This window comes from Microchirus variegatus (assembly GCF_963457635.1).
Source record: "Microchirus variegatus genome assembly, chromosome: 6".
Lineage (NCBI taxonomy): Eukaryota > Metazoa > Chordata > Actinopteri > Pleuronectiformes > Soleidae > Microchirus > Microchirus variegatus.
The window spans coordinates 24,802,998-24,875,086 of NC_139807.1; the positions used below are offsets into that span (position 1 = coordinate 24,802,998).

The 72,089-nt window shown below is 40.3% G+C and overlaps 3 protein-coding genes across 3 annotated transcripts in view; all 3 read right to left on the reverse strand.

Moving 5' to 3' along the window:
* Positions 1 to 1,562: 1,562 nt before the first annotated feature.
* On the reverse strand, positions 1,563 to 37,752 carry tm9sf4 (transmembrane 9 superfamily protein member 4; the record flags this gene model as incomplete). The annotated part of the gene is made up of 18 exons (XM_083891748.1): positions 1,563 to 2,085; positions 2,214 to 2,303; positions 3,910 to 4,029; positions 9,381 to 9,444; positions 9,539 to 9,714; positions 9,959 to 10,042; positions 12,348 to 12,423; positions 12,502 to 12,583; positions 14,501 to 14,633; positions 14,749 to 14,819; positions 15,107 to 15,218; positions 17,626 to 17,747; positions 19,091 to 19,214; positions 26,847 to 26,991; positions 29,734 to 29,890; positions 30,052 to 30,151; positions 32,279 to 32,389; positions 37,732 to 37,752. Coding segments are annotated over 18 exons (1,938 nt in total), but the record flags the coding sequence as incomplete, so codon positions are not given.
* A 7,373-nt stretch (positions 37,753 to 45,125) lies between these two features.
* Positions 45,126 to 67,793, reverse strand: hck (HCK proto-oncogene, Src family tyrosine kinase; the record flags this gene model as incomplete). The annotated part of the gene is made up of 12 exons (XM_083891038.1): positions 67,655 to 67,793; positions 58,714 to 58,857; positions 55,751 to 55,844; positions 55,523 to 55,618; positions 54,374 to 54,481; positions 54,002 to 54,147; positions 53,153 to 53,305; positions 52,868 to 53,054; positions 52,686 to 52,758; positions 47,414 to 47,567; positions 46,204 to 46,335; positions 45,126 to 45,328 (listed from the first exon to the last, which is right to left on the reverse strand). The coding sequence occupies exons 2-12, from the start codon at positions 58,847 to 58,849 to the stop codon at positions 45,126 to 45,128; spliced, it is 1,482 nt and encodes a 493-aa protein (XP_083747164.1). The 5' UTR covers positions 58,850 to 58,857; positions 67,655 to 67,793.
* A 1,836-nt stretch (positions 67,794 to 69,629) lies between these two features.
* Positions 69,630 to 72,089, reverse strand: part of rbbp8l (retinoblastoma binding protein 8-like) — a gene marked incomplete at both ends in the record, with an annotated part of 12,381 nt that continues 9,921 nt past the window's right edge. Inside the window, 2 exons of the mRNA XM_083890840.1 lie at positions 69,630 to 69,688; positions 70,305 to 70,364. Of these exons, the coding sequence (XP_083746966.1) occupies positions 69,630 to 69,688; positions 70,305 to 70,364 (119 nt within the window). The remainder of the gene's footprint in view (positions 69,689 to 70,304; positions 70,365 to 72,089) is intronic.

Genomic DNA, 72,089 nt, shown 5'->3' on the forward strand with positions numbered 1-72,089 from the left:
AGAAATTCTGACTTCCAACTACAACTGGAATGCACCATTAAGCTGGCCATCACTGAATCATTAGGTGACAGGAAGGGAACACTAACAGCAGCAGCAGAGCAAAAGACGCGATCACTGACGGCAGCGCTCAAACTGGGGGCCACATGAACTTCCAGTCTGGTCAAGAGGGGGCTGATCGCATGAAAAAAAAACAAAAAAAACAGTCCATGTGTTCAGATGGGGTGGGTGACATGAGCTCAAAATTATATCATGATATTCCATTCCGACATAGCAATGCCAACAGCTGTTATTAATATTTTGCATAATTTCACAACAAAAGTGTTTGTTTTGATACGGAATGATACATAGTTCAAAATAAAGGACATCAGAACAGACATTTAGGTGGCGAGTTTGAATTAGAGGTATCTGGTCATTGGATTTTGTTAGTTTTAAACGGTGCTGAATTGTCTTTATGGTAAGCTTAGCTAAAGTAATTAGCAGCCAGTGATACAAGATTGCTCAAAAGCAAATTCGTGCATTTCACAACTTACCTCTTTTTAACTATATGCTTGTTTATTAGCTTCAGTAAAGTATATTGTTTGCCTTTAAGTTGTGAACACCAACAAGTCACATTTTTTATATTCTAAAGGCATTTTTAAGATTTTTCAGATGGCAACTACCTTGATGCAAAACAAAAGGTTGCAATGCAGGAATTTGTCTCCATGGAAACATCAACTTTATAAATGTAACGAGAAAACTGGATTACAAACACGAGCTCTGTCAAAATGCTATCTACCACTCCTGGTAGAAACACATAGCCCATCTCACCACCTTCTTCACATTATACACAAACTGTATCATACATCAGATTCAAACTCAAAGAAACTCGATATTTCCCCAAACAGAAATGGTCGTCTGAAACACTTCATTTGACTGCATAGTTCAGCAGACACGCCGCACTGCTAAGGCTACACTGATGCCACAGTTTGATGAGTTATTACTGGAAATGCTCCAAAACACATCTGTGTGTTGTAGACGGTCAAATTAAAGAAAAAAAAAGAAAAATGTTACTGCTCCTGTTTTGACTGAAGCTTTTTCATTTTCTCCTGGTGCCAGGGGGCAAAGGGTTCGTGGTACCGTTCACAGCCGTTCTGAATCATTTAGGAGAAATGGAGCGATAATTCCGCTTTAATAAAAGACCCATTGTTTTAGAGGAAAAAGCTAATATTTTGATTACAGCAGTGGTTAACATGGTCACACCAGGACATGGAAACTCAAGTAAAAATAATAGAACATTTAATTTATCCTTACTTGTGGTACAATGTAAAAGCATCATTTCCATCCATACTATTTAGACACATTAAAGTTAACACCATAACCACAGTTAGACGCTCCAATCCTTCCCTGATCTCAAGTCTCTGACATGAAAGTAGAAAAAGCAAAAAAAACAAACTGATTTTACATAAGAAAATTAGCGGAGAACGATTTCCCAGGAGATGACAGAGAGAAAGAAATTAAAATAAAAACCTAGATAAGTTAAAGAGTCTCAACACAAACTGGAAAGACGAAAAAAAAATGTGCAGAAACCGTCTTCTCACAAGCTTTGGCCCACTGTGTTTGTGTGCAAGGTGAAACAGCAGAAGACAAACTGTCCCATCAGAGCAGAACTCGCTCCGAATCTCTTTCCTGGAGGGAGAGGAGGAAGGGGAGGGGGGAGAAGCATGGGAGAGAGAGACAAACGGCTGGTTCAGCTCTGTCACTTGCTGTTCTTCTCTGTAACACCAGTGGGTGGGGCTGTTGTGCCATTAAAAACACCCCTCTTGTTCCCTCGACACACAAGTCAGTGCTTGCTGGACATGAATAATAAAAAATATATATATAAAAAAAAAAAAGAAAAGAAAAAAAACTGACAAACCCACGAAAAAACAAAACAAAATCAGCAGCAATCGTGCCGCCTCAGTCGATCTTAACTGCAGCATAGATTTTCCTGATGAACATGTAAGCTGCGTAGAAGCCGATCGTGCCCGTTAACAACCAGAAGGACAAAACCATCAGGGCTGTGTAGCCGAAGTACAAGAGCGAGGGGATGAACTCCACAATGTCCAGCTGGTGAGAAAAAAAGAAGAGGAGGAAGAGGGGAGTCAGTTTCTCTTTTTAGTTTTCAAATCACTGAAGGAGTTTTCTGTTCACTTTAGTAAGATTTTCACCTACAGTGGAATCACACTGCTTTTTACCTTGTTGATGAAGTAGAAGACAGCGTAAATGAGGACGTAGAAAGCTGAGCCTCCTGAAACCAGGAAAGTTCTCCACCACCACCGGTAATCCTGAGAGACAGAGACAACACAGCACAGGTGTGTATGTAAGATAAGCTTCAGGTGGGATCAATAGAGTGGCACAGTGAAGGCACAGTAATAATGTTAGCCCATAAATAATCCAAGTCATGATCCAGTGAAACAGACTTAACATGTTGGCTGTAGTTTGTGTTGCTATAAATTTAATGTTCACACATTGATTGGTCACCATATTCCTGAACCCCATTGAGAATATTTGGAAAGTGCTGGAGAAGACTTGATACAGCCGTCCAACTCTACTATCACAAAACAACATTTATTTTTCTTTCGGCTTCTCCCTATATAGGGGTCACCACAGTGAATGATCTGCATTACTGATTTGGCAGAGATGGATGCCCTTCCTGACGTAGCCCTCATATTTATCTGGGCTTGAAATAAATGTTGTGACTTTGCATACGCTGACAAAAACAAAACATATACTGTACATAAAAAAATATGAAAGAACATTCAGGGTTCCCACACGTAGGATGATATCAAATTCAATGACTGTCCAGGACCAATTTCCTCAAATTCAAGGACCAAATGTGCTGACACAGCTTAAGCTGGGGTCAAGTTGAGGGCAACTTAAGAGTCGCTTCTCCCACGATGGCCTCCACTTTATTGTTGATCACCCTTGGGATCTTGGTCAAAGTCAGTCTTTGTAATTTTCTTTGGCGATACAGAGATTTTGGAATTTTCATTTCCCAGGTTTGTCCTGTGTAGGCCTGGTCTATGTACATCAAACAATGCTGGGCATGAAACAGTAGGTGGCGTCATAATAAACAGGGAAAACATTTACATAAATATTAGGGATGCACCGATTGATCTGCCAGTGACCGGAACCAGCCGATTTTCGCGAGAGAGAGAGAGCAAGCGAGTGCGAGAGAGTGAGGTCTGCGCTCTTGTTCATTAGTTCATTTACTTATTTTTGTGTAGATATGTGTTGTGAAATATGTTTAAACTTAAATAAGTTATGTCTCGTTGTATTAGTTTGTCCTGTTATTGACGTCATGCTGTCATCACCTGACAGTCTGGCTGATTGAAAGCCCTACAGATGCAGCAGATGCAATGCACCCCAGATGCGTGATGCAAATACTATGAGAATATATTCGAATATCTGTGTTTTTTGGAGGGAATATTCAAATATAAGTTTTGAGCATTTTGACAGACCTAGTAAGAATGTCTTCTGGGGCCATGTGAACCTGTACTAGTGTGGAGTTATTCTACAGTATTCATGTCAGCAAAATAGACAATTTTTGCTGACATGAATACCGAATAGACCGTGAAACCGTTCATCCGTTTGTATTACTATGTTAAAATGTTCTATTAAAGAAAAGATGCAAAAATATATATCTTGTATTCTGTAAAGTGGTTTAAAAAATTTAAATCGGAATCGGCTAAAATCGGTATAGGCAGGTCAAACGTCTTGAAAAATCGGAATCGGCCCCAAAAATGGCAACTTAACTTTTTTCTTGCACATTATTCAAGCACTTTCAATGACACGTCTAGGGTAATTTTCACAAACTTTCAAGGATTTCAAGGATTATACATACCACCCAAGGTCATACAGTTCTTGCACGTCTTCATACGTTGATCTTACCTCTGCACAGAGCTGGAAATAAACCATGACGATGCTGATCTGAGAGCAGGAAACCACCAGGATGATGAAAACCAGGAAGAGGAAGCCAAAGAGGTAATAGAACTGATTCTCCCAGATGGCCTGTAGGGGGCGACACCCAAACAAAGATGTACTCAAGTTTCAGTGAATATGAGGATTAACCTCTTCTACACAGTTAAAACACAGATGGATCAAACAGCAGGAGTGGGAGAAAAACGTCACAGCGCACTCATTGAAAAGTGGCACCAGAGCGTCAGCGTGATTATGTAAACAAAAAAAACATGTACAGCAGAAAATCTACAGATTCAAGCGGTACCATTTTTATCACTCTATGACCAAGATTCGCGGATCCAGCCACAAAAAAAGAGCAAAACAACAACTGACTTTCAAGAAATACAAGCAGAAATGTTGTCTTACCTTTGCTGTTTATCAAAACAAGTTATTTCCACCAGAACAAAACAACTTCTAATGAAGAACTACACTTTACAGTAGAGCTGAAACGATGAATCGATGAATCGATTATTAATCGATTATTATATTAATTGGCAACGTAAATATGAATATTTTCTTAGTTTCCTTGCTCTACATAAAGACATCATTCAAACTGAATAATTTAGGTTTGTGGACAAAACAAGACATTCAAGAACATCGTCATTTCCAGGTTTGACGAACACTGATCAACGTTTTGTAACATTTTATGACATTTTATGGACCAACCGATTCATCGATTAATCGAGAAAATAATCGACAGATTAATCGATTACAAAAATAATCGTTAATTGCAGCTATACTTTCCAGCATGCTTTGGGAACAAATCCCGGTCTGATTTATCATTACAGAGCGACATAAGATCCTTCTGATTAGAGAAGGGCGAATGTAGCACAAATGCGTCATATGCATTTATGTCCTTTTGACTCGCTAATGAAGTGATTCACACGCATTTGGAGACTGGGGTCTGATTTTGCCGGTTTAGAGGTTTAAAACGATCTGTCAATCACCCAAATAGACCAAGGTAAGCCAGAGCTATGGCGCTGCGTAACTGAAGACGCTGCAGAGTCACAGAGTTTATATTACGCACCGCTTAATAACAACTTAATAACAACTTAATAACAAGGGAGCATCGATTTACAGCGAGTTATGATAGTGTTTTTGTTTTTTTCAAAACAAGTTCTTTTTAGACCTGTAGTGACATATAAATAAAATAAAATGGGTTTTTAATAATTTGGTACCCAAGAAATCTCAAATGGCACAGATGGTGCCAAGCTGTGCCAAAAGAGAGAACGCCCAGACATCTCTTTAGTAAAACCTCTGTAATTTCACTCTGCTTCATTTAAGCAGCATCAAACTGTGCACAGCTCATGTCCACATGTTACATGACCTCCATGTGTTTTTAAGCTCCTCCTGCATATTTTAAAGGTGTTATTTGCTTTAAAATGCAATATTTTTTTAGGCGAGAGAAAAAAATCCTTCAGTTATGCTGTGTTCCATGTACATTCACTCTGACACAGTGGCATCTACAGTGAAATTTATACCTCTGGTGGAAGTGTTATCTTTATTTTAATACCAAGATAATCCACATAGAGCTTGTAACTGCAGAGGTTTACTCTATTTAGTTTGAGCATGTCATTTTCGTACAGGGACTCCAAAAAGAGGGTCAGTGAATATAGATAAATTATTCTTAATCTAAGAAGAGAGGGGGTCTGTCATTACAAATATAAAATATTATAGTGTGGCCTTTGAGATGTCCAAGCTTACAAAACACTGGGATGAAATTGATGCTGGTCTGGACTGGGTCCTGATTGAGCGGGAGCTCACTTCCCCCTTTAAACCCATTGAGGTACTTGCACAAATAGTCAAACATGAGAAGAACAAAATGATCAACCCCATTCTAGAACATTCGAAAAATTGTTTGGAAAGAGGTGCATAAGAGATGTAAAATTTGTCAGTATACTCAAAAATATGCACCCATATGGTATAATCCAAAAATAAAGATAGATAGACAGACTGTCTACTGGGCTCAGTGGTTAAGAAAGGGTATTAGAATTATAGAAGATTTATTTGAAAATGGTAATTTTCTTTCATATACCAGATTTAAGGAAAAATTTCCTTTAGAGGGCGGAGGCCACTTTTGGAAATATTTACAAATCAGACACTGTATTAAGGAGGTTGTTCCCACTGGTCAGGAAAAGGGTCCAGTTGAATGTTATGTACAGCTACCTAAAATGCATCATAAAGCATCAAAATGGTATGATGTGTCCTTGGACAGGCAGTAATGGTTGTAGTAATCTCAAGCGAATATGGGAGAAGGATTTGTCTTGTACTCTGGATGAAAAAACATGGGAGGGGATTCTTTCCAACACTGAAAAATATGTAATTTTCTTACAAGAGGCAAATTTATTCAGTATAAAATAATTCACAGATATTATTTTATTTTCGAGACTAAATAGAATGGGTTTGCTTGACAATGATCTATGCTGGAAGTGTGGGGGAAAAAGTGGTACATTTGTACATGCATTATGGGAATGTTCGAAGATCTTTCCCCTGTGGAAAAATGTTTTAGATTATATAGGCAAATGGTTGAATTGCGAACTTTCCAGATCGCCAAGACTATGGGCCTGATTTATTAAAGCTTTGCACGTGCAAAAACGTGTGCAAACTGGATTGCACACGCAGATTTGCGTTGATGCTGATCTACTAACAGGGCGCAACGAGGACAGCGTCCCTCAGACATGCAAAATAGCACTCGCAACCCATTTAGCGTTCTTGCCTTAATGCATATGCAATATGGGGCGTTTACACGCTATTTTGTGTGTGATGGGAGGAGAAAATGTAAATATGTTATTTTAGCACGCGCAAAGTGATTTATCAAACCTGAGACTGATTGCGGTGCTTATTTCTGCGTCTATATTTAGCACGTTTGAAAGGCAGGTCTTAACTAACACAGCGGTGCTCACACATGGCGGGGGTTATATATAGTTATATTATATTTGTAAATCAGGAAATTCATTTCCAGAGCATGTTCAACTACGCGTTCACAGATGACGCACATTCATTTCTTATTTGGTATATCTGAATAAATTAAATATAGATATCCATAGGAGAAATGCGTGTTTGTACTGGTATGGGCTTACCTTGGTCTGCAGTTTGTGGTTCAAGGAGGGGTCGTACCTATGTTACCCGGTTAAGACCGGAGGAGAACGGGGAACCCCACTTTACCTTAACGGGTCCAGCTCTAACCTGGTCTACTCTCGGTGCACGGCGAAGCGCAGGTGGCACAGTTCGCAAACCTCACCAAAACCTCACAGGCAGGTTTCCACAGTTCCAGCCACATTTAAATGCAATAAATAACTATCACTATATAATGTAACTATCTGAATCAGCTATAGATAGATCTATATCGATTGTCCTGTCGCCTCTGACGTCAGATCAAAGGCTGTTGGCACGCGTAATGGAACCTAACCTGACTGAATGAACACAGATGAAACCAGGGACGGACTGGGACTAAAAAGCCGTTGTGATGATCCGCTTTATTTATTTACTTATTGACACAAAAGTCACTCATCCATTGAAAGTAGACCTATGTGTAATCTTGAGAGAAACAGCAGAGTGCTCCCTGGCAGCTGTCAGTGAGCTGCAGGTGAGTCAGGAGGAGAGCGCAGCACCGTCTTCTTTTTTCTTTTACGGTAACATCTATAGTCCATAGTTTTCTTTGTTTGATACGTCAGGTAATGATGGAGCTGTCCAAAATACAGATGCAGGATTAAAATAATAATAATATAAAAAGGGGGGGACAAGGACGTCATATATGCCTCGATCCCAGTTATCTGCTCATCGCAGAACGTCACTTTCTGTTCAGTGGGTACAAATTTCATTCTGCGCTTCCGTTGAGTCTGCTCTTTCTCCATGTGGACAACTCTTGACTAGCGCAGAATCCTCATTTAAATAGGGCGGTCTCTACCACTTCTGCGCCTGTAGTCAATTGCAGCCGCACTCTTAGTAGTTCACCCGCAAAACGTAATCCAGTAACAGGTGTAGTCTTTCTGCTCGCGCAAGCAATTTAGTGCTCTCTATATGGAATCTTAGTAAATCAGGCCCTATGTCTCCTAGGAGACCAAACAATGGTACCACACTTGAACAAACATACCCTAACCATAACCCTTGTTTAAGAAGCCCTGAAGTTTCGAAACAAACAGTTCAGCCATTGCTGAGAACGCTGTGTGTTATTGTAATCTCGGGCTCAGCGAGATCTCTGAAAATCCCGTTATAGTTACGTAAACAGCGGTTCTCTGGAACAGCCGATCGTCCTGCTCCGGGCACTAGTCCGGGCACATCCGGTTACTAACATTGAACCACAGAAGAAGAATAACATTCGTTGTGGAGGTGTTTCGCGAGCGTCAGTGTCTTCTGACTCTGGGTCTGACTCCGGGTCAAAGTCATAAAAGGGACTGTGGCGGGGAGTCGTGAAGAAGCTATTTTTAAACATTGTTAAAACAATGGTTTGATAATGAGGAGCAGTGCATCCACCGTTCCAGAAGGGGGAGCTACGCTTCTGAGAGCGGATACTGGCCAATCACAACACAGTCTGTCTTCTCAGGCGAGATTTATGTCTGAAATAGCGCGGCTGACAAGTGCTTCAAAAAGGACAGATTTCTATCGGCTCGTTTCCAGCAACTAGGAGGTTTTTAACCATAAAAACAAGTTAATATATGTAAGTAGACCTCCATAACTAACATATATGTGCAACAGGACGACTCTATGTGACCTTTAAGCAACCAACTTTCTATTTCTCAGTGACATGACAAGTGATCTAAACTTTGTGGATGATGTGACAATAAGGATGGTTATAATTGAATTTGCAGAGCTTTGACATTCATATTCATGCAACTGACACATTTAGGACAGTTAAATAATGATCAAAGATTAGCTACAGCTGCGTCACATTGGGTGACTGATGTAGTAGTGAATAAAGTCTGGCTGTGGTGTTTTCCATGGAACCCAACAGACTGAAAGATACTTTTGCTCAACGCCGGTTTCTATTTGGCTGCTCCAGTTTGTTGGCTTCCACAGAAACTTTAACTACCATGGTGGCGGCTAGTCTCTGCATTATGTCTACAGTTATATTATTTATTCAACGACAATGAAACTAATCATTAAATCTAACTGTATTTGCCCAAAAAGAAACCTAACCATTGTGGGAAAATACCTGTACCTAATCTGTCTGTGTCTGTTTAAAACCCTGAACATGTGTGTGCTTGTTTTTTCATGGTAATGACAGTTTTGCAAAATCCTAGTCGTGGTAGACCGTGACACCAGTGACGAAACCACAGAAAAACTCACCACTTACTTATCCTCTGAAAAATAATAAAACGTCTCTCGGTATTAAGACAGTGCCACATAAAAGGAATACACACACAACAATATAATTAAAAGAAGACCTGAGCAGTTTTACTCACACTGAAAATGAAGAAGAGCTCGATGAACATGGCACCAAATGGCAGGATCCCAGCCATCAAGATTCTAGTGGGACAAAAAAAAAAGAAACATTTATACTGGAAAAATTAGAGCAATTTTTAAAGTTAAAACCACACACAGTTAAAGTTTCAACACTTACCCTACAAACTTGTTCATGTACCAGCGCTGTTCTGGAACTTGCCGTGGGATCTGATTGGTGCGCACTGGGTTATCGTATGGCTGTTTGCGGAAGCCAAAGTAGTAACCCAAGTAGACCAAAGGCATAGAGATGCCGAACCACATGCACAGCAGGGCCAGCATAGTGGTGAAGGGAACCTGGTGTGGAGCGAGAGCAGAGGGGAAGATTAAGGACAATGTTTAATGCCATTTTATTTATAACCTTTAGAACTGAACGTGAATCAAAAAATGTACTTGACACAAACAAGAACCTAATGTAGAACAAATCAGACATCAAGGAAGAATATATTCTGTGTTGAAGTGAATTACGCTATTCAAACTTTTGTTGCTGAACTTAATTTTATTTGACATCACACCATAATGGTGAATTCCGGAGACTCACCGCTCCAGATGAATGTTCTCCCCAGATGAAACAGTTGAGGATGAAGCAGATTCCAAACACCACTGCAGGATACAAAGTTGCGGTCTGCAGAGGAGAATGAGAAGCTCAGCTGTTTTGTTTGACACTGATGACACCATGAAAATACTCATTAATTTAGACATAAAATGTCAACGGCCATGTTTGCAAAACCAAAAAAAACATTGGGTAGGCATTAAAAAAGACCATTCACACTATGCAGTTTCCAAGCACTTAAGCTGGGATATCATCACTTTAGCTTTCTATTATCTCATATTTAGTTAAGTTATTTTATGTATTTTACTTTTCTTGTAAAGGTCTCGACATTGCTTTTAGGGATGCACCGATCCAATATTTGTATTGGCTATCGGCCCTGATATTTAATTTTAAAAAGTTCCCCGAGTCACTTTAACCTCTTCTTCACGGTTGCCCCCGGGATCGGGGGCAGCGTCAGACGCAGCGACAAAAGCGTCATAAAACGATATCTTACTTCAACAAACACAGACATGCTGCATACCTGAGAAACTCAGCTAGAAGCTCATATAAATCATTCTTATGTTCACGAAACACAGTTAAAACACCGATTGATCAAACAGCAGGAGCGGAAAAAAACCGTCACAGCGCACACATTGAAAAGCGGCACTGGAGCGCCAGCGTGATTATGTAAACAAAAAAACACGTGTCGGCTGGACAGCGGAGAATCTACAGATTCCAGCGGTACAATTTTTATCACTCTACGACCAAGATTCACGGATCCAGCCCCAAAATAAGAGCAAAACAACAACTGACTTTCAAGAACTACAACCAGAAATATTGTCTTACCTTTGCTGTTTATCAAAACAAATTATTTCCACCGGAACAAAACCCATTCTAATGAAGACCTACACTTCCCAGCATGCTTTGGGGACAAATCCCGGTCTGATTGATCATTACAGAGCGACATTGGATCGTTCTGATTAGAGAAAGGCGAATGTCCGCCCAAATGCGTCATATGCATTTATGTCCTTTTGACTCGCTAATGAAGTGATTCACACGCATATGGAGACCGGGGTCTGATTCTACCGGTTTAGACGTTTAAAACGAGCTGTCAATCACCCAAATTGACCAAGGTAAGCCAGAGCTATGGCGCTGCGTAACTGAAGACACTTCAGAGCCACAGAGTTATTATTACGCACCGCACAGGGAGCATCGATTTTAGGCGAGTTGTTATACTTTTTTTTTTTTTTTTTCAAAACAAGTTCTTTTTAGACCTGTAGTGACATATAAATAAAATTTAATTGGTTTTTAATAATTTGGTACCTAAGAAATCTCAAATGGCACAGATGGTGCCAAGCTGAGCCAAAAGAGAGAACGCCCAGACATATCTTTACTAAAACCGCTGTAATTTCACTCTGCTTTATTTCAGCAGCATCAGACTTTGCACAGCTCATGTCCACATGTTGTTACATGACCTCCATGTGTTTTTAAGCTCCTACTGCATATTTTAAAGGTGATATTTGCTTTAAAATACAACATTTTTTTAGGCAAGAGAAAAAAATCCTTCATTTATGCTGTGTTCCATGTACATTTACTCTGACACAGTGACATCTACAGTGAAACTTACACCTCTGGTGGAATCTCACAAGTGTTATCTTTATTTTGATACCAAGATAATCCACATAGAGCTTGTAACTGCATAGGTTTACTCTATTTAGTTTGGGCAACAGCCCACTGGCTGGATAGTTACATGCAATGTTAAACAATGTTAAACGCAACAAACTTCCATGGGTCGCACACCAGTGATGTGACTGCAGCTACCCTAATGGAAATGTTTGTCAAGTGGCAAACTTCTTTAGTTAGAGAGTGTAGGGGAGGACACTATTGTTCTCCAGCTTGAAGAGAACAGCACTTCGCTTCAGGTTCAATGACTCACTTAACTCCACAGGGCAGGTAAACATATGGACAGACCCCTCTTGCCTTCTTATGCTGAATGTTTATTATAACAATCATAACCCGAACATCTCTCCTCGTACAGTTACACCCAATTTTGTCGGCTAACTTCATTCTCACACGTTTTCCCCCTCTTAATTACACACCCGCACTCCGCACACCGTCATTTATTTCTCACATGTTTAAGTCAATGAGAAATACCCACACAATGAGAAATATGGTTTGTTACCAAAATTCTCTCTGCTTTTCTGTATTGGTATCGGATCAGGAATCGGCTGATTCGAAACTTCAGGATATCTGTATTCATTAATATTGGTATTCGAGGTGAAAAAAGTTGATCGGTGCATCCCTAGTTGCTTTCCATGTTATGAAAGTGGCTACTTAAACTAATGACATTATGATTAATATGAGAGAAAGTTGATAATTAATTTGATGAGCAACTTACACAAAATGCTCCTTTCCTCCATCGATGGCCCTTCAGTGTGCGGTACAGTCTGCCAGCAAAGTAGCCACCAAATACACTGAAGATAACAAACACAGTGTTATACAGATAGAGAAATGCATGACTTGGTGATGTGAAAGCTGAATGTGGTTCTTACCCCATGAACATGAAAAGGAAGCAAGCTGTGGTCATCAAGGCTCCTCTACTGGACGGAGACAACATGCCCAACATGGCAACAACTATGACAGACACAGGAAAACATAGCAGTTTTAATATTTAATTGGTTACGTAAACGAATAATAACTTTATTTTATCTCGCAATAAATATGATGAGAATATGACAGTTTCTCCTAAATTCATGAACCAGCAGTGAATCAGCCATTTAAAGGAGTTAAGGAGTCAAAATCAATCATCAGTGCAGCTCTATGACCATGGCTGTATCATCAATTGCATTCTAAAATTCCTATATAGAAGCACATGTCAGAGTGGTGGATAATTTTTTAAACAACTTCAGGGTTTCCCCCAGAAAACCTGCTAAGCCTGGTGGTATCTCTCGGGCCCACCGGCGGCCCACGGCGTTTTTGTAAAAAAAAAAAAAAATTCACAGGAAATGTTTAATTTTTGACTATTATGTGTTATTGTAAGACATTTATTAACAATACTTAAACACCACTATAGAGTCTTACAAAAAGACACTTGAAATTAAATAAATAATATACATTTGTTTCAAGTTAAACATTAATTAAGTAATCGGCCAGTGAATCTTAAAACAAGCCATGCAATGGTTGCATTTAAAAGTAAAATAAATCAACATCGGCCTCATCTGGTGCAGACAAACAGCCCTTTTATTTCTGTGCACCGCCCCTGCGCTGTTCTCTTCTCCAGCAGTCTCTTCCAAAGCAGACTGGATAATTTCTCTACTTGTTTTATCCCCACAGAAAAATAATGATCTTTATGACGCGGACGGAGTACAGTTGCGATGAAGTGCAGGGGATCTGAGTAGATCTGAGTAAAACGTGGTGACAGACTCTTAAGGCAAGTAAAGCCTGGCGGCCCGCCAGAACTGTTGATCTGGTGTCATAAATTATTTTATGTTTCTCCACTTCAATCAGTCTCTCGTCGTACATCATGACTCTCCGAGACTCTCCGATTAATTGAGTGTTGACGTGAAGTTGTGATGAGCTGTACGACCTGCGTACTGTGTTTTATTTTGAAAGGGGGGCAGGAGTGTTTTACTTTGATTCTGTGTCGGACTTGCTGTCTGGTGCGATCTGCTCTGTTGAGCTTGACGCAACTCAGCAGCGGCAACCGCAAAATATAACTGCTAACTATCGATAGCGCTGCGGCACGCGAGCCGCTTCTGGGACGCTGCTGACGTGCCGCGGCTGTAACGCGTCCAGTGGAAATCCAGGGTCAAGCATTGATTGGAGAGGGAAAAAGGTATAAAAAATGTGCAGAAAATTAAAGGCTCCTTGGCTAACATGATCTCCAATGCTTTAAAAGGGAAAGCAAAACCAGAGACATGAAAGGAAACCGTTCAAATGGATCAAAGAATAGCCAGAATGGTAAAGACTCAGCCAATGATCAGCTCCAGGGTCATCAAAGTTGGCCTGAAGTTACCCATGAGTACTGTGACAATGAGAAGAAGCCTGTGTGAAGCTAATCTATCAGCAAGAAGCCCCCACAGACCCTCTTTAAAAAAAAAAAAAAAAAAAAAAAAGGTGAAGAGGTTACAATTTGCCAAAGAACACCTCAACTGGCCTAAAGAGAAATGGAGAAACATTCTGTGGACTGATAACAATAAGATTGCTTGCAAGGGCCATTGACTGAATTAAAGCCACAGTTCACTTGTGATTTTGTGCTTTATTCATGTTATTTTGAACACAACTCTATCTCAAGCAATAATCTCCCACTTTCAATAGGTTGACTGATTTCTGTATTAAACAAACATGTCAGTGGCACACTTATTGATTTGATGTTAATCCACTTGCATTAATAGATAATGTAAGTAAATACATCTGGTTATTTCATTATTGATCATTTTATACACTGTGTTGAAGAATCAATAATCATTTTATAATCAAACCCTTTGAATCTTGAGGTACCTTAAGATGTCAAACCTGTCAAAGAACCAGTGATGAAAAGTCAAAACTCACATATGACAATGAGGATCATGCAGAAGAGCTGGATCCCTGAGCCCAACAGCGAGCTGAGGATCATGGGATACTGCGGCGGCCTGAAGACGTCACCGTGGACATTCTTCCACCCTGACTCCTCCATGGTGTCCTCCTGGTTAGGAAGGACAAAATGTGGTTTTCAAAAATCTGAGGATAATTGTGTAGATAATTTCTTATATATTGATAGTTATTATGTTATTGCCCAAGTATTGTGGGCATTTTTTTACTATGTCATCTTCTCTGTTGTAGTTAGCAATGTCCTTTCTCAGGGTCCTGATGATGATCATACTCAGAATACCTGTGAAAATAAGAAACAAGTGAGTGAGCAAGAAAGACAGGAAAGTTAACAGTTATATTTTGATCATGCTGAAAATCAGGGTTGAGAAGCAATTAATTATATATTTTATGTTTATGTAATCAGGCTACATGTGACACAATAATCCCACAAATTATTATTTTTTAATTCTGATTTCATCTTTCAACAACACAACATCACATTAGTTAATCGCTCACAGTTCTCGACTGCGTTTACATTGGCATACGTGACTGTTGAGGTGAGCAGGATTTGTTAAATAGTGGATGTACCAGACAGGAAGAAGACAACCACCACAGAGTTGATGATGGAGAACCAATGAATCTGGACGTCACTCATAGTCAGGTATGTGTCCCATCGAGATGCCCACTTCACTTCACTCTCCTGCTCAGAGAAAATGAGACGAAAATGAGACGTCATTATTTTCTAGAGATGTTCCGATACCATTTTTCCCTCCGATACCGATTCTGATACTTGTGCTGTGGGTAGGGCTGGGCGATATATAGAAAATGTATCGTTATCGAAATTTATGATGATAATCGACGTCATTTTGCCCATATCAATATATTCGATAATTAAAGAAAAATGGCTGTGTACAGAGTGTGTAGTCACGGGACTCCACACTCCGTAACAAGCGAAAGAGACAGTGAGGAAAGACGAATCGGCAACCGCGGTGTGTGCGGTATCAGTATTGCCAACTTGCCGACTTCGTCGCTGAATCTTTTTTTGTCAAAAGCGACTTGTGACAAATCTTCCAACTTTTGGTGTTATTGGAGAATTTTGTGGTGTTTGGAAACTCTCACGTGAAAGCACGTATCCCTCTCAACAAGCAGCGGGTGCCCTCTGAGCCCGAGATCGATTTAAACCCGACACTTTTTTAATACGCGAGCCGTAAATGTACACGTACATCCACCCCACAGCGGGAGCTTGTTGTACCTGCCACCACAGTCTGATTTACAACAATAACCGCTGAGATCCGCATGTTACTAATGACGATACACTTCCTGGTTTTTAAATGGCGCAGGTTTTTACAACTTCACACAATACGATGTGCTATAACATACCACGCGAACACGACGAGGGAGAAAAAACACAAATGCTTGCTCAAGGGCTCAGGCAGTGAGTCAGAGCGGTGTAAATGTTTCTTCACTCAGTCTCACACAAAATAAATGACTGCATTTGATACATATCAGACATAAACGGTCAATTATGCAAATTATGTCATTTGGCGTCTTCTAACTTATCGTTCATTTATCGTTATCGAGGAGAGCTGCTGAATATATTGTGATATTGATTTGAGGCCATATCGCCCAGCCCTAGCTGTGGGTATCGGCCAATACCGAGTACAGATACCAATGTGTTATCATTTTCATTCTTTTCTTTAAAAAAAAAAAAAAAAAAAAGTCATACTTCACCTGCATGACTGTAATATGATTATCATTGTGGTGAGGCCTGGCTAAGGTTAAATACAAAAACATGAATGAATACAGCAAATGGAAGCCATTTCTACTTTAAATTATTTTTACAGTAGTGCAACAGCAACCTAACTAAATAAATCTAGAAATAAATTCCTTTGAAGTGCTGCTGCTAAAGCAGACATATTATAGCCTATTTCTCCAAGTTAACCTAGTTGTGTTAACCGGTCTGTGACATGCTTTGGTCAAAACACCATAAGGATGAAGCACCACAGCAGTTCAATCACCCTGCCAAAACAGCCCTGTTCAGAACGCTCACTTTTGAGTGCCTGTCTCTTTAAATGCAAATGAGACACAGGGAGCTGCGTCTTTTCCTTCATGTTCTTTAGCGTGACGCGGCTTCAAATGTTTGATTAGGTTGCTGGTGTTAAAATTTGCATCACTCGTGCCACCCCTCGACAAACTGCCGACATGATGTGCTAACGTTAGCTCCTCAGCTAACGTCAGCTGATCAATTCTTCGTGCCTCTAAAACAGCAGCTGCCAGTGGCAGCACAGCGCAATTTTTTTATGAGCAACGAAAAAGAACTGCGTCAGAGCTAACAGAGCTGACCAGTAAACGGATTCCTATCTGGACTCCAGGACTTGCTGATACCGATGCCGGCATTTTCGGCAGTATCGGAGGCCTTTCCGATACTGGTATCGGAATCGGAACAACTCTATTCTTTTCCTCTATACTAGAAGTAGTTGAGCCAATTAATCGCTTAAAGTGGCACTGGTAGATCGTTCTCAGAAACTTGTTAAGCCACAAAACTTCCCTCAAGGAATTTATTCATGAAGTAACAAGTTTAAAGAAATTCAAAAACTTGTTAAAGCTGCAGGATCTGCCCAGTGGAAGCGGGCAGGCTGCTTGAGAGGGAGAAGACTCTCCTGAGATCTGTCAAGATCGGGGAAAAATTAAACAGCATAACTGTGAGGAAAATGCTTGGTGATAGCTGCTGCAAACTGTTTTTCCTAAGGGGACAAATTAAGTATCTATCCAACTATTGTGATGCTGTAAACAGATTTGCACAATGCTGGAAGGGATTGAAGAATTACTGATCAATGTCTATGTACAATGCCTTGAGATATTGTATTTTAATATTTTAGCGCTATACAAATAAAATGTAATTAACAAAAATACCCCTGCCTACTGTACCAGTGTATTATGGTATTATTAGTATACGAAATATTGATAAATAACGAAAATATGTGCAAGGTCCATGAATCCCATCAGTGTGAGGACAAGTCTAAAATAAAATGTCTCCAGCCATGTCTGTGACCAGTGCTGACAAACAGGAAACTATTCCAATGAAAAAGATGTTGCATGTCACTGACCTCCCAGTGGACAGAGTAGGTGAAGAGAACCTCGTTCTCTTTGGCTGGGTCAATCTCCTGGGGGGCGGAGCCACTGGCCTCAGGCAAGGTGCAAGTCTTATCGTTTTCGATTGCTTTGAGATCTGAGGATAAATAATGATGGTGTTTACAAGAAGTCAGTGATACTTTACTTAGGGTTCCTACACATTTTCCATTTCAAAATTCCATACTTTTCCAGACTCAAATTTACAGACTTCTCTGAGGATTTTTCAGTTGATATTAAACATCTGAATACCGATTGTGAGATGATAATTATGTAAATAAATGGTTTTAAAATCCTTCACTCATTTTACATGAAGCCAGCCTTTGGAAAACTAGCATTGACCCATGACACTGTCGCGGCTGACAATAGGTGGCTGGCTCGACACGTATGGAAAATGATAAATAAATGAGAATCACAGTCAGTAACAGTAACCATGGTAATTTGACACCATTGTACAGCCAGCTTGATTAGTTTCATATTATTTACAGGTAGGCTATGTTGCATTAGCAACTTGTTTTTATTTGTATATTGTAAAGCGGACCTAGACCAGAAGTTCCTGTTTTTTGGTGTGTATCTGCGACATTACCTCGTTTATGAAGCAGTTCAGCCACTGCTTAGAACATTTTGATGTATTGTAATATTGGGCCCAGCGAGAACTCTGAAAAAAACCCTTCTGGTTACGTAAACAGCATTTCTCCTGAACAGCGGATCCTCCTGGTCCGGGCACTAGTCTGGGCACATCCGGTTTTGACATTGAACCGCAGAAGAAGAATAACTTCCGTTGTGGAGGTGTTTCACGAGCGACAGTGTCTTCTGACTCTGGGTCTGACTCCAGGTCAAAGTCATAAAAGGGACGGCGGCGGGGTGTCGTGACGAAACTATTTTTAAACATTGTTAAAACAATGTTTTGATAATAAGTAGCAGTGCATCCACCGTTCCAGAGGGGGGAGATGTGGTTCTGAGAGCTGGTGTGCTAATGGTGCCACTTCTGGTTATTGGCCAATCACAAGACAGTTGGGAAGGCTCTACGCTGGCTGGCCAATCACAACACAGTATGTCTTCTGGGTGCGAGGTTTCAGTCTGAAACACCACGGCTGAGTCGAGCGTCAGTAAGGAGAGATTTCTATCGGCTCATTTACAGCAACTAGGAGGTTTTTGACCATAAAAACAAGTTAATGTATGTAAGTAGACTGCCATAACTAACATATATGTGCAACAGGACTACTCTATGTGAGCTTTAATATATTTAATTTTAGAAAGTGAGATAATAGTCTTGGAAATAACTCAAATTAAATTCCATACTTTTCATACTTTTCCATGCAGCGTAGGAACCCTGTTTACTCTTTATTTTAGAGGCTACAGATGTGTGTCTTTCTTCTCAGCTTTGGTTGAATCAACACAGACCAGAGATGCAACACAAACTACGCATATGATGAAACCTACCCTCTACTTTTACACTTTGGGGAACGACCTCAAATCGCACAACCCTGTAGTCATGAAGCTCCCCTTCTTCCAGCTTCTCCCTGTGGAAGTAAATGATGAAGGACAGATGGTTGTGCAGATAAAACTGTGAGGGATGAAAAGAGAGGGAAAGACACAAAATTAGTTTTTAAACATAATTATAGTATATATAAAGAGCTGGGGCCTCATGTACAAAGGTTGCGTACGCACAAAATCATGGCATATGTCCTTTTCCACGCTCACGTTCAGATGTATGAAACGTGAAATGACCGTGGAAATGTGCGGTGCCCCACGCAAACTTCATGGCTGGGTTATGCACCTTTCTACAGCTATTGTTCCTTTGGCGACACTTAGTGGTGATGCTGGGAAACTGTTAACAATGTGAAAACAAGTAGTATCAGAGTGATGCGCACAACAGAGACACACTTATGAACAATTAACACCTTGCAAATGGTGCAATCCGACGTGAGTGAGAATTTAGGGAACGAGAGGATTTACTTGCAAACGATGATAATTAGCTTTTAAGCCGATTTCGGTCAGGAGTGTGCCAGTCAACCCTCAGCCGAGCCATGCCAGCTGTGTGGGACGGAATCATCCAAACGTCATCCAGGTACATCAAACTCCCCTCCAATGCTGTTAAACAGGCCAACATTAAAGCGCAATTTTCAACGAGAGCCGGTTTCCCAAATGTAATCGGAGCTATTGACTACAAACACATTGCTATAAAAGCACCATCACAGGATGAATTTGTTTAAGTTAATAGGAAACATTTTAATTCCATCAATGTTCAAATCATATGCGATGCGCAACTGCAGCTAACCAACATCATGGCAAGGTGGCCCGGTTCAACGCATGACTCATTCATTATGACTAACGGCATGGTCGGGAACAGTCTGGAGGCTGGCACAGTGCACGATGGGTGGCTTCTGGGTGAGTAAAGAGTTTATTATTTTAATTGTCCCGTATGTAAACCAGCGCCATGCACATTTGGGCATGTGCGCATTCAAATATCATGTTTTTGGTTTTCTTTATTTTCTGCTGCTGAAATTAGAGCTACAGAGCTTTCTAACAAGCCCCTGATTGTCTCCCTGTGTTCAGTATTCATGTCAGTAAAAGCGGGCGTAAAGTTGGAAATGTCAGCCGCAGTGCACTTCTGCATTCATTCAACATGACTCAAAGTGTTTAACATCCTGCCATCTTTACGCACAAACGATGTGTATTGTGAGCAGCTAATAGTATGACCTGTTGCGGTCAACAGGTCGCCGCTTCACCTCCACCTTGAGATTTCTTTTTAATCTGTGTGTGCGCTCCTACGGGATTTACAGACTAACAAACACGTTCCCACTCACATCTTTTTCTGTCATATTTATCCCTGTCGACAGGGTACCAAACAAAATCTCCCTGCGCGTCTCCACTTCACTAGAATCTCTTGCTCAGACTGTGTGAAATCCCTTTTCTTTCCTTTGTTTATTACATTATTTGATCGAAGAGGTGAATCTCAGAGACTATTTAAATTGATTTGTATATTTAAATGGGGGCATGGACAGGGAGGAATTTGGCACCCCTGCATGTGCGTTCAATTCCACATTGATTTGGGATGTACAAAAGAAACATGCTTGGATCCATGCATACGCACACTTTGATACATCACACACAATTTCTTTGCGCGTACAACATCTGGGTTTTGGCGTATGCCAAGTTTCAGTAGGAAATCCACGCAAGTCTTTGTACATGAGGCCCCAGATGCTACATCCACTTGATTTAAGTTTCTCTTTGATATGGATGGTTTTCATCTGTGTAAAAGAACTGTGTTTTTGCTACGCACCGTAAGTAATTATGATAAAAATATAGGTCAGCTCGAGCACTGCAGATAAATATGTGCATAAGAGCAAAAAGTCCAATATCATTCATTCTACAATAGGTAAAAATGTAACATGCCCACATATATAAAGTATGAACAATTGTCCCCATTCACAATTATCTTGAAATTCCTATTACTGAGTAGTTTTTGGCACGAGTGGTATTCATTTCTAATATGGTGCCTATTACTTAACCTCTTCTGCCCCGACCCTCTTTTTGGAGTCCCTGCTCGAAAATGACATGCACAAACTAAATAGAGTAAATCTCCGCAGTTACAAGCTCTATTTGGATTATCTTGGTAGATGCCACTGTGTCAGGATAAATGTACATGGAACACAGCATAAATTAAGGATTTTTTTCTCTCGCCTAAAAAAAAAATGCATTTTAAAGCAAATATTACCTTTAAAATATGCAGTAGGAGCTTAAAAACACATGGAGGTCATATAACAACGTGGACATGAGCTGTGCAAAGTCTGATGCTGCTGAAATGAAGCAGAGTGAATTACAGAGGTTTTAGTAAAGAGATGTCCAGGCGTTCTCTCTTTTGGCACATTTTGGCATCATCTGTGCCATTTGAGATTTCTTAGGTACCAAATTATTAAAAACCATTTAATTTTATTTACATGTCACTATTGGTCCAAAAAAAAAAAAAAAAAAAAAAAAGTATGATAACTGGCTGTAAATCGATGCTCCCTGTGCGGTGCGTAATAACAACTCTGTGACTGCAGCGTCTTCAGTTACGCAGCGCCATAGCTCTGGCTTACCTTGGTCAATTAGGGTGATTGACTGCTCGTTTTAAAACGTATGACGCATTTGTGCAGACATGCGCCTTTCTCTAATCAGAACGATCTAATGTCGCTCTGTAATGATGAATCAGACTGGGAATAGTCCCAAAAGCATGCTGGAGAGGTTTTGTTCTGGTGGAAATAACTTGTTTTGATAAACAGCAAAGGTAGTGGAGCAGCTAAGTGATATAATCGTTCAGTTTATGATACAAGCGTGAAAATTGGCATGAGCATTCTCCATGAGTCACTTGACAAGAAAATTGTCCGAGACATTGGAAATTTCAAGGCCATTTTTCAAGATGGCCGACACCTTAGTGGAACAGTTAAGGGATACAATGGTTTATTGGGTGATACCAGCAAAGAAATTGAGCAGTCTATGTGGGTCACTTTACAATAAGCCACCCTAAACCACTTGAAATGTTAAGATGGTGGCCATTTTTAAAGACAGCCAACATCTTAGTTGAGCAGTTAAGCGATACAATGGTTTAATTGGTGATAACAATTGGCATTCAGTCTTTGTGGGTCACTTGACAATGAACTACCCCCATTTGTGGCTGTTTCTTCAATGCCTGTCCCCACACATATCCAGCCTCATAAGAAGCACGTTTGGCATGCTCTTTGTGTTTTCTCAACTGTTATGATGGCTTCTGCCATGTCTGCAGCAAATTCATAGGCAGAGGCCAAGGTTTTATCCTTTTACCACCTTTTACTAAGCACTTTAATGTATGGGATACAACTAAGTTCATGCCTTAGCCCTACACTTAGTCCGATCGTTCATCCAATGCCATTTAAATCCTGTGTGATCTGTACACCGTTCAGTTAACTAAACCCCCATTAACCTCGGCTCGGCTCTCCCGCGCTGGCACAACCTGTCGATTCAGGTGCGGCTGTCTAACTTTTCAGGGGTAGATTAGGCAGCATTTGGGATACTAACTTTGCAATTGGCTGACATTGAACCCCACTCTGAGTTTAACAGCAGTGATATATCACCAGTGTGCCCTGGTAGTGCAGATATTCAATCTTATCTAAACTGTCTATGATCAACAAATAAACACAACTGTATTTCGATGCGTTAAAGCAAATTTAGGATTATTTAAAACCCAATACATTTCTATGATAAAATGGATCTTTTGAGGATCCAAAGGGGGCGGCCATCTTAAAAATAGACATTTCAAGTGATTGGGAGTGTTTTCTTGTCAACCCTTAGAGACTCACACTAATGTGCATGGTTGTGTCACCAACTAAACAATCATATCACATAAGTGCTCCACTAAGGTGTCGGCCATCCTGAAAAATGGCCGCCATCTTGATATTTCAAGCAACTGCTTGTGGCTTATTGTGAAGTGACCCACAGAGACTGTTCATGCCAATTGTTATGCTTGCATCACGAAAAAAACCATTAAATACTTTAATTGGTCCACTACAGTGTGAGCCATCTTGAAAAATTGCCACCATCTTGAAATTTCAAGTAATTGTGGGTGATTCATTGTCAGGTGACCCACAGAGACTGCTCATGGCAATGTGTATGCTTGTATCACAAATAAACCATGATATCACTTAACTGCTCCAATAAGGTGTCGGCCATCTTGAAAAATGGCCGCCATCTTGAATTTTTTTGGACAGTTTTCTTGTCAAGTGACCCATGAAGAGTGTTCATGCCAATTTTCACACTTGTAACAGACTGAACGACTCTGGCATAAATCGGCACTTAGCCGCTCCACTTAGGTAAGAACAATTCTGCAGTTGTTAAAGTCAGTTGTTTTGCTTTTATTTTGGGGCTGGATCCGTGAATCATGGTTGTAGAGTGATTAAAAATAGTACCACTGGAATCTATGGCTTCTCGGCTGTCCCAGGGATTAAAATTAACACCATCCCGTCGTCCCGGGGACATAATTAATTGTCATCGGTACGATCAATATTCTCTCTCGGGACGACCACGGGACGACAGAGAATTTTGACTGACTAAATGTTTCTGTTTAAGTTTTCAACACTTTCTGTGAACCAGAACGGGTTCGCAGTCGGTGGGAAATACTTATGTGAAAAGGTAAATGGCTGGCACGCTCATGTTTGTGTTGTTCAGTGAGACGCAGAGACTACTACTCTCTCACTGCACGCCGCTCGAGCTGAGATACTGTTGCCGCTCGAGCTCAGCTGAGACGAGACGAGGATACTGTTTCTCCTACATGAAACGGGTGAAGTCGGACTGGAGGTCTCGCCTATCCAATGACACTCTTAACAGCCTATATATTCGAATAGGTTTTAAAAACAGACATTCTGGGGTGAACATTAATATTGAATGTGGAAAAACACATCCGCGCAGCCGCGGCGCTGCTGTCTGCTTTGCGAGTGTGCTCGCACTGCATGTAAATGTTTCATTAATGTTGACATATTTATTTCAATCACTGTTGTTCATTTAAACGAGTGTGCGCAGAGAGAGAGCGAGTGAGGTCTGCGCTCTTGGTCATTAGTTCATTTACTTATTTTTGTGTAGTAATACATATGTTAAAACTTAAATAAACTACCTTTACAAGTAGTTATGTCTGGTTGTATTAGTTTAGTCCTGTTATTGACGTCATGCTGTCATCATATGTCATTGATATCATGCGCAAATACAGATATTCGAATATGTGTGTTTTTTCAAACGTCATTTTTGAGCAATTTTGACAGCCCTAAACAGCCTCAATGCAAATCTCAATGCATGGCCCTTCTCATGACGACTACAACCCACTAAATGCAGTCACTAAATGGTGGAGTAGTGGCAGAAGGTCAGGTAGGCCACAGTTCTGTGACTGAGCTTGTTGGTTGTCATCTTCAACAACACAACAAATCTAGTCTGAAAATAAATATATTATTTATTATCAACATAATGTATTGTGTTTTTATTATATTATCAGTAAGTAACAACTCAAAATGTGAAAAAGATTTTCGGGACGATTCAGGACTATTCGGGACGGTTCAAAATGTTTTTCGGGACGTTGGTTTTAATCCCTGGGCTGTCCATTCGACACATGTTTTTTTTGTTTACATAATCACGCTGACGCTCCGGTGCCACTTTTCAATGTATGCGCTGTAACAGTTTTTTTCGCTCCTGCTGTTTGATCCATCTGTGTTTTAACTGTGTTTCGTGAACATAAGAATGGTTTATATGAACTTTTAGCTGAGTTTCTGACCTTTCTGTGGGTATGCAGCATGTCTTTGTTTGTTAAAGTTAGATATGGTTTTATGATGCTTTTGTCGCTGCGTCTGACACTGCCCCTGGTACTGGGGGCAACCGTGAAGAGGTTAACTACAGAAAATACAACTGAAGAGAATTGGTGAAAAGACTGAAACACAATGGTGCACCATCTGCGGAACATTATGAACATTAGAAACATTCTGGACGCTGAAAAACTAGTTAATGCTTTTGTTACATCAAGATAAGATTATTATAACTCCTTATTATCAGGAAGCACATGTTCTGTCAGGAACCAGAAAGAGAGACCTTATCACTCCAGTGTTAGCTTCTCTACAATGGCTCCCCGTACAGTTTAGAATTAAATTCAAAATCCTCCTCCTAGGGTACAGGGCACTTCAGATCCAGTTTGGAGGCTATTATTAGTATTAAAGGTACATTATGTGATACATCTAAAGCAACTGGCCATAAAATCCTCTTAACATATCACAGATGCTCAGGAATAATGTTCATATTTCAGACGGCCGCTGCTGCCATTGCGGCTTCAGTGCTACAGGACGGCGGCATCCAAAACCAGGGGAATAGCCAGCTGTGGCTGCCGTACCTGGCAGCCCACGCCGGGCAGAACAACCACCGGTGGTTCAGCATACATCTTCTTTTGCGTCTTCTTCTCTTTTTAATCTAACCTTATGGTCTTCTTCGGACAGTGGAAGAGAGAATAACATCGGGACATTGGACCTGTGTCGGGAAGGTTGTAGGATCGATGCCGGACGTGTCAACATTATTTACCTTTTATTGTATAAAGCATTTATAAGGTGGGATGGATAAAATATTACTATAAATAAATATATTGGGTGTGTGTTGTGGTAATTTGCCCTGCATGCCACGATGTCTCACTCCAAAGTTTTCTCAAAAGTTGGCATTATAAAAGGGGAGGCAAAAATGTACAGTTCTGTCAAATATTATGCATAAAGTAATTGCATCTGATATATCCATACCTAGTCTACAGCTAACCATAAATTATTATACATCTTGATCTTTACTGAGAGAACAGAATTGCGTGTCTGAGAGCCACTCATTTATGATAAAACGGTCGCTCCTCGCTTGTTGCTAACAGAGGATATGCCAGCTGCTCTGGCAACCTCGACTCTGGAAGGGAGGGGGTGGAGTAGGAGGCGGATACGTCTCGCCGCAGTGTTTTGATTTTGAGTGTAATAACCGTTTTTTGGCCACATTGTTACAGATGGCGCCTTTAATATTATTATCATACAGATCATCACCATTATTATTATCCTATAATTAAAAGTCGATATCAGTATAATTTCTTATCAACAACTTCTGCTGCTGCTTATATAAATGACATTGTAGTTCTATAAACATGTAATCACTGACTCAAGAAACTGTCCTGTATAAACGTATTACTTGATACAATTGCTGTATCTGCTCTTTCTTCCGTCTCCACCTCATCTCCTTCATCTTGTCCTTCTCTCCCCACTTTCAACCCCAACTGCCCTAATCAGTTGAGGCAGATACTGCACATCTTTGAGTCTGGTTCTGTCAGAGATTTCTTCTTCTGTTAAAAGGGAGTTCCTTCTCTCCACTGATGCCGAGTGATTGAATTGAATACTTCAAGCCTGAAAATGTATGATTGTTTGTGTGCTGTATCATAATTAAATGATCTGTAAGCAATTAATTCAGCAATATTTATTGAAAGTGGGCCTTTCTTGTGTTGGAGTTGCGACAGGTACAACAAACTATTAAGTAACCCACTAACATTCAACATCTGATTTAAATATAGCAAAATCCTCTAATATCCAGTTTTTAATCCAGTCTCACTCACTTCTCAAACCACTGAGATGGGTTAGACTAAAGAAAGAACTTAAAAAAAAAAAAAATGATGATGACTTTGCTTCATATCTACCTTGTTGCTGTCAACAAATCCCAGTCTGTAACCATGTTCAAACTGGATGTCTTTTGCCACGTCCTTCTTCTGCTCCTCCTCTGCTCCTACCTCTCGGTTGGGGTAAAACTCCAACCTGGTAGCAACTGGCAGGTTATCTGCAATACTGTAAGTGACAGTGAAGTATTCAATTGGTTTGCATGATTAACATTTAAAAAAACAAAACAATGAAGGACACATTGGTTGCATTAAACACACTTTGCAGCATCCCTGACTATAAGTTACTTCAATAAATATTAAACGTTGTAACAAAAACTGAGCAATCTGCTAAATTACTGGCTTTTTCACAACATCCTACAGTCAAAGTTTACACGTCTACAGTTCACTCAGAGAAACCTGAAGAGCTCGATTATGCTCGTGTACAGACCAAAGCGAGAAATTCAAGTTATGTGCCTCTCATTTATAGTTGCAGAGTTAACACTAAATTATAATTCAACAGTGGCAAGACAATTTTAGATATGTCAGATATGGTGATACGGCCGAAAATCCAAATGTGGGTATTTTCAGTAGCAACAAATGATATACAGTGACATTATCTAAGGCACTCTTTTTACCCCCCCCCCCCAAAAAAAATTTTTTTTCTTTCTTGCTTGCTTAAACAAAGCACACCTGAACAAATTAAATTACAATTATAGGCTTATCCTGACTGAAAATACACAACTGCATCATGTATAAATACCTATCTGTATCTCCATGAGACTACATTTCCTATTTCAGTTTCATGATGTTATGTACATACCTTTAGTAAAATATCTCATCCTTCACAATGAAGTTCAGACTATTTATTGTGATTAGTTGAATGTTTAGTCATGCCATAGTTAAGCAGCATGAATGTGAATGTATGTCCTAGGTCTTACTTTTTGCATTGTGTGCTCAGAGTGTCAATATGCTATTCCGCAAGCACATTCATGGTCTCAGATACATTCATACTAGAATGACCGACCTTCCATGTCAGTCTAACATTCCACACATGGATACTCAATCTGACATTCCTTAAATAAGTAGAGGCAATTTCTCAGCTGACTTTTCACCCCATTTGTAAGTCCTTGTATGCTTTGAGCAGTGACTTGAATTCAAGTGTTGTGCTCCAGGGAATGTGTGGTCATAGATAGTGATAGACACAAGTCGCTGTATTTTAAACAGGCGGAACTGGCATGGGCGAACGGTGTATAGGAACGATTTGGGCGACGCCCTACCAACTAGGAGGAGAAAGCGATTTTTTTCCTAAGCAATTCCAAAGATCCTTAGTACTAATTTTCCTTTCAGCCGGCTCTGCCAGCAAAAGTAGTTATTATCAGTGATTCTGACATAGTCCAATTAGAATTGTCAGATTCAAGTCATGTTTTATGGTCCCGCCTCATTTAGGTCAATTTGATTGACTTGGAGAATCGCCCCAGCATTCTCCCATTGACGCTCATGTAAAAAAAAAATTCAGAAAACATACTCTCCAATGGATTTTCAATGAGGATCTTTGTGCAGACACAAATGTGCTTGTGTCACACCTTATCTTAGCAAAGAGAGGAGGGGATATCTTAATGTCACGTCTCCTGATAAGTTGCTCACGGAGGATTGTGCTTGTTTAACCGGTCCCAGCACTAACTGATGAGTACGCATAGTTTTACCAGTGCCACGGAGGTCACGCTTTCATACGTGTTAGCACTTTATGGCTTGTAGCAGCGGACAGCAGTCATTTGAGGCGACATTTGTTAGCTTGTTTGCTCAGGGTTTAACTGCAGGTTAAACTTCACGCAAATCAGACTGCTTTGTGTAAGAAAGTATTCTAAGATGCATGTAGTAATACATCTAAAGATCCAATTCTGCACTTTCCTTTACACTTAATGAATAATTTGACCGCACTATCTTGTCATATGTTTGATGAATGTATCTGGTAAAGGTTGTGAAAGCTCTTGATCCTCTAGATGATTGGTCAGTTAATAAATACTTGACTTAATATGCTGCACCTGTCTTTATGTGGTTGCTGGACACAACTTGTGTCCTGTTTAGCCATTTTACATCATACAACATAGGATTCATGTAAATACTTTTTGTTTATCAAGTTGCCATCTAGGGGACACAAGAAGGACTCATAATCATCTAACAACAAATTGATACTTTTTTGCTTTATGCACCTATTGAATGGGTCACCTTAATCATAATCAGAAAAAATGGGTCTATTTGTGTCTCAGCCGCGAAGCTGCGCTGCGCTGTTCAGTCTCGCTCTGTACTCCTCAACAGTTATTGTGCTGATATTACTAGTTATTTTCGGATATCACGGGCTATGAAATTGCGCAGATGAACGTAATGCAAAACGCTGTCAGAGCCGTCAGACCCTGTTGAACTCCAGCCGTGGCTGCGGGTCTTTTCAAATTAAGAGCCGCAGCCGCACAGGGACTTTGCGGGTGCATGTCTTTTCAAAATAAAAGAGCCGCACCAAAGTAAAGTACCCCCCGTCGATTAGTCGATTTTTGGTCGAAATTTCAGGGCTTTAGTCGACCAAGAGTTTCTTTGGTCGATTACAGCCCTACTCCAGACGGAGCTCCCGAAGTAAACAGTGAAACTCGCAAAGTTGTGTCCAGCTCCGTATGGTGTTGTGAAACCACACAAGGCGGCAGTTTCTTCTCTGCAAACATTTCCACAAGAGACAGAGTGCATATAGCAACTTGTGTCATAGAGCTCTGAGTGACCACACACAAAAATGTTACGTTTTCCCGCTCCACTATGAGCAGAGTCTGGCCACTAATCCTGTCAGTGCGATTTTTCATTGAGTCTGTTAATTGACTTTGTATGTACTTAGCAAATTTAACATCTTTAAAAATGTAAACTTAAAGTTTGAAAAATGTATGCTCACAGGTGAACATAATACTCCTCCTGGATTCGCTCAGCAACCAGCTTGCTTTCATCTATGCTGAGAGTTTTCTTGCTGCACATCATCTCACATTTCTTATTTTTGTTCATCTCAACAGTGTACAGTGTATTCACAATACGATCCCCACGTAGCACCTCACCTACAAGAGAGAATCATGAAAAAATTTATTTAGAATATATGAATGAGAGCACTTTTTTAGTGCAGCATGTCAACATAACACTGTTTTACCTCTACAGGTTCAGATTACATTAAGAAATAATTGCAGATGAACTTCTCAGACGTCTGCTGCAATCCACTCACCCAGGTTCTCCCCTTTGTAGACAACAGAGCCTGGCTTACAGAAAGGGAGGGAGTAGTATTCATAAGGAAGCTGTGTGCGGGAACTGGTCAGCTTCACTGCCTGAAAAACAAATAATCGGCTTGACTGACTTGCTCAGAGAGTGACATGCAAAACTTCAATCACAACATTGTCGTCCTATGCCGTGTTGAGACCTGGTATTAACACTGATGTTAAAAAAATACTGTGACCACAACCGAACATTTAACCACTTCTTCCCTGACCCTCTTTTTGGAGTCCCTGCTCAAAAATGACATGCCCAAACTAAATAGAGTAAACCTCTGCAGTTACAAGCTACATGTGGATTATCTTGGTATCAAAATGAAGATAACACTTGTGAAATTCCACCAGAGGTGTAAGTTTCACTGTAGATGCCACTGTGTCAGAGTAAATGTACATGGAACACAGCATAACTGAAGGATTTTTTTCTCTCAACTAAAAACATATTGCATTTTAAAGCAAATATCACCTTTAAAATATGCAGTAGGAGCTTAAAAACACATGGAGGTCATAAAACAACATGTGGACATGAGCTGTGCAAAGTCTGATGCTGCTGAAATGAAGCAGAGTGAAATTACAGAGGTTTTATTAAAGAGATGTCTGGGCATTCTCACTTTTGGCACAGCTTGGCATCATCTGTGCCATTTGAGATTTCTTAGGTACCAAATTATTAAAAACCCATGTAATTTTATTAATATGTCACTACAGATCTAAAAAAAAAGAAGATAACTCGCTGTAAATCGATGCTTCCTGTGCGGTGCGTAATAACAACTCTGTGGCTCTGCGGCGTCTTCAGTTACGCAGCGCCATAGCTCTGGCTTACCTTGGACAATTAGGGTGATTGACAGCTCGTTTTAAACCTCTAAACCGGTAGAATCTGACCCCGGTCTCCAAATGCGTGTGAATCACTTTATTAGCGAGTCAAAAGGACATAAATGCATATGACGCATTTGTGCGGATATTTGCCCTTCTCTAATCAGAACGATCTAATGTCGCTCTGTAATGATCCATCAGACTGGGATTTGTTCCCAAAGCATGCTGGAAAGTGTAGTTCTTCATTAGAAGTGTTTTTTTTTTGGTGGAAATAACTAAATAAATTTGATAAACAGCAAAGGTAAGAGGACATTTCTGCTTGTATTTCTTGAAAGTCAGTTGTTGTTTTGCTCTTATTTTGGGGCTGGATCTGTGAATCTTGGTCATAGAGTGATAAAAATGGTACCGTTGCAATCTGTAGATTCTCCGCTGTCCAGCCGAAACGTGTTTTTTTTGTTTACATAATCACACTGACGCTCCGGTGCCGCTTTTCAATGAGTGCGCTGTGACGGTTTTTTTCCGCTCCTGCTGTTTGATCCATCGGTGTTTTAACTGTGTGTTGTGAACATAAGAATGGTTTATATGAGCTTTTAGCTGAGTTTCTGACCTTTCTGTGGGTATGCAGCGTGTCTGTTTGTTAAAGTTACACTTGGTTTTATGACGATTTTGTCGATGCGTCTGACGTTAAAATACATGTAAATGTCCAACGGAAATGGTACTGAATCGATAGAGATGGATGTCAGATAGGTAGTTGAGCTAATAGTGCATATATACCTTCAGCAGGACCAGAGTTAGATTAAACTGGCCTGGGTTGCTCTGCATAGGTGCTGCAGAAGGAAGGTGAAATTCAAGCCAGTACATTTTATCAACTTAAATAATTTTATATTTTAAAGTTCACTAACGGCAAGAAGACTTAGAATGGCATGCTACATGAACAGAACAGAAACCGTGTAATATTAACAAACTGATAGGGGGGCATTTCACCCCCCAGTGGAAAGGAGGTGGACACACTTCCTTCAATAAATAATTTCACCACTAGTGCTTGTACACTGGGACAATGACAGGAAACCAATTGAATGCCATAGTTAAGGTACAACTGTGGCTCAACCTAATTACATCTGCATGCAATTGGATGACACTGTACGTTTCCAGTCAAGTACGACTGTTCACACCTGGCATTAAAATGCATCCTGGAAGCATCTGATGCACCCACCCTTTGCCCAACTAGACACCAAACTTACAACCATCTGCACAAAACTCTTCTGACTGTAGAGATGTTTGTGTAGAGCACTGGTTAAATGTGGGTTAAGGTTTTTGAACATTATCATAAAGTTCCTGGCAATCTTTAAAAAGGTGAACATCGAAGTTTGGTCTTACCTTTATATCTACTGTGTCACCGTCTCGGAAGTCCCGGGGAGCTACTCCGGGAACATAGAAAGGTCGGACCACAGGCAACAAGGCCAACAACAGCAAGGCCCACCACGTCTCCTGCAACACAGACGCCGCTAAATATCTTAGCAAACACACACTTAACTAATATACATAAACAATGCCATCACTGTATGAGCAAAAAAAAGGCTTTATAAATGTATTAATATCATCATGTTAATCATGAAACACACATCAGTATTTCTCAAAGTTTTTATACCAAATAACACCTGACAAAATATTGAGCTCTCAGATTAACACCATTATTGCCAAACAATTGTTTTAATTGGAACAGAAGTGTCAAGAGGGACAGATGCTTCAATACCAAGTCAATGCCAAAACAGCAGAGCAACAGCAGCAACGGGTCCATCATGATTTGAGAGGGAAGAATCATGACACGGCTGACATAAGGATATACTTTAAATTTGATGCAGATGCAGATTAAAAGCACATCAAGTCAGGATATGAGTATCCAAATTCTGTATGTAGGGTCCTATGATTTCCGGAATCGTGGACAGAATCGAGGAATTGGCCAATAAAAACGGAATCTAATGTTAAACGCGGAATATAGTGGAAATTGACATAACGTGACTGAAATGTTGTCATCGTGAGGAGAAAGAACGTTTGTCTGGGGAAATGTTCCGGGGACCGCTCATTCGTGGCACAACCCGTGCATCTCCTCACAAACACTCATCCGGTGGTTTCCCCCAGTGAATGTTACTTATTTATTTACTTTATATAGACTTGTTTATACACCACAGATTTGTCTAAATCCGTGAACAAGTGTGCTATGCACGCATGTAACAAGCGAGCGTCCCCTTGTCCAGGTGCCGATTGTGACTCAAGTCACACTATCAAATATGCCATTATTACGGTTATATTGTTAGTCAATAAAGATTTTATATTTAGGAATCCACTGATAATTCTGCAGCCCAAACACGGTGAGTGAACTGTGGAAAAAATGCTGGAAAGTCTCTTTGAAAAAAAATTAAATGGAATTTGGAAAAAAATAACATGAATTTCATAGGGCCCTATGTATGCATAATTCAGGATGAGGAGATTAGTTTGAGGATATTATCTCAACGAAATGTCACCATAAACATCATATCCTGAAATGTTAATGCTGCCGTTTGCAAATAGATTAGGCTAGTGTAACAGATTAATACTACATACTACTGTCAATACCATACAGTCTATGACACACAACGCCAGCTTATTAATATTTGTTAGTTGGGCTGGGCACATCAATAGCAATAAGGGTTGTCATGACAATAGAATTGTCAAGAATCTTCATACCATGTATGAATGAAAAAATGTAAACATCAAGATTCCACTGGGCAAAATCACACTGTACATTGCACATTTGTGTGAAATGTTTCTTTGTTGGCTTGTACTCACTCAGGAGCAACAATTCATCATTATCAGTTTTATTGTGCCGATTATTTTCATGAAAAACGTCATACATGTGTATATATATATATATATATATATATATATATATATATATATATATATATATATATATATATATATTATATACATATATCCACATGGTACATGAATCTTATGTTGTATATATATCCACATGGTACTGTATATTTTAATAAAAATTAATAAATAAATAAAGTAAATATAAATATATAAAATGTGAAAATACAAATATATGTGCATTTATTAAAGGTATTTTATATGTTAATGTATCAAAACTGTAGGTAGTGTTGATAAATGATAAATTGTGTACTCCCGTACTTGGCAAGTATGTACTACACTAGTACTTCTCAAGTACGTACTTCCCAATTTGAGAATTGAAAAAGGGCCATTGATATGTACTGGTTATAATAAACGTTTGTTTGATAGAGTATCTAAACCAACTGCTCTCCCCGTTTGAACAATTGACCAGAGAAGTTAGCTCATCAGAGGCATCGGCTGCCGACGTCATTCCCTCTGTGAGAGCCCTGAGGCGTTTTCTGAGCAAGCAGACTGACACAGACCACGGCGTTAAAACAACAAAGACCGCATTACTAGATACTGTAAATAAACACTTCGATCAAATCTAGTGTGATCCCATGTTCTGTATTTCTACATTGTTGGATGCCAGATACAAAGATAGCTACTTTGATGAGGATGTTAAACAACGCGCACGAGCAATACTTCATGCGCACCTGTTGCCTGCAGCCGGTGCCGAGGATGAGACGCACGATAGAGAGAGCGCACATCTACAGCGCAAGAGGCAAATTTATTTATTTTCCTATTGTTTTTACATTTACACTTGATGTACAATTTAGTTTTGACAAATATTTTTTTCTGGGCGATGTAGGTACTGAAAAAAAACTTCTCCCTGACAAAGTTTGTGTTCCTTAGGCTAGAACCACTCAAATAATTTTGTTGGGCAATGTAAGAGCTGAATAAATATTTTCACTGATTAGTCAACAGTCTAAGAGGGCTTTTGGGATATTTTTCAGAAAAGAACTTGTCATGTTAATAGGGCTGCAACTAACGATTATTTTTGATAATCGATTAATCGGTCGATTATTTTTTCGATTAATCGGTTAAAAAAAAGAAACATTTGTAATTGCCACATCTTTATTCAAAAACGGAACATTTCAAATTCACAGTGCAGACTAAAGTGTAAAAACAACTGGTTATTGCTCCAATGTCTGTGCTATCAAAGGTAATATTAAATGATTAAATGATTAATATGTTGATTTTGACCCTGTCTGACAGCCTAAGCTGTAAGTGCTTATACACACACACACACACACTTTAATCAGCTTTGGTTAGTTTAATAAACTGTTCATGTTTGTAAAGCTGAATAATTAATAAATTAACACACTAAACAGGAAACATGAGAGACTAATGCTACATGTCCTTACTTCCTTACTCCCTTCCTTGTTACGGACGACTCCGATGTGTTTTCTTTTTAGGTGCTGGTTATTCACCGTGGTTCTCTCCTGCCACGCCATTTCGCTCTTACAAAGATTGCAACCAACACACTTTTTAGGTTCATGAATGGTAAAGTGTTCCCACATTTTAGAAGATTTCGGCGGAACGGTTTTCTCCGCTTCCGCCATGTTTCAAGTTTAAAATATAAGTTGTCGCTCACTCTAAAACTTTCCAGCACCGCTTATTCGCTCGACTATTCGAGCGCACACAAGGCTCGCTGTGGGCGTGCATCAACCGGCATGAAAGCGTCGGCATCTGTAAACAGTTCCGCGCCTAGGAGCGACGTATTAATCGCGCGACTCAACGAATCGATAATTAAATTCGTTGCCAACGCTTTTAGTAATCGATTTTTATCAATTTTATCGATTCGTTGTTGCAGCCCTACATGTTAATTAAGGTTAATGTCAACTGAAAATTGACATCAAAGGTTTCATAAATTTGTCTTATTGAATTTGTGCTCATTAAATAATAGTATGATGAAGAGCTGAAAGACTTAAAATAGTTCAGTAATGTTTCTGTGGCACCAAAGACGAAATAAATAACAAAAAGAAAAAACATCGGCATCGGTATCGGCCAAGTCGTTATTTTAAACATCGGCATCGGTCCAGAATTTCACAATCGGTGCATCCCTAGTTCACTAGCTCTGCATCGATCCATTATCTGGAATTGCTTAGTGTAACCAATCAGGTGTTAGAACTCTGCCCCCTGGCTTTGATGGGCGAGTTTATAAAATTAATGAAGTACTGCAACACAGGACCATGAGATAGTTAGTTGAATACTGAAGTAATTATATATGTATTTTGCATAAAATGAATCTGTATTTTAATTAATTACACATTTAATAACTAATGTATGTATTTAATTTCACTACTGACTGCAATGATTGGTATACGCTGGTAGGTGACGCCACACGCCAAAACATGATTTGCAGTCTGCAAAATGTTTTTTTTTTAATGCAAATATTTTGGCTGTACTTTTGTTGTTGGTGAGTTCAGTATGTTATATGAACATTATTCCTGAGTCTGTGACATATTAGGAGGATTTTAGGGTCAGTTGCTTTAGATGTATTATTTCTGACAATCAATCAATAAATGCATAAATAGATGAAGAGGCTACATATAATTCTGCACAAATCACAGACTTGAACTGATTAACGGCAGAGACTGAATATTCCCCACTGTGGTGTTGTTCGTTTTCAAACAGCATAAAGTGTGCCTGAAGCAGATGATTAAGTGTTACTGTGAGAGGAAATCTGGTTAGAGTCCAGGTCGTGACCCACCGGCGCATAAAAACCTACAGGATTCCACAGGTTCTTGTTCCATCTGCAACACACTGTATCTGTGGTCCAGGGTGATGACAGTGACCAAGAACAAAGCAGTCACATGACACCCACGCCCATGTTTGCCAAAGGGCATGTGGGGAACCGGTCTCCTCCGTTAGAGCCTTATATATCAATAGCCAAAGTCAGCTTCACACATAATAGTGATACAGGGACTGAGAATCTGGAAAGAAAACTATGCAGCACAAAGTAGCTGCAAATATTACAATATTACAATATTGCAATGTTCCCTTTTTACGGTTATCCCAATAATGATAATTTAACAAAAATTAAACCTTTATAAGCGATATAAGTAATAATGTTGTGCACTTCCTCAACGCAATAGCACCATACCAATGTCTCAGATTCCACATAGTATGATTGAAAAACCACATGTATGGCGAGTCTTTTATATGCATTGTTTCACTTGGGAATACACGTCTATTGTCCTTCAACACGAAGCCAAATTATAACAATGTGACACAACACACAACGATCAAATAGAGCACATTTACTATAGACGCTGATTTAGGATGGGGCACAGACGGAAGTTAGCAAGTGTGGCTACTTACTTCAACGACAGTCATGGTTTCTGGAACAAAACGTCACAGTTTAATGACAAAATACACATATGATGTGTTTGTACGATAATCCACTCATGTCGCCCAGACGTGTTGCAACACTTTCTTCTTACTTGCTTCCCCCCCGACAACAACCTCACGTCGATCCTGCCTGATACCGTTGCTAACAGCTAACACTGAGCCAAAGTTCGACAAGCCGATTTCTCCTGACAGTACAGGGAATGACAACACAAAATCACAAACGTGGCCACCTGTATTCCGTCGGAACACTTTTATAAACCAGATCAGTAACGGGGAAACTGATTTGAACCCACTGACAAGTAAGCTAGGTGACGTTAGCTAACTTAGCTAACTCCCAACAACCACTTAGCCAGCTCGTCAACATTCAAACAGCAGCTATTTCCAGCAAGTCCACACATATAAAGCGTTTCACCGTCAGTGAAAGGACGTGGCGGACAGCTGCTCTGCTACATTCACAGCGCTGCGTGTGACTCAATGTGGAAAAACGTTTTCAAAAACGAGGTGTAGTTGGAGAGAAAAACGCTCGCTTTTTTACTCACCATAGCCGCGGCCGCCATTTTGAATACGTGTCATTAGTGACGTTGCGGAAGGTGTTGGGTTATCGAGTATTTCATTTTTAAGATTCTATGATTATGACATTCTATTGTACATATATTATTAAATCAGTTAGATGTTATCCACAATGAAACCTCGCATTACCTTTATTTTGAATGTATTTATTTAAATGTCTACATTTTAAATAAAACATTTTATATATATTATGAATTGGTTTGTTTTATAAGAGAGTTAAATTTCAACGCAATCTCGTTTTCAAATTTAATGAATGAAATGAAACCAGTTATAGTACATTCAGAGGTTATTGGTCACTTCTCTGTGCCATTGGAGGATGAGTGACAGGTGGCTCAGCTGTGGTGGCCCTGTGGGGCAAAACACAAACGCAAATCAAAAAACACAAACGCAAATCAAAAACGCAAAACATAAAACGCAAATCAATAAACACAAACGCAAAACAGAATAATTATTCATATTATGTACTATGTGTAAATGCATGACGTTTTACACACACACACACAAACACACACACAGTGTTTCAGTGTTAATAAAACTATTTAAATCCGTCCTCCATGACCGTTGCACCTACTCTGTGTCTGTGTGACGGTCTGGACGCTAATTCAGCGTGCATAAGTTAGCAGGACGTTTGATATTCGTTTTGAAAGACATTTTCTCAATCAACAAATAGAGATTGTCTCATTCTGATTGCTGTAGTAGTTGCCAATGGTAGCCAGCTACTTACTACAGTTGACGTTTTGTTGATATCTCTCATTATTGTGAAACAGTATGAAATTAAATATTTAAAATATTAACCAAAAATCAACAAATATACATTTTCCCATTCTGATTGCTGTAGTAGTTGCCAATGGTTGACAGCTACTCACTACAGGTGAAGTTTTGTTGATGTCTGCCATTATTGTGAAACAGTATGAAATCAAATATTTAAAATATTCACCAAATATAAACAAATTGACACTTTCCCATTCTGATTGTTGTAGTAGTTGGCAATGGTTGACAGCTACTCACTACAGGTGAAGTTTTGTTGATATCTGCCATTATTGTGAAACAGTATGATTTCAAATATTTAAAATATTCACCAATTATCAACAAATTGACACTTTCCCATTCTCATTGCTGTAATAGTTGCCAATAGTGAACAGCTACTTACTACAGGTGAAGTTTTGTTGATATGTGCCATTATTGTGAAACAGTATGAAATTAATTATTATAAATGTAATTTTTCTAAAATACTCCGTAATAAAAAAAATTACTTGTAGACGATGCCTTTGGTGAGTTTTTCAGCATTATTCCCACCCTGTTTCACCGAAAGTCACCTTAAGCAGCAGCCTACCATTGGCAACAAGTGGGTACGGCAAACAGACGATGGAAATATAATTTCGCTCAATAGCTGTCCACCATTGGCAACTACTACAGCAATCAGAATGAGAAAATATCTTTTTGTCGATTTTTGGTGAATATTTAAAATATTTAATTAAATACTGTTTCACAATAATGGCAGATATCAACAAAACGTCACCTGAAGTAAGTAGCTGCCTACCATTGGCAACTACTACAGCAATCAGAATGGGAAAATGTGTATGTTTATTGAGAAAATATCTTTCTAAAAAAAAAATATCCAGCGAATATCTAAAAGCGAGCGACAGCGTGATGCCATTCATGGACCAGACTATTGTGTTAAATATTGAGAATTTAGACATTTCCCTTGTTATTGTCGGAGATTAACCCACGTTTTTTGGGACCGTTAAATGGTTATGAATGGTCTACAGTTCGGCACTGTTCAGCTTGATCCTTGTGTCGGAGGTCTCCGGAGCAAAGACTCTGATGCAGTCACATACAGCGGTAGCTTGCCGCTCGCAATCAGTGGTGCTGTCCCTACTTGTGCTAACTGCCTTTTGTTGATATGGGCTTTAAAGTGGACCTAGACCAGATGTTCCTATTAACGCTGTTTTTTAGTGTGTATCTGCATCATTACCTTGTTTATGAAGCCCTGAAGGTTCAAAACAAACAGTTCAGCCACTGCTGAGAACGCTGTGTTTTATTGTAATCTCGGGCTCATTTTTAAACATTGTTAAAACAATGTTTTGATAATGAGTAGCAGTGCATCCACCGTTCCAGAGGGGGGAGTTGCGCTTCTGAGAGTGGGTGTGCTGAATATGTCACTTCCGGGTACTGGCCAATCACAAGACAGTTGGGAAGCCGGGATGGGAGTTGAGTCTGAAATATCGGGGCTGGGGAACAACGTCAGAAAAGAGGATTTTCTGCTCGTTTACAGCAACTAGGAGGTTTTTGACCATAAAAACAAGTTAATGTAAGTAGACCTCCATAACTAACATATATGTGCAAGAGGATCACTCTATGTGAGCTTTAAACAAACTTTGCAGCGTGCAGTCACTTCCACGTTCCAAGTACCACGTCTGCTGCCGCAAACTTACAAATTACACTGATACTAGTCCTTTCTTGAATTGAAAAACTTGAATTAATCGATAAAATCGATATATTGCCCAGGCCTAGAGACTGCAGTAGTCAAGAGCGATGGGTCGGACTTTGAACAAGCCGTGATCGTGCACTATCTCTGTAGAGACGCAGGAGGATGACTGCATCTGTCACGGACATCGGTTACCGTCATCTTCAGTAGCTCCTTGACCGAGAACAGCCCCATATTCAACAGTGACCCTGAACCAAGCATACACTCGTGGATGTTAAAAACACTGACTGTGCGTCCGTCCAATGTGCGAAGACCAGGCACGGCGCCAGGATTCTAGTTGTGGATGGGCCAGACCAAATATGGGTGGTCCTTAAATTAAAAACGTAATCAAATTCCTGTTAACCTAATAAAAATGACCGACTAATGTTATATTATCTGTGCATAATAGAGATTTTAATAGCTTGATTCTGATTTGAATATTTTGTTGTTGTAAAAACTTTTGTTGCATTGAAGAACGGACCTATTCGCGATCACTCTCCTTGGTTCTGAGCAGAGAAGAGCACTTTGGAATCTCCATTACGCACCATACCTGGCTGTGGTTTAGCGTGTCGGCGTCACTCTGGCCTATAGACTGTTAATGTGTTCTAATATTTCCCACATAGTTTTGTTGTTCCATCATTCTGTTTTATAGGGATGGGAATTACACAAGATTTTTTTTACAGCAGCAGCAACCTCAGCAATGCGGGGGTGGAATATAGTCTACACTGTACTACTTAATTTTAGGCTCAAAAACATGGCTGTAGTGTCCAATATTTACCATCAAAGCAGCGATAATAAAATGAAGTGCAAAAAAAGGGAAAAACTCTCCACTGGCATGGATGTGTCGTCATACAGCTCAGGTTTTTGAACCTGCGCTCGTTAGGTGTCCACCAGAGTGCAGGATCTTGAAGGGGTGAGATGCCGTCTTCATTTGTGTAGAGCTTGTGTTGTGTCCATAGAGAACAGCTGTTGTCACCATGTAGGCTAACGTTACAGGGGTCCGTTTCACAAAGCAGGTTCAACAAACTCTCAGTCTAACCCTGAACTCTGAGATGATCTACTCTGAGAAAGGAAACTCTGAGTTTTTTGGTTCCACAACAGCTGATTTGAGTTAGTTTGTTCAACTTGGAGTAGTTTCACCTGAAGTTAAAAGTTGAAAGTGTAACACACTGCAGCAGCAAAAGAGAGGGAGATGGCGTCGGAGAACATTGTTGCTGATGCGGAAGTTTAAATGTCGTCTTTTGCACAATCACAATAACAATCGCAAGCGCACTTGGCAGCAGTTTAAGATAAAACATAAAACATTGTTCAAACAGGTAGACCTCGGCATAATCTCATGGGATTACCTCATTTTGATGTTTTACATTGTAAAGTAAATATTAAGTGGCAGTTTGATTGTACAGTTGTTTTATCCCCAACATAATGATGTTTTCACATAAATAACTTCTCATTTATATCATGTTCAAGTGCTCTGCATCTCCGACGTTCTATAAAAAAACTCTCATTTGTATAAAAAAAAAAAAAAGGAAGGAAAACGCAGCGCAACACACTTACTTGTGTATTTAAATGATGGACTGTGACGTGAAACGGTATCGCTCAAAAAGAGAGAAGGTTTGTAGACTTGTTTGTTGAGAAAAACCTGGTCCCGACCAGTTTAGGTTCATACAGCATGTTACCATGGTAACTGACCGAGAGCATAAGTTACCTCTCTCTGTGAAACAGGCTAGCGTTACTCCTCTTTCTCTGGTTTGACTTACCTCCCTTTGTGAAACGGAACACTCAAGAGTTTCCCTCATTTCAGGGTTAACAGACTCAGAGTTTTCACTGTGAAACTTTTGACTGGGTCCCCAAAGTACATTGTAATGCCTGTGGATACCGTAAATCTTTGTATTTCTCAATGTGCATCAGTCTCAATACAGAGCACATAGAATCAATTGTAAATGTTTATTCTGAAAGAAGCAACCCCTATGAAAGGCACATTCAAGGAGTTATGCTGAAACAAGCCATAGCAAAATGGAACATATCTATAAAATGTAATATAAATTAAGGATATAAGCATAATCATTTGCCTTGCACTTTGTGAAGTCTACTGAACTCTGTACATTTAGTCTACTCACTGCTACTACTAGGTACTTTGCAGTTGAACAGTTTTATAGATATTTTGACCTTCTGAGTATACAGAGCTCCATACGTAATGTGACTCAGTACACAGCTTTGTTGGCAGGAAGAGTCAAATGAACAGCGCCAGTGCAGAGTTAACTGCGCACATTGAATAGGATATATAGCCTACCTGATATTTCTGACCTTTGTCATGCCTCTTTTCATGTACAGGACACAGTCGGAACAGACATTATACCTGCAGTACTTTATCTTTCTGATAATTCACCACGGAATGCTTAGACATTGCAATGAAAGCATGTAAATAAACATGATATTTAAGATAAGAAACATGGGATTCTTTATCGACATGAAATCTTCACAAAACAAGCGGATTCCTTTGCATGTGGATCTCGCATCTCTCCATCGTCTATGCTCACTATGAGCAGAACAATGATCCACCACCTTTACTTTTTGTGAACACAAACAGTGAAGAGATGAGTTGCCTGGTACTGTTTATGGATCAATAGATTTAAACGTTGCGGCTTCCTGCCAAAATGCACGTCTTGTCTCCAACTGTTGCATAACTGGATAGATGTCAGCTGCTGGAGCTTATGAAGACATATCTTCAAAGGTGTAGTAATGCTATTGACTGAACAAAAATGATGTGGCGGGTGATGGCAGAACAATAGGAGCAGGGCTGTTGGCACGAGTTCATTGTCTGGGTCCTTAGCCAAAACAAACAAACCAACAAACAAACAACTAGACTGGCAAAATAAACTTAGTACATTTAAAGATGGCGAAAATTCCCACATTCCCACAGGAGTCATAACATAACTGCTGATCGGAGCTGGAGCCAATAAAAAAACTTTTATTACAGAGGCGTCTGACCTGGGAGTGGATGCTGATTGTATTTGTTTACATTACAGACAGAAGCCAAGTGCTGGTGGATTATTTGCCTCAAGCGGTTTGGGTGAGAATCCCAAAGATTGTAGCTGTAATAGACACACACACAGTATGTGTGTATGCATCGATCTACAGTATTCATTTACACGTATGTCAACTGATTAAAGGTCTTTTCTGATAAAAAAATAAAAAATAAACGAAACATCCACTCCCACCTAATGAAGTCATATTAACCAAACAGATCAAAACCTACGCTATTGATAGTGTGTGCACCTTACCCAAGTATGAGGTAGGATTGTGGTATCATAATATTACAAATAATGATCAGTTTTGTGTATGGCTTTGCTTATTCTTTTTTTTGTAGTATTACTAGCTATATTTGACTTTAAAATGTTAGCTTTAAAAAGTCCACAATGTTTAAAATTTTGTTTAGATTGAAAAGTCAATCCGAATAATTTATACAGGGTTCCCACACCTTAGACTTTCCAGGACCAATTCACTCAAATTCAAGGACTGAATGTGCTAACACACCATCAGATGGGAGGGCAACTTGTAAGAGTGTCTCCACCCATGGCATCCACTTTTATTGATTTGCAGCACTCTCTGCATCTGAACAAGTGATTGTCCTTGGGGTCTTCGTCAAAGCCATTGTTTGTAATTGTCTTTGGTGAGACAGAGATCCTGTAATTTACATTTCCCAGACATCATATCATTTGCTCTCTCTTGTGTAAAGTTACTCGGTCATTGTTCTGCATGGAATCTCAATTGACTACGTTTGTTCTGTGTAGTCTAAGTACATCAAGCAATGCAGGCAATGACACAGTAGTTGTGTCGTGACAATCAAGGGAGCCATTTACATAAATATCAAGTTAACTTTCAAGGATTTCAAGGACCTGTGGGAACCCGGTTTTTAATACATTGAATATTGGAAAGTATACACTACCCTACTGTGTGCTTTAACCCTGGATTTCCACTGGACGCGGAACGGCCGCGGAACGGCAGCGGCGCGGTCGCCGTTGCAAATCGCTTCCATTCTAATCAATGAGAGCATTCCCACCGGCCGCGATGCGGCGCGTCTCAGCAGCGGCCCAGAAGCGGCTCGCCGCGCCGCAGCGCTATCGATAGGAATCAGTTCTATTTTTTCCGTTGCCGCTGCTGAACCTCGTAAATTTCAACGAAGCAGATCGCACCAGACAGGAAAAGCGACACAGAATCAGAGTAAAACATTTCCGCCCCCCTTTCAAAATAAAACACAATACGCAGGTAATATCGCCTGTCACAACTTCAAATCAACATTACGTCGTCACCGCTGCTGCCAGGTCAACAGTCAATTAATCAGAGCGTCTCAGAGAGTCATAATGAACGACGAGAGACTGATTATTGTTGAAGTGGAGAAACATAAAATCATTTATGACACTAGATCAACAGTTCTTCCACGTCGGAGAATGAAAAGAAGCTGTGCTGTTGTTGTTTACTTTATACACACAGTCTATCGCTGGATCTCGCGAACTCGCGTCCGTTCGAGATTATCGCGCGATCTTCCGTGAATACCGCCGGCTCCCAAGGCTCCGCGCCGCTGCCGTAACGCGCCCGGTGGGGATTGACGCCGGGCAGAGGACGAAGCAGAACCGCGCCGCTGTCGTTTCGCGGCCGTTCCGCGTCCTGTGGAAATCCAGGGTAACTGTATTTGGGTTGGTCACGTCACCTAACTTCTGGTGGCTTGAAGAAGATTTTTCAATTAACCACTATAAGATAAAATGGCCACGTACGTATGAATGAGAAGCAGAAAGAGAGACTGCAGCAGTACAGAAGTTGTGCTGCACGCATACATGTAAAAGATAGTTTTGTAAAAGTATGACTAAAACAATGCAGTCAGAGGAGACACTTTCTGTCTCATGGCTGCTGCTGGTACTGGCTCTCTGTGGCTGTGTAGAAATCTCCCAGGACACTCTGCAGGTAGTCAAAGGTGGGACGGTCCTCCGGCTTGTTCTTCCAACACTCCAGCATGATGTCATAGAGTTCCCGGGGCCAGTTATCCAAGCGCTGCATTCGGCTTCCCTTCTCCAGGAACCGGATCACTTCGGGGTTGGTCATTCCTGGAGAAAACAAGAGCATGTGGTTGTGTCAAGTGAAGCTGCAGAGCAAGAACATCTTCATGGAAAGACAGATAAACATTATGGAGTTACTACATTTTGAATTCATCTGTTTTTTATAACTATCATATAATTTCTTGTTATCATAGTCACATTATGCCTAATTTAAATGTAGGATTGCAATCATAAATCAATTATTAATATATTGCTAAATTAATCACCAACTATTTTTTATAATTAAACTTATAATAAGTTTTTTTTTTGTTTGTTTGTTTTTTAAATGAATAAAACAAGCTTTCTATTTTTCAGCTTCTTAAAAGTAAATGTTCTGCTCCAAGTAACACATAAATAATTTAAATGGATTAATTGTGTTTTGTGGACGAAAAGACATCATTTTCAATGTTTGGGAAACATTTTTTCAACATTTTCTCACATTTAATGGATCATTTTTAAAAAAAAAATTATTTAACCTTTATTTTACCAGGAAAGTCCCATTGAGATTAAAAACCTCTTTTTCGAGGGAGTCCTGGCCAAGAGGCAGCAAACGTTACAACGGTACAATATACAAACAACAAATAAAATGATGAAAAACAGTTACAAGTAAAAGATGTCGTCTCAAGTGCTCTCAGTCTGGATTTAAAAGAATCAAAAGATCAAGCAATTTTGAAAATAATTATTCGCAACTGTTCACAGCCCTAATGTAAGAGTCAAAGTTCACTTGGAATCTTTTTTAAATTTTGTGCCATTTACTCACATTGATGTGCAAAGTATTTGAATGGATAATGGGAAGAAAAATGGTTGTTCACAATCGGCACCTGTTAAATCTTTGCTTCCTAAAAAACTATGTGTATAAAAGCTGGTGTAAATGACTGACTTACCTGGGTATGGTGTGCGTCCATAGCTGATAATCTCAGTCAACAAGACGCCAAAGGACCAGACATCAGATTTGATGGTGAAGGAGCCGTAGTTGATGGCCTCTGGTGCTGTCCATTTGATGGGAAATTTGGCTCCTATTTTTTTGCACACATTAAATATTTACACAAAAAAAATTTCAACATATATCTCCAAAAAACAAGCATACAGAATCCCTGACCAATGTTATGTTCTAATAATTTAAAAACTGATAAAATACTGTATGTTACATTTTTCAAATATTTCGTCAAATGAATTCATCATCAGGATTAAAGGTGCTATATGTAAGAATGTGGCCAAAAACGGTTACTACATTCAAATTCAAAATACAGAGGTCTTTTAGGTTTCGTATTCTGACATAATTGGCAACCCGTGGTTGCTCGGCAGTTGAGACTCTACTGACTGCAATGATTGGTAGACAGCGGTAGGTGGCGCCACATGCCAAAACATGATTTCAAAACATAAACATGATTTGCAGCCTGCAAAATATTTCTTTTAATGCAAATATTTTGGCTGTACTGTTGTTGTTGGTGAGTTCAGTTTGTTGTATGAACATTATTCCTGAGTCTCTGTGACATATTAGGAGGATTTTATGGCCAGTTGCTTTAGATTTATTACATAATGCACCTTTAAACACTTACTTTTTGTAATTTTTTGGCATTTTCATGCCAAACATTCACGTTTTTTTTTAAAACGGAAAGTTTTGGTGTATTTTAACATTGTAAATCGCAAATGTTAGGCTCAACAGCTGACAGTGGCATTTAAGCCTTAATCTAGTAACTCAAACAAACAAGAGGCACAGTCTGTTCTTACCCAAGAGTCCCAGACAAGAAAACAATGCACACAGTTTTAAATGAAAGATTATGAAATTATGAAAAAAAGTAGGATCAAGAAGAAATTTATTTAGAAAAGTTTGTTTTTGGTGATCATTGTCTGATAAAGTCACTCTCATCATCATGTTACTATTTTTGTCACTCATGTTGTGTGTCTGAAACAAAGAATTTCCCCTTTAACTGAAACAGCAACTGTTTCCATTTCTTCTGTTCCCCAGTTTCTTAATCACTTCTGCTGACGGTGCCTGGCTCAGCCATGAGAACTGTGTGTGTTTCTGTGTGTGTGTGTGTGTGTGTGTGTGTGTGTGTGTGTGTGTGTGTGTGTGTTTCTGTGTGTGAATACCTTCTCTGGCTGTGTACTCGTTGTCTTCAATGATCCGAGCGAGGCCAAAGTCAGCTATTTTGCACACTAATGCTTTGCTGACCAGGATGTTGGCTGCCCTCAGGTCTCTGTGGATGTAGTTCCTCTGCTCAATGTAGGCCATGCCCTCTGCAGTCTACATACAAAGTGTGAGAGCAAAAGCATCAGCATTTCCTTACTAAAGACAAACACTCCCCATGCTCTCATGTACTATGCAAATTTAGCAGAATACTGGAAACAAAACAGTGCTGCTATCATACTTGAAATACTTTTGTGCAAACTTTGTTTGAATGAAGTGGTAAAAAAAATCATGACATCTTTCCATTCATTTTATACCACAGGGTCACACCCTGAACAGGTCGCCAGTTCAACACAGGGCAAGCACACAGAGACAAACAACCATTCACTCTCAAACTCACATCTACTGTCAATTTGTCCAAATAACATTGTCCACACACTGCATAGGTGGACAGTGGGAGGAAACCATGAAAGAACCCATGCACACATGGGGAGAACATGCAAACCTGCGATCTCTGGCCTTGTTGTCCAACCCTGACTCTAACCCATGTCCTGCACTATACTGCAATGCAAATTGACATGTGTGTTTGAGCAGGGAGACATCTAAAACATGCAGGGCAGTGGCTAACTAGGACCAGGAGTGAGAAACCCTGCCATACACCATAGCAGGTCTCGCTACCATGTTAGCTAAGGTGCTAAAGTAAAGTAACTTCATTAATCCCATGGGGAAATATTTCCTCTGCATACCCATTTGCCCTTCCTCTATTAGGAACCTTCCTACAACTAAAAGCAGTGGGCACCTGCAGACCAACTCCGGATTGAATGCAGCCCTAGGGATACTTCACTGATTTGCATGTGGCTTTGTATTGCTAGAATAGGAGTAGTATTTTTTAGAAAATGTGCTTCCCTCCCGCAGTTTTTCACTGAGCTGTAATAAATCCGTTTTCCCTTTTCCAAAAGAACCCTAACACACGTGACACACCGCGTCAAATGACGCGTTCTGCGTCATCTGACGCGGTTTGTCACGTGTGTTAGGGTCCTATTAGTTTCAGTGGTGTAACTACAACTTCTAAAACTGCTATTTCCGCATTTCTTAGACCCACCCACAGGGGGTGGGTCTGAGACGATACCTCATCCCCAGAATGTAAACCCAGTGTCCGCCATGTTTGATATCAGTTACGCTGACCGGCTCTTGCTCTGCAGAGTAAAAACTATGGCAGGAGGGAGTTCTCAAAGTGATATGTCAGAAAATGATTTTTATGATTTGCTCCTTGAATCTGATATTTGTGGGTACCTGTACGAGCCTCAGAACAGCGAGGAGCAGTTGAGGGCGTTGGAAGAACAGGAGACAGCCGCTGCTGAGGCTGCGGCGGCAGCCGAGAGTGAGGATCCCGGGCTGACTCGAGCTAGGGTGGACTGGTGGTGCAAGTGCTCACACTGTGTGCCTATGGACACGGAGACAGAGTCCTTGTGCTGCGAGGAATTTCAGCGATGTCAGTTTTTAATCGAGGAAATCATGGAGTTGGCCGAGGAAACGGCAGTATGTGTGACACAGCACCCCAGCTTTATGCCGCATATGGACAGAGGGGTCCTGGAGACATATTTCAGGATGCTTGCTTGATCTAGCGTCTGCGTAATCGCTACACCGCTGTTTGTACCCACCTCCAGTTGTAGCTTCATATGTCGGTGAAGCCAGCGTACTCGCTCCCTCTCCTGACAGCTGTATTTCTGCTATATCCGTAGAGGCTTGACCTAGAGTCTGTGTAATCGGTACACAGCTGGTTGTACCAGGCCCGCCTTTCGTGGTGGTTGTATGTTTGTGAAGCCAGCGTACTCGCTCCCTCTTCCAACTTTGTACTTCTGCTGTATCTATGAGTAACTGTACGATGTGTACTGTCTCTCTTTTTTACTCTCCTGTGTCGGTGAAGACAGCGTGCGCTGTCTCTCCCGACATTTGTGTTTTTAGTTACAGGCGCTAGTGTCAGCACTGCTTGCTTGACCTTGCGTATGTGTAATCAGTACATTATACATATGTCGGTGAAGCCAGTGTATTCGCTCCCTCTCCTGACATCTGTACTACAGTTATCTGGGAGTAACTGTACAGTGAGTACCGCTTTTGCTTTGGGTTTTTACTGTGTTGATGATGATACACCGTTGGCTGTACTCTTCATTCTAGTCCCCTGTAGTAAGCAGACGTGTTCCACTAAGGCTAACTGCATTAGATACCTGTTTGTGAAGGCAGTGTGTTCGCTCCCTTTCCCATCGCAGGTGTATACTACTACCTCTAGTAAAAGCCACATCTTGAGCTGTGTTGCTAGGCAGGATGGTTGTATTCGGCGCAGCAAGCCGACCTTTTGCTGGTGAAGGCAGTGCTCTTGCTCCCACTCCCAGCATAGGCGGGTGCTGTTGCCCTCTAGTTAGCAGAAGTGTGAAGAGCCCACTAAGGCTAACTGTATTTGTCTGTGCGACACCTGTTGGTGAAGGCTGTGCGCTCGCTCCCTCTCCCATCACAGGTGTATGCTACTTACCGTCAGTAACAGCCACATCTCGAGCTGCGTCTGCTCGGTGGTGACAGTCTGTATTGGCGCAGCAAGCTGACCTTTGCCGGTGAAGGCAGTGCTCTCGCTCCCGCTCCCAGCATAGGCGGATGCTGTTGCCCTCATAGTTAGTGTGAAGAACCACTAATCCTGACTGTATTCGGCTGTGCGACACCTGTTGGTGAAGGCAGTGTGCTTGCTCCCTCTCCCATCACAGGTGTATACTACTTACCATCAGTAACAGCCACATCTCGAGCTGCGTCTGCTCGGTGGCGACAGTCTGTATTGGCGCAGCAAGCTGACCTTTGCCGGTGAAGGCAGTGCTCTCGCTCCCGCTCCCAGCATAGGCGGATGCTGTTGCCCTCATAGTTAGTGTGAAGAACCACTAACCCTAACTGCATTCGGCCGTGTGACACCTGTTGGTGAAGGCAGTGCTCTCGCTCCCTCTCCCAGCATCTGTTGCTTCTCCCACTCTACAGCCGCCGACTGTCACCATGCTTGGTGACCACTCCTGTGCGACCTGTATGGCCTCCCTGCAGCCGGAGGACGGTCATGATAGGTGCCCTCCGTGCCTTGGCCTCGAACACCTGAGGGAGGGGCTGTCGGAGGATCCGTGCATGAACTGCAGCTTCATGCCCAGGGCAGTGCGGGTTGCCAGACTGGCTGAGGTTGAACACCTGCTGGGTCATGTTCCGGAACCGGACCAGCCGACCCCAGCCCAGCGACTGCCACCAGCACAGCCTAACCGACCTAAGCGTCGGGCTGCAGAGGCTGTGGGCGCCCCCTCTGGGAAGAGGGTCGAGGAGTCTAAACTGGCCTCCAGGGTGGACCAGCTGACTGAGGAGTAAAACTAGATGAAGACCCTCTTCATAGCCGTCCAGTTCTGGGACCGGTGCAGTGGATGCAGGTTTTTCCGCTTCCCCACTGCCACGGTCGAACCGGAGGAAGATGTGCTCTCCGTGACGGCTTCAGCCACCGAGTTCACCAACTATGGGGCCAATGTGGTTCCCCAAGATGCTGCCTCGCACACCTCTGGGGTGAGCTCCCGCTCTCCAGCCAGCAGTGGCGGGTATAACTCCATGGGTGCCACCATTCGCATGGCCCCACAGGCTCAGCCGGCTCCTGCCAGTGCCTCTTCAGGCGTAAACCAGCCCAGCTCCGCCACTGTTTAGACTCGCCGCCAGTGGCTAGCTCAGGGGAGAGTCCGGGGCTGATTATCGGCTTCTTTTTTCCAGCAGCAGCTCAGCTACTGGACTGCTTTCACCACAGGCCCTTAGGTGATTCCACCTTAACCCCAAGGGTACACATTTCAGTTCCGATACCCCCAACCTACAGCCTGGTCAAAATGACCATTATTCGCGACCCGGCAGAAAAAACCCCTGTCACCAGGGGGTTCTACTCAACTTACTTTCTCATGGAAAAGAAAGACGATGGACTCCGCCCTATCACTCAACTTGAGGGGACAACAGGTTCCTGAAGGTCACGAAGTTCCACATGCTCAGTAATGCAGTGGTTCTGCGTACTGGCTTTTACAGGGGAATGGTTTACCTCAATGGACCTGAAGGACGCATACTTTCACGTCCCCATAGCACCAGGCATTTTCTGCAGCCTGCTCTCAGGGCCGCCATTATCAGTCCGGGGTGCTCACTGCTCCTGTTCGGCCTCTCCCTTCACCACTGGTGCTTGCCAGGTGTGTGGCAGCAGCCCTCTCACCTTTGCAGTTGAGGGGCATGAAGATCCTCAGAGTGATTTTCACAATGAGCTGCCTGGTTCCCTCTCAGAGTACACTTTTCTAGGGGGGTGACTCTGGATGCCGTTGCCATGAGGGCCTGTCCATCACCTCGGCGTGTGGACGACATCCTCATCCTCCTTCTCCTCTTCAGAAGGGCCGCTGCTTGAGACGGTCAGAACAGCTGTTTCTCTTCTACGGCGTCCTAATAAGGCCATGCTCCCTCCAAACAGCTACTCTCACACAGAATTATGGACGTCATCACTCAGATGTACAAACACGGTGGTTATCCCCTGTCATCCGGGGGAGGTGCCACTCTACTAGGGCTGTCGCTACATCATGGGCGGCTCTGCGCGGCGTGCCCCTGGTGGGCATCACCAGCTACCCTCTCCAGATTCTATAGGGTGAATGTGCCGCCTCTACCCTTTACTCTCACTGAGGTACGTACTGGCATTCCTCGTGACATTGTTGTTATGGGTCATCCAGTGCTAAAGCACCGCCTCTGGCGGTCAGTAAGGATGAAATAGAACGAAAGTTACTTATGTAACTACGGTTCATCCAGGATTCATAGAACCGTAGTTACATACGTAACTTTCGATTTAACATGTGTGAGGATTTAGTCACAGCGTGTACCATCTCCTTTGTGTTCGCACCTGATAAGACCAACCTGTCAAACTTATCTGATAAATAAGTTAACATCTCAAACTCATTCACGGCAGGACTGAATTAAATCAGGCAGCTCTAACCTTCTTCCTCTTCCTTCCCGTCTCTGTTCTTTGTATTAAAATGTGGGCATGATAACTCCGTCACAGTCATACTCGTTACTAGATTCTCAGTTTTAAAACATGGAGATCAGCCATCGAGCAGTGTCTGTGAAGGCTGATTGCCTGCCAACCTGTGTTAAACCAAAAGACTGTTGTGGACATGTTGATGCTGATGTGTGGAATGAAGGGGTGAAAGTGATCCTCACCTGAGCAGAGAAGTCGATGAGCTTGGGGAGAGTGATGCGGTTCCCTTCATCGCTCTTTAAGAAGTCTAATAAACTACCTGCAGACATATACACAAACATGTCAATGAGGGATGGACATGAATTTTCAATCATTTGATTATTTGTTTTGTAATTATATTGAAGGGGTTGACAAGGACACACACACACCCTTCTCCATGTACTCAGTGATGATGTAGATGGGCTCCTCCTTCGTGACGACAGCATGCAGTCGGACCAGTTTATCATGCTGAATCGACTTCATCAGGTTTGCCTCAGCCATGAAAGCTTCCACAGACATGCTTCCAGGCTTCATGGTCTTCACTGCAACTTTGGTGTGCTTATTGTATGTAGCTAAAAACAAAACAGCATGGGCATTAAAGAATGAGTTACAAATGTTCTTCCTCAGAAACTGTCTTCTACAACAAATCAGATCTACAGAATCTACTCACCCATCCAGACTTCTCCAAACTGGCCCGCACCAAGTCTCCTGTCCAGTTTGAGAGAAGATCTGGGGATTTCCCAGGCATCTTTCTCCCAAGGTTTCTCAGGTTTGGGACTCAGACATGCATTGGTCAGTGATTGGCAGAGACCATCTCCCTGCTCTGCAATCAGCAGAAAAATAAAAATAATTTAATTTATGAATGAATTCACTCATGTCTAGTGCTCCAAGAATATGCTTGTTTTTACATGCTGTGAAATATACATTATTTGAGTTGTTCTTTTTTGTAAGTTTTACAATTTGCATGTTTTGTTTTCACTGCGGTCACATGGCGGAGTAGCAGCTAGCACTGTTGCCTCACAACAAGAAGGTTGCCCGATTGCATTCCAATTCTATCAAGGGCTTTTCTATGTGGAGTTTGCATGTTCTCATCGTGTGCTCATGGGTTTTCTTTGAGTACTGTAGTTCTTATCACACAATCCCCCAAAACATGCATCCAGTTAACTGGACACTATAACTTGACCTTATCTTATCTCAGCTGGGATAAAGTGGTATGACTCAGAACACGATCTTGTAAAATGTCACCATTTTATCCTATTGGATTAGTTGGAGTCAAATTCTGTCAGCATGTGAATGTTATACGACCAAAAAAACTAGATTGTGAGGTCAGATGACCTTTGACCAATCAATTTCTAATCATTCATCCTTCAGACCAAATGGCCATTTATATCAAAAGTGAAGACATGCATGGGTTACTGGTGTTAACGCAGCATAGCAGACAAGTCCATTTCCCAACTGCAGGGGGAACCACAGAGCAAATCCTGCATTGTGTTGCTTTAAATATTGGAAGTGAACTTACTTTTGTAATGGCTGACCAGCTCCTGCAGGGTGCTGAAGGTGATCCGGGGTGAAATGTAGAATCCTCCATTGTCCAGAGTTCGGATCTTATAATGTTTGACTGATCCACCAGCCTGGGCGTCCTGGTCCCTCACGGACAGAGAATAGCTGCCTGTGGTATAAGAGAAAGAAAGAAAATTATAGAAGGAAAAATAAAGTATTTATTTTCACAAATTCATCATGTGGGCCGGATTGTACCCTCTGGTGGGCCGGTTCTGGCCCACGGGCCATATGTTTGACACCCATGTGTTAGAGCTACTGTTTCTCACAGTATTACATTGTTTTTCAGGTGGAACTTCTGTAGCCAGTAGTTCTTCGTAGCTTTAGGTCTCACTTACCCTTGGTGGTCTCACTGTCTCGGATCATGAAGGATCCTGTTTTGTTCCCTGGGGCCAGCAGCTGCCGCTCAGCATCTTTCCTACTCACGCCCTTAAAGAACCACCTTAAAAACAGGAAACACACCATTCAGTATAGTATACAATACCATTTCTTCTGATTTATGATTGTGATCCTGATATTTGATGTTTTGGTGTTTTATTTATGGCTGCTGACTGTAAGTTTGTCTGTAACCTTGTTATACTTTGTTTGTTTTTTCCTGGTTAAATAATAAAATAAATTAAAGTATATAGCTTCCATGCATATAGTGCTGACAATCTAAATGAAAACACGGTCAGAAATGTAATAAGCTAAGCAGAGAGGGGGGTCCAGTCTGCAAAATTGCATACAAAATAAATGCAAAAAATGTAAAACTCAAAATAACTTGACACATTGTCATATAATTTTGAGTTGGAAATTTCAACTTGCTCGTAACCAATCAGCATGGAAACTTTACCGACGTCAGAGCAAAATGATAGAGGTAAAGAGGTCACCTGTATCTCAACAACGCTTTCCACAAAAAAGCAGTAACTTGAGTAACTGGAACCACGGTTGATAGTGAAAAAAACCCCAACAATTTCTCCTCTCTTCTTACGAAAATACGCAGGCTTCCAGAAATTGCCTCACCGATCTGATTGTCTCAAGTTGCACAAATATGACCGTGCGAGTCTGGGAACCCCGCAGGCGCTTTCTAAATAGACGATAAAAGGATTAATTTCATGCCGTGGTGGTTCAAAAATGTAAATAATCTTTAATATTCTTGTTGAACCATCCTTCTGTGGAACCACCATTATTATCAAAGTCAACGCTTAAGGTCAGAACACTAATATTTTATTTGTACACAAGATAAGATAATGTTTTTTTTTTTCTAAAACAAGCCCTCTGATTTTGATGATGATTCTGATGATAACTGTTCATTCAGCCCACATATGATAAGATAATCCTTTAATTTTAAGTTTTACAGTAGCACAGGCAGTAAATGTAAATGATGTGTTCAGCATGTTATATACTTACATTAGCATTGTGGAACTCAAATATGTACATGGTCATAGAGTGCAGGGGTGAAATGATATGTAGTGCATAGAAATTCACTTGTGTGTAAACTTACTCCTCCACTTCCAGCGTATCTTTGGCTACATAATTACTGGGGATGTAGCCTTCCTGACCTGTACTGACTAACATCGCTCTCCACCACTCTCCCATTCTGAGACAGAGAGAAAGAGAAAGAGGAAGAAGGGGACAGCTTTGACCAGAGATGTGATGAACCAGCTTCTGTACAGGTTTTTACAAACAACAATGAAGTGGAAATCTTTCTCTCTGCTGATATTCTACTTACTCCTCCAAGATCTTCAGCTTATCGCCCTTCTTGAAGCCGAGGTCTCCATCGTGAATGGCCTCGTAGTCGTACAGTGCCATGGCTATACTCTCCCCTAATGCAAGGAGAGCAGAGCAAGCAGAGAAAAGTGTGAGTGTGTTTATGGACATTGTGTGTGTGTGTGTGTTACCCAGCACTTTGACTACATGCTTGACTTCCTTGTACAGTATGAGTGATAATAATAGCAGTACAGTGCGCTGTAGCCGCACATTTTCTCTTCCTCTCTCTGCCCCGTTTCTGTCTTTCACATGTTGAGATGAGTCTCCGATGGTGTTTCAATGCATCGAAACAACGCTTTTGTTTAAACGGGGCTACTTGTGGTGGTACCCGATACCTGTTTGTGACGTGTGAAGGCAACTGGACAGTCTTTGAGTGGCGTCTTCGCATACTTTCCAGTGCAGATTTTTTAAAATTTGTCATATTTGCTGTTTTGTCAATCTTGCCCAGCACACAGATTATTAAAACTAGATATGTGTGGCTTTGAACACTTGCTTGGCGATCATTAAGTCATGTGAAAACTGCTGGCAATGCCATTGCAGGCATCCTAATAAAATAAAATAAAAAATAACAACAGTTGCCCAAAGAGCTGATAAGACTTGATATCAGTGAGAATGTGTCAGTGAGTTGATCTTAAACAATGATTTCAATGTTTCTATGGTTCTTTTTCAGCCTACAACGATGATGAACTGTAGAGGCAGTCGGTGAAAGATGACTCACCGTATGAACTGGACTGTGTTTTGCTCTGGAAAGAGAAGGACAGGGACATATGGTGGTCAGAGAAGACAGTTCTCTCAACACTGTATATATTGCAGGTTCTTCATTGTAAAAGCTAAAATAAATAATATTTCTGAATAAACTTTATTAATTTTGTTGTTAAAACTGATTGCACAGTGTAAGGTACAGTTACTACACATGTCCATGTCTACACAGACATCCACATGACGTCAATTTCAACATCTCTTCATTTATGAGTTGGTCTGCGTGAAACCCCACGAGTGCAAATGGAAAGATGGAAAACTAGGGATTGACAGATTTTTTTAAGCCAATATCACTATTATTACTCATTATTAGACTGATAAGCAATATTGTGACCTCCAACACTGTGCTTAACTGTGCTCCCTTGTTTATAAATACTTAAGACATCTTATCCAAACTAAATCCATCAAATGATGTGCAAATGCAATTTTTCTAATTCTAATTCTAATAAGCAGTAAGCTGTTTGAGAGCAATTGGCCTACAGGTGGAGACAGCAGCAGAGCACACTTTGTGCTGTATGCAATTACCTAATAAAGTAAATGATTGCTAAAATAAAAAGCAGTCCAATTATCTGCAAAAATGCCTAACATCAGCTCCAAAAACCATGGGAAACCCACACATGTACAACTCAACACTCAAACGGATACAAGGAATGGAATGACACGGTCGGGGAATGCAGTTATGTATGACACAGGAAAATGGCACCATTCATGTTTATATTGGTCCCTCTAAAAAGTCTGTCACTTGATTAGTCTCTTGATAACTGGGAAACAGTTTTAACATAAACATGACAATAAATTAGCCATTTTGAGACTAAAAACAGTTGTGAGGTTGTAAACAGAGCTCAGAGCACATTATGCTGAAAGGCCATCGTACCTTTAAAACTTATAGTATATACATAAGGAATTGTGAATATTTAATAATAAATTCTACTTTCTCACTGCATGAACGAATGCAATGGCCTCTAACATTTTTATATTCATTTGTGACTGAACAATAAAGCAAATTCAGATATTTTTGTTCATATCTTGACTTTCAAAGAGCACATTTACTTTTCACAGAGTCCAAAAAACAGACATTTGAAAAGAAGGGAGGAAGGAAGAACTTGATCATATCAGCTGTAAAAAATCAGGCCGTTGCTGGTGGTTTGCAGGTTTTCACTAAAACGCAAAAGTGACACGAGGGTGAAGTACAAGCCGATAAAGAAACCATATAGAATAGAAAGAACTGACTGGACATTGATGAACATTATTTCAGGTGTTGCTTAATTACGGATTTTTGATTAGACATGGCCTGTTTCAGTGCTCTGGTTCACTTCCTCTTTGTTCACTGAGGGTAGACGAGGTGTTGGTGTCAGCACACAGGAAACAGTAGCCAGGGGAACCACACATGAAACGCAGCAGCACTGAGACTTTTACCCACTTGCAGTCATGACTGAAGCGAGAGAATCTTTCTTTCTTTCTTTCTTTCTTTCTTTCTTTCTTTCTTTCTTTCTTTCTTTCTTTCTTTCTTTCTTTCTTTCTTTCTTTCTTTCTGTCCACTGTTTAATAATTAGTGACATTTAATGATGAGACTGCAGAGCAAGTAAATATTAATGTCCCATTTTCTTTAATTGTAATATTTCAATGGAATTACTTTAATTTTCAAATTAAAAGCAGTTATACACTTATACAAACGTGTACTTATGGATAGTCCATTTAATTTCTGCTTTTAAAGCCTCTGAACCTGACGTGGGTGGACTTTCTTTTCACTTTTTTTTTTTTTCAGGGCGTTTTAAGTGTTTGTGACGCAACATGCTCTTTATCAATAACAATTTACATTACAGTACAGTTACAACATGGGAACTGTGTGAACCTCAACACCATTTCATTTTCTAATAGATTCTGATACAATTCCCACCTTTTATTAACCACAGTGGTAATAAGGTGAAATCATGAAGTTATGATAATTATTATTGGTAATAAGTATTACTGAGAACACTTTTAAATTGTTACAATACAACAAAGATTGCATTAGCATAATATTATTTACCCTTACTATACTATTACCAGTTTTCTTCCAGAGGCAACTTTTTTTATTTTTTTATTTTTTTAATAAAGCAATATTTTATTTTTAAATTATCAGTTCTCTAAATGACTGTACTTTCATTGTGCCAACATTCTTTTTACATACAGCTTTGTTTGCTGAATTCCCTGTGGTGGGGTCTTTGACGTAGTGGGCCGCCTGCGATCGGTTCTGCTGGTCATCTTTATCTGTGTCTTTGCTGTGAAGCTCTTGCTCCTTCTTTGAGCCCACACAGCCCATGGTGCCTCCTGCAGGACAACAGCCGGGAAGACACAGGTGGTTAGCAGCAGAGACAAACAAAAGGACACTAGTTTTTGTATGTAAGTATGTATTAGTATGCAAGTATGTTTGTTACACACTTAAAAAAGGAGTGAGTAGTTTACTACTATGTAGTAGTTAACTACATAAACTTCAGTTTTCTGCCTCAAAAGCTATCTAATGCCATTGAACATATTCTTAAGACAGGGGTCTCAAACTGCATCCCCACACTCAATATTTTCATAATAATAATAATACTTCATAATAATCCTTTGCATTTCAAGAGGGTTCTTGACTTTGATGGGGGTTCTAAATGTAATCCTAAATATTTGTAATTACAACATCATGATGGATTATCAGGATATAACTTTAATTTCTAATATAATATATAAAATTCTCCCGAACTGATGGACTTTTTTCACTTGACTCGACAGACTAGAAGTTCACGGGCCCCCAGGTCATTTTGAGGCCCCTGTCTTATATATCTGAGGCTGATATCACAGACTTGTGCCTGCTTCACACCGCACATGTCACTGCTGTGCAGTCATGTCTACTTTTTTACCTTGCCACACAAATTAAATACTAAATACCGGTAAAAGTGTATTTCTACTGTCACTGTGAATATGGATTATTATATACAGTATTATCATGGACGTAAACGTACAGGCAGTTCGAGAGACATCATTAGCTGCCAATCTTTCCACCAAGAAGAACTGCATTGTGGGCAATGTCGGTTATAGATTACTGAAATAACATAGTAAACTAAAATAGTAAAAATTATTCTGTTTTATTATGTCCATTCAGCTTACAGTCAGTTAATAATAATAATAATAATAATAATAATAATAATAATAATAACAACAATAATAATCATAAAAATAAAAATAACTCCTTCAGTTTCATTAAGGTTATTGCACAGTCGTGCTCGAACCCTAATTACAACTTTGGTGCTCAGACAAACATAAACAAGTCACATACTGTGCATGAGTTATAATAAGTCCATTACTGTACACTGTCTAATTGCTATCTATTTAGTACATCATTTTAATGCTTAATAACGACCTCACATCTTACTCTTTGATTGTAAAGGTTATTATAACTGACTGTAAATACAATACAACATACTAAATCATACTAATAAAGGTAATATTATTCTGCAAACAACTTTTCAAAGACACATATGATATGCATATACTTCATGAATTAATTTGCTTGTAACAGTTATCTAATATTTTTAGTGCATTGTTTCTTTTATTCCTGTGTTTTTCTCTGTCTGTTTTCCTGTACAATCATCAGTTCAAGCTGATTTGGGGTGTCAAACATTTCTTCATCAATATATAGATTAAGACTTGTTGGCAGATTCTAATGCCAAATATTTTGTTAAATAAATGTCTCTAAAAATGGGCAGAGATGGTGTAAAATGGAATATCACATGATGACATTAGATATTGATGGCCACAGGGGGAAGAGTGAAAAAAACAAACAAAGATACCCTATAGCTGAGTCAGTCAGCTCATGGCTGCTTATGTAATCTCTCCATCATTCCTGATTATTACAGCCATCAAGATATTCCAAGAATGAGCTCCTGGGGACTATAAAAAATATTTGAACACAATCCCACTTTCTTGAGTCTGTAATATCTACTGAATACTTTGTTTTCTCTATGGAAATGTGTGTGTCGAGCGAGAACAAAGAGGGAACTGTGTTTACAGATAGAGTCTGCTTTTATACCACATGTTTGTTCACATAGTTGTAGAGAACAGAAGATAATTATACTTTGAATCGTATCTCTCCTCAGCTCAGGAGCAGATCATCCCAAACAAAACAAACAAACAAGCAAAGCCAATAATGTTTAAGACCAAACTCTGTCCATGTGTGGTTCAGTCTTTACTGTCAGCACTGACACAGTGACTGCCCCAGTGCTGTTAATGCTCAGTGCAATGGAAAATGTTTCATTTGAACATTGAGACACAGGAAGTTCCTGAGGTCAAAGCTGGTGGTGTTACTGTAGCTATTTGCTTCCTTTTTTCTCTGGGTTAGGGTTCTCAACCATGTTCCTCTTTAGATGTCTAATCAAAGAAGCTCAGGTTTTCCCTCTCTATTTAAATCCCTTTAGACTCTTCAGCAAATACAATATACAAGAAAACCAGAGGGCGACGGTAACATCTTTCATTTGGGTCCTGCATTAAACTGCAGCTGTCTATGCAAGCTGTCCAGGTTGAGGCTGTCCATCAGAATGCAATTTACGTGTGTTTCCATCCACTGCCATTACGGAACATTAGCAGTTTGTCAAATGAAAACCTGTATGTATGTAATTTAACTTAATCTTGACAAACAAAGACATTTAATGTTGTATCAGAACTAATCCATGTCCACGCTAACACACCATTCACATAGACAGGGCAAAGATTCTCACCTCATTTGTTGCTTTCAGAAAATTTGACTAAAGAGACCGACAACAAAGTGAAACTAAAACTACAGCTGACAGGGTTATGGTTTTCACATTTCTAAACTTCTCCCCTCACGGGACTGTAAAACACTAGGTTTTTAAGAAAAACAAACAAACATGGACACAAATGTAAATGGGGCTAGCCATTGTTAGCAACAAAAGTAAATAAACCTAGCTTTACAAAGTATTTTGTGACACAAAAGCAGCATAGCAACATGTCCAGAGGTAGAAATTGAAGGCTACTATGTGTACAACTCTTTAACTGTGAAACAAATAAGGCAGAAGTGTGTTTTAACTACATATTTATCTACTTGGAAATTCCAATTTCCGTCCACAACTGTAACTCCAAGTCTGAGTTGGTTAACTTAAAAAAGAAAATGGTGACAGAGATTTTATGTCAACCAGTGGGAACGGTAGCTCAATGGTAGAGCGAGTAGTCTTTAAACTTGAAGGTTGTAGGTTTGATTCCCAGCTCCGTCTACATGCCAATGTGTTCTTGGGCACGGCATTTAACCCCACGTTGCTCCTGACGGCTGTGCCGGCACTGTGTGAACGAAATATGTGTGTATGGAAGATGAGTGATAGAATATGTGCTGTATGAAAGTGTGAATAGGTGAAAAGCAGCTTTGAGTTTTCCTCGAGACTAGAAAAGTGTTATATAAATACAAACCATTAACTACAGCAGGTTTTTACCCTCCTTTAGGATGTGAAAATATGAATCTGTGAGGAAATTATTTGTTGATAATGATATTGACAACAGCACAATGAGACTATACAATAAGTATCACTGTCAGATAATGGTCAAAATCACTGATCAGATATCAGACAGATAAATATACAAAATTTGATGCTTCACTATGCACAAAATGTAACTAAAATCAACAGCGTTTTAGCTTAAGCATCTAATTTCTTCTTCATTGGTGGATAGAATATTTGTTAAACTGTCAAGGAATTATGTATTTGAAATGGCACAAACATGCTGTTAACTCCGTACTGTCTGGACGTCCTAGTAAGTCCTTGAGAAGCCTTCAACTGGTCCAGAACGCAGCAGCACGGATACTGACTGGAACCAGACGACGTGATCATATAACTCCTGTCTTGGCTTCTCTTCACTGGCTCCCAGTGAAAAGTAGAATAGATTTTAAAATACTTCTACTTACATACAAGGCTCTGAATAATCAGGCACCTTCTTACATTTGTGACTTAATCACTTTATATCAACCCAATAGACCACTGCGCTCCCTGAACTCAGGTCTACTGGTTATTCCTAAAATAACTAGAAGTAGAATCGGTGGTAGAACATTTAGCTACCAGGCTCCTCTTTCAGTCAGACAGTCTGACTCGGTCTCTGCCTTTAAGGTGAGACTGAAAACCTACCTTTTTAACATAGCCTATAGTCGAAGCTAGATCAGGTATGTCCTGATTAGAATAGTCTATCTTATGCTGCCATAGGCTTAGACTGCTGGGGGAATTTCCCATCATGCACTTAGCATGAGCCCACAGACTTTGCACGAGCCGCACTTTCTCTACCCCGTCCTCGATTTCTCAACCCTCACCATTTACCCGATGTCCCCCCATGAGATGTAGCACATAAATCCACATGTAGCACATCTCTAACTGATTTTTAATCTCTTACAGTTCTGCTGACACCAGTGAACGACATGAGGTCAGGACAGGAAAGAGGACTCCGTCATCTTCAAGTCTCTGACCACAACAGCCTTCACTACAGGCTGTGACAAACCCAGTGATCCAGATGACCCTGGCATTTAAAGACTTTTTCACTTTTTATTCTTGTCATTGTGTATTGTATGTTTTGGGTAACATCTACTGCACGTCTGTCCGTCCAGGGAGTGGATCCCTCACCTGTGGTTCTCCCTAAGGTTTCTACCCTTTTGCCCTGTGATAAGGGATTTTTTTTTCCCTGGTAGTTTTTCCTTACCCTGGTCGAAGGTCTAAGGACAGAGGATGTTACCAACCCTGTGAAGTCCCGTGAGACAAACTATGTTTTATAAACTGTGGGCTATACAAATAAAGATTGATTGATTGATTGATTGAAAGGTCTAAAATGACTGTATCGGACTGATATCTGTATCAGTACTAGATACTTGAGTTTGTGATGAAGGTATCAAGACACAAAAATGTAGTATCGCCATCCCTAATTATTACATAAATCTGACACCACCTTTTCATGAAAACATGAAAGAAACATTTAAATATTATATTGTTCAAACGTTTCAGGGCACCTTGTTGTTTTTTCTGTCTGTCAAATTCTGTGATCATTGGAATTTGGAATGAAGTGATGCGACCTAAAGCTCACATAGAGTGGTCCTGTTGCACATATATGTTAGTTATGGAGGTCTACTTACATACATTAACTTGTTTTTATGGTCAAAAACCTCCTAGTTGCTGTAAACGAGCCGATCGAAATCCTCTTTTCTGAGGTCGTTTCCCAGCCGCGATATTTGAGACAACTCTCTCAGCCAGAAGACAGAGTCTTGTGATTGGCCAGTACCCGGAAGTACACCCACTCTCAGAAGCACAGCTCCCCCCTCTGGAACGGTGGATGCACTGCTACTCATTATCAAAACATTGTTTTAACAATGTTTAAAAATGGCTTCTTCACGACTCCCAGCTGCAGTCCCTTTTATGACTTTGACCCAGAGTCAGAAGACACTGTCGCTTGTGAAACAACTTCACGAACGTTATTCTTCTTCTGCGGTTCAATGTACGCAACCGGATGTGCCCGGACTAGTGCCCGGAGCAGGATGATCTGCTGTTCAGGAGAACCGCTGTTTACGTAACCGGACCAGGTTTTTTCAGAAATCTCGCTGAGCCCGAGATTACAATGAAACACAGCGTTCTCAGCAGTGGCTGAACTGTTTGTTTCGAAACTTCAGGGCTTCTTAAACAAGGTAATGACGCAGATACACACTAAAAAACAGCGTTAATTGGAACCTCCGGTCTAGGTCCACTTTAAAGGTGGTCTTATATATTAGTGAGCTGTCAATGAGTTTAACTCATGCAACATGTGTATGTAATGCTCAACCACGTCTTCAATAAACCTGGCGTAATAGACGTTTTTTTACAGCAGATTACATTAACATTAATTAAGGTTCCACTCCAGTATTAACAGAGCTGTGTTGTTGTTTAAGTGTAAAGTTAGATCATGCTAAATACTTGATTTTTTTTTATATATATATAAAACCAACAAAAAACTGCATGCATATTTTCTGGATGTGTTCCAGTAAAGTGAAAAAGAAACAGCAGTGAAACAAAATAGTGAAATTATCCGCATTGCAAAAAAAAACAAATCTAATGGTGGCTTAAGATTTCTGCACAGTACTGTATATTTGAAATTATTTTAGGAGCTCTGCAGATTTTTCTCATCTCAACATTTTCTATCAGAGATTTAATCGTATTTGTGGGTTGGGAAGACAATCGAAAGGCAGCATGCAGAGTTGCATTCAGCCCTTGTTTCACCGCTTTCATTTTAACTACATAAAAACAAAAAACAGAAACCACAGAGGAGTGATCATCACCAGTGGTTTTGGTCTCAGTTAGAAGGTCCAATTGAGATGATGTGATTGGACTGTCATTCTTAGATGATGGAGCTTAGCCACAGGTCAATTCTCAAATCTACAGGTTTCTTTAAAGCAAAGACCAGACTACAGTCATCAGTCAATCAGCAGGCTGGGAAAAGCAGTGAAGAAGCTCTCCTGTGGGTCTCCTCTGGGCTAAACACTATCACCAGTCCCGAGTGTCATAGTCAGTCTTATAATGAAATGGCATTACACCGTATTTTGTATAATTATATCCAGATAACTTAAAAAAAGAATGGCGACAGCGATTTTATGTCAACGTCAGCAAGTTTCTTGACACTTCTTCTTGAGCATTTGAAAATCTGAATTTGTGAGAAATGATGATGTTGCAGACAGTTTCAGTTCTGTACTTCTCTGTTTCTCATGTTTGGTCCTCTTGATGTGACATCAGCCTTAAAATTAGACCTTTTAATGTCCATGCTGTGTGCTGTCGGGAGTCTCTGGAGTCATTTTATTTGGGTGACATTTGACAACGGCGTCCCTTGAATGATCGCGTCTGATGGTGGAAAAGCCGTGTGTACAGCATTATCAACTCTACTGTTTCTTATAAATCTGAATATTCAGAATTCCAAGATTTGAGCTGTGTGGAGGAATGTGAATGCAACAAAGTCCTGAAAAAGTTCCGATCAGGTCACACATACTGCATATGAGCTTCAGTGTGAAGATATTTATACACAGATTTCTCAGTAGATAAAGGGTTATTTCACACTTTTTTGCTTTCGGGCAATCAGGAAGTGATGGTAACTGAGTCTTCCTTTTAAACAGTCTTATTTCTGCTCGTCCAGACAAAAATGCAGCCAGAGTTTTAAAACTTGAATTTAATAGGGGATAGAAATAGTCTATCAATAAAAATGTTCTGTACAGGTTTATGTAACAGACGGTGTCTTTTACATTTATGAATAGACATTTTCATTTGAAAGGAAAACTATCTTTCAAAAATGGCACTGTCATGCTTTAGTGCTGGTGTTTGCAACAGGACAGCAGATGGAGTTAACCTAATTAAAACTTCCAGAAATCTTGATTTTTTGGAAAACTATGACCTGGATGAATGAGAACCTACACAGACTCGACCATGACGTAATGTCACAGCAGTTTATAGGGGAGATTTAGGGTCTCTATTTTGATCATGTGGGAGAAGATGATGACACCCTATCAGAGACATGGCAGTGAAACATTACATCAGTACATTGTCTACAAGTTATAAGTCCACGCTTACAAATCAGTCATCCTGGAATTGAGTTTTCCTGGTAAAAAATTCCATTAGTTTGTACATGTTATTCTAATAGAGAAAAGTTTCCAGCATAACCTTTCAGCAACCGCAACCATTCACACTATTAAAAAAACATGCAGAACTTAGACAAATTTCAGTTTCAGAGAATGCAGAACAACGTGATATATATACAGATATATCTCCACCAAAAATATCACAAAAACATCTTCTCTCATACTGGATACTGTTTAATGTTTGCATGACATAAAGGCCCAGTTCAGAAAGATCAGAGTCGGTAACAAAATGCAAATGAATACTGAAAACACCTGGTTGTGCAGTCAAATCTTCAGGACAAAGCAGTCACAGTTCCAGCTTTGGCTCAACATAATGGACAAAACATAAGACATGCACCTGACATGATACAAAAATTCATTATCACATTATAACCCAGCAATGAAAGAGAAACACACACTGTTTTTCCACGTTTGCCACACGTCTGTCCAGGCAAAGAGAAAACCATCGATTTTGCAACACAGCACTCAAAACCCCGCGGATCCACTCCTGTCTCAATTATAACATTAAGATGAGATGTTCTGTGACTTTGGTGTTCAAGATTCTTCAATCAGATGTAATCAAGTTACACATATACTGGGTACTGGCTTTAAAACACATGACGATTTCATGTCTTTTTTCTTCTTCTATTTTAATTATTTGCAGATTTTTTATTTTTTTATTTGAATTGCACTTTGTTAAGACTTTCTAACATTTTTATATTAAAATTAAATGTGATTTCCTATCACAGGAAGGTGGTTTTAAATCCAGTAAGCAAGACACACCCGGTCAGCCAACCATGAATGCTTTTCCTTTCAGAAAGAAACGTTCAGTTAACTAATATAAAACATAAGCATGTTCTCTACTGCAAACTACAGTTATACTGAATGTTTGTGTGGATTATTAACTTCAGTGAAAAGATTCCCTGAGGAAATTCATGATTAAGAGCAACAACCTCCAAATCTCTAAGCTACTGAGCAATGTGTATTCACCCTTTGGGCTGCAACTACTTTTATTGATTAACCTATTAATTATTTTCTTGATTAATTATTAGTTGGTTTAGCCATAAAGTCTTATTATGTTCATAAAAACAAAGATATTCTGTTCAGTGTCATAGAGGAAGAAAGAAACCAGACCAAATTCACATGTAAGATGGGGATGTCAAGTAACGTTTTAGTTTAATCTATTACAAATCTACCTGCCCATTAATTTAGTAATAATTAATACAATTGCATGCCTTAAGTCAAACGTTTGTTATCAAGAACACTTGTCTGAATGTCTGTTTCTGTGCCAGACAAGATGTCCACGCTTCCTTTCTGTGTTTTTTTTTTTTTTTTACTTCACAAAGTTGTATGGACAAGTAGACACTTTATCAGGTCCTCTGAGTCTGTGCACACTCACAGTTTCCTCTTTTAGGATGTTAGTTTGACATCTTTAGACACTTTTCTTCTCCATGTCCTCACAGGGTGCTCACTTACCGCTCTGTAATCAACCAACTCCGACCCTTCCTTTCTGTAGCTGCTGCGTGTGATCGTCTCTTCAAGGTTTGGATGACTGTGCCGAGAGAAGAATAATATCCTCATGTCCCGCATGTGTCTCTCATCCTCTTCACTCCGCGTCTCTCTGCAGATGTGGAGCGAGCGGCGCAGCGCAGCGTACTGGAGGCGCAGGAGGAAGCTGGGGCTGAGCGCGTGTGACTGACAGAGAAAAGAGGAACAAGCTCACACCAATCGTACTCTTGGTTTCACTCACACAGAACACCCCCCAACACACGCACGCACGCACGCACACACACACACACACACACACACACACACACACACACACACACACACACACACACACACACACACACACACACACACACACACATTCTTGTACTTGCTGCATACTGAGGACCAGGTAAAAGTGCTGACAAAGTGAGGACCAACATTTCCACTTTATAAATCAACACAATTACAAATATCTACTTCATGAATGACATCTATAAAGAACGACTGGGTGCAGTACCATAATATGTCTGCAGGCGGAGCCCCAGAGAAAAAAAGGGCTGGGAAACTTTTTTAATTATTATTTAAAAAAAATAATAATTTGTACAAAATTTGACAAAAACGTCATACTATACTATGTCATCCAAAATTTGAAAAAAAATTTACCACAAATTTTTGGTCCAACATTTTACAAAAACCTCATACTATACTATGTCGACCAAAATTATTATTATTTTTTTTTTGACAAATTGAGTATAGCATGTTATAGCAACCTAAGGAAGTGATTTCAATGAAAACAAAGTGAGGACCGGCCAAAATGTCCTCACTCCGTAAAAATGACCTCACTTTTGGTTGGTTAAAAACCCTCACTGGTCCTCAGCATGCCGCAAGTACAAGAACACACACACACACACACACACACACACACACACACACACACACACACACACACACACACACACACACACACACACACACACACACACACACACACACACACACACACACACACACACAAACAGCTGCTGGGAGAGAATAAAGATTAATGACAACAAGGTCATTCATTTCCAAAGTCTTACTCTCATTCTACTCTCCAATCAAATGTGCCCCCCCCCAGCCACAGGTGGCGCTCACGCACCTGCCACTTTGCACTCTTAAATTGTACTTATTTAATGAATTGTATGACTTCAATGATGTCCTCTGATGTCATCATGGATGAGGGAAAGGTCAGTCCAGTGCAGAGACATCATCCTCAGGGACAGGCTTTTACAAACACAAACAAACAACCTACCTTACTGGACCATAATAATAATAATAATAATAATAATAAACAATAATTACATCACATTACATTGTCAATATTTCATGATGATTTTAAAGTTACATAAAACAATTTTTTAAAACTTTATATATTCATTTGATCTGACCTCTCATGGCCTGACCTTTATGGCCCATCAGGGGGTCACGTCCCCCACTTTGGAAAGCACTGAACTTGTCTTCTTCAGCTGAGGCTGCTCAGCATATCACCACCAAAACCGAATCATAATCTTCCTTGGGCCATAACCTACCACAACAATTCACAAAAAGTGCTATTATTCAATTCCTTTTTCATTCATTGATTGAATATTTTGATATTTAGTGACTGTGCGAATAGGGTTAAATAAAGGTTATAGTGATACACCTTTTTAGCTTTTAGTTATAATATGAATACACAATCCATCATGTGTCCATGGATGTATGGACGGACATGGTGAGCTCATTTCCATAGTGTGCAGGGCAGCACTAACGTGTATTCAAATGAGACTATCATGACAGCTATCATGGAGGGCAGGCAGTGTGTGTGTGTGTGTGTGTGTTTGTCTGTGTGCGTGTGTGTGTTGACCTAGCTCAGTACTAACACATTAACGCTCCAGGCCTCTTCCGCTCTAATCCTTAATCAACATTAAGGATTAGAAAATGAGCTTCACTCTGAAACTCTGAGGCTGTGGTTGATGATGAAGAGAGGGATGAAGGGAGGTGGAGCTGAGGATGAGAAAGAGTGAAAGGATTGCGATTAGCGAAACAAAGACAGAGAAAGGTAGAGTGCAAATGTTTACAAGTTAGATTCAATGTTGAATGAATGATCGTGTGTGTGTGTGTGTGTGTGTGTGTGTGTGTTTGTGTGTGTGTGTGTGTGTGTGTAGACACAATGTCTCTTTCACTCGGATGCCTTAGTGGTACATTTTATTCAAACTTCAGGAGGAAATGAGTTTGTTATTAACCACAGAATTATTGTAATTATTTACAGGGAATTGCAGCTTGTGTGACTCGTACACAGCAACTTGTATTTAGGTAAAAAATGATTCTGACACACTAACACAAACACTGACTTTGCAGAGTGCAGTGCTCTCACCGAAACAATATCTTTATTTTGCCATTAAAAATTCCCCTTTTCTAGCTGCTCACTCTTTTGCACCAAGTCCACAGAGAAAATTTGCAATTTTAGCAGACTGGAGACACAGGAGGTGCTGGTCAACTGCAGCCTCAGAAGGTGAATTTGTGTCACTTAGATAAATCCAAATGAAGGATTTTAAACACCACGAGTCACAAAATGATCCATCAAAACTCCCCGTGGGAGGCAGCAGTGGATCAACATTACCTGTGCGCTGTGATGCAAAATTGATGCCTTTGTCTATGGGCTTTGGTATGGGAGATTGAGCTGTTAACACAAGGGAAAAACATGAGTTTCCAGGCAGAAAAGCACTTATTCTTTGTCTGGATGCACCTGTATTCAGTAATAATTCACAAAAGTCACTGTAAATGTTCTTTCTTTTATTATTTTATTGGATATTGATTGGACATTGTGTTTAATTTCTTTTTTGGTGTGTGACAGCTATATTTGTGTGTATCATGATTGCAATTTCAGATATTGTTATGCTGCTTTTTGGCCAGGTCTGAGATTTATTTTAATCTCAGTGAATCTTTATCTGGTTAATTAAAGGATATATTGTAGATAGTGTACATCTTCTGCAGACGTAACCCTCCACCTATGGGTGCCCAATTTAAAGGGACAATGTGTAGTATTTATGGGTTTATATAACCCAAAATCCACGTTTTTATACATATTATGTGCTCCTGCATTGTCTAGTCGCTGTATAATAGTTTTTGTTTCATTTTCGTAGTGTTTCAAAAAGTCATGTAAAATAACATGGTCGCGGGCCGCGGTTGCATAGCCACTGTTAGCAGCGAGACGCCATGTTTCTACGGGAGCCTGTAAGGACAAACGCCAGCGAACAAATCAAGCGTCTCTTTACTTGTAGCGGAAGTCCCGCCTCCACTCTCTCCGCTTTGTCTGCTACGGCCACGGTAGCTCGCCCTCTCCCTCGTCTCACGAACCTCATCTGCTGACACGGAGAAAGACGACGAGGACGACATTTGACCGGCTGAGGATATCGTAGCGCTCAGGGAAGGGAGGGGGTGAGCAGAGGAGCAGTTCTTTGTTGTAAATTTCAGCCTCTCCTCTAGATGGCACTATAAACTACTTACTTCACCTTTAAATTAATAATAAATGTTGATATGAAACGTTTGAAACTAATTGGCAAAAGCTTCAATTCAAACATTTTTTGTGTCCAGAACATACAAGTTTGCCTCATGTAGCTGGTTTCCTGTGACAGTGACGTTATATCACATCACTTGACAACACCACAGACTTTTGATGGTCTTTACATCACGCCACAACGGATTCTCACGATGTCCCAAGGGACATGTGTCAGACCCAGTGCTACTTCTGTTTCCCAGAACACTCATCAGAAGTGTGTGTGTGTGTGTGTGTGGTAAATGTGTATGAAACATAAATAAGCAACAACAGGAGCTACATTCAAGAATGGAAATTTATTTCAGCATCAGATGAAGTGCATTCACACGTAGACACACACACACACACACACACACACACACACACACACACACACACACACACACACACACACACACACACACACACACACACACACACACACACACACAGTGTACACTTACAGTCACAGTTAATTGCCATTAGTTAACAGAGCTAACATTGACCCATTACTTAATGGACTCAAATGAAATGAAGAGACAGTTGGAATCAATATAACTTCACACATTTGTGACCTGCCATGGCAAAACTAGCAAAAAGTTGGCCCAGTGCAAACCGAGTAAACAAAGAAAATAGATTTTGTATTTGTCACACACACGCACACACGTACACAGAGGAGTAAAAAGTGCAAGGAGAAAAGAAAGGAAAAACAACATGTTACATTTTAAGTAAACAATGGCTGATTCTGCCTGTTAATTATGAATATGAATAAAAAAATTAATATACACTCTTTGTTTTCACACAAAATGGACCTTACAGTGTTGCATCACCAATGGAAGGATGGTATAACCAGCTTCATGACCCGCCTCC